The sequence below is a fragment of the Rosa rugosa genome, chromosome 7, assembly GCF_958449725.1.
Source record: "Rosa rugosa chromosome 7, drRosRugo1.1, whole genome shotgun sequence".
Taxonomy (NCBI): domain Eukaryota; kingdom Viridiplantae; phylum Streptophyta; class Magnoliopsida; order Rosales; family Rosaceae; genus Rosa; species Rosa rugosa.
Genome location: NC_084826.1, coordinates 37672967 through 37745055, shown reverse-complemented (window position 1 = coordinate 37745055; position 72089 = coordinate 37672967). Strand labels below are relative to the sequence as shown.

General features: G+C 41.2%; 1 protein-coding gene and 2 long non-coding RNA genes across 3 annotated transcripts; 2 read left to right on the top strand and 1 right to left on the bottom strand.

The window, feature by feature from the left end:
• The first annotated feature begins 20971 nt into the window (after positions 1–20971).
• LOC133722009 (peroxidase 44-like) lies at positions 20972–22304 on the top strand. The gene is made up of 2 exons (XM_062148795.1): positions 20972–21276; positions 21444–22304. Exons 1-2 carry the CDS (start codon positions 21076–21078, stop codon positions 22185–22187), a joined length of 945 nt encoding a protein of 314 aa, XP_062004779.1. The 5' UTR covers positions 20972–21075; the 3' UTR covers positions 22188–22304.
• A 10462-nt stretch (positions 22305–32766) lies between these two features.
• LOC133723575 (uncharacterized) lies at positions 32767–34361 on the bottom strand. The gene is made up of 2 exons (XR_009853136.1): positions 33609–34361; positions 32767–33508 (listed from the first exon to the last, which is right to left on the bottom strand). It is a non-coding gene; the product is annotated as an uncharacterized LOC133723575 (long non-coding RNA).
• Positions 34362–37404: 3043 nt separating this feature from the next.
• Positions 37405–38688, top strand: LOC133719935 (uncharacterized). Its single transcript, XR_009851566.1, has 3 exons — positions 37405–37785; positions 37976–38016; positions 38526–38688. It is a non-coding gene; the product is annotated as an uncharacterized LOC133719935 (long non-coding RNA).
• Positions 38689–72089: the final 33401 nt, after the last annotated feature.

Genomic DNA, 72089 nt, shown 5'->3' with positions numbered 1-72089 from the left:
GCGTGATGGTTCACACATCAACACTAAATACCTGAAATTTTTTTCTCTTGAAACAAGTACGAGATGATGCACAGAACCCACAATGTCAATATAGACTCGTTCTTTAGAGTCATATATTACATTATACTAAGTTTAATTTACAAATTAAGTGAAACAACAATCATTAAGTAAACACACTCGTCACACTCACTATACAGTGGGAGACTAACAATTGCGAAACAACAATTAGGTTTTTAAACCTACAACTGCTACGGCAAGAGACCTCTCGGCTTCAACCACGCTCACCCTAACCTGCAGGATAAACCCCTACACCATGGAATAGTGCACCGGGTTACAACAACAAACCCTATAAGCTTATAAAGCTCGTGTGAGTAAACTCAAATTAACAAAGAAGAAGCACATGCTTAAGTCATCTCAACCTAACAAAATCAATAAGCATATATCAAAACTACAACCATCAATTTCACATCCTTTAATATCATGCTCATGTAAGTCAACTCATGACTAAAACTCACATGTCTAACTCTCAATATAGCATCCAATTACACAAAACTTCAACTAAAGCAATTCCAACTCAAGTAACGTTTTAAAACATTTTAAAACGCAACAACAATGTACAAAATCAACCTTTATTTGTCTAAAAAAAAGTAAATATCAGTGACATTTCAAATCATTTTTAGTCTCAATGACAAATCCAAGTAATCACACTTCTTTTCTCTCGATAGAAAGTATTTATCATCACTGTAACATTATAAATAATTTCACAACTCACTAGAAATCTCAAATCACAACTACACTCACAATTTAAAACTAAGTAAAACCAGTTTTCCTACATAGAAAATTAGCTCAGGAGATCACCTAAAATCACAATTCAAAATCATAGTAATCCTTGCATAGAGTTTAGTTCTAGAGACTACATTAAAATCACACCAATAGAAATCATAGTAATCTCTGCATAAAATTTAGTTCAGGAGATTGAGATTACATTAAAATCAATAAGAATCATAGTAACCCCTGCATAAAGTATAGTTCAAGAGATTACATAAAAATCAATCAATTCTGAAAACAGTAATCATTGTAAGAATTTAGTTCAGGAGATTACGACAAAATCAAGCAATTTAATACCAGAAATAAACTAAAAATTAATACTCATTCATCTACTAATAACACCAATCACCATTTCCTCAATCCTCAACATCAATCACTCAACAATAACCCATATCCTTTACACAACAATTACCACGTACACCAATTATCACCACTTTGGTACTTCTACACAGAATATTACCACATTGGTTATTACCATTCGATACACAATTTTACCATTCTCAAAACAATATAAATGATAGCCTTAAAATATTGTTTCCTCGATTCCAACAATCTCAAAATAATATCGAACACAATTTCAAAATATTATTTTCACAACTCAAAACCAATACCAAAATCATACATACTTTTTTCAAAACTCAAAGCCGACAATACCGTCTTTTCCTTCCAAATTCATTTATTTTCCTCACAATCACATTGCACAATAATAGTAAACAAATTTCACAACTCGAAAATCATTTTATAGCAAAATTTCATTTTAACTTGCCCATGAACCATGGATGATCAAGTTCATATATTTCAAAACAAATATTTATTTGCGACAGATATGATTTTACAGCTAACAAATATCTTTACTATAAACTATCATATAACTAATTTATCACTCAAAACAACGTGAGATTTACTCACCTCCAAATCCCGCTGTGTCTTCACACACAAACAGAGATAAGCACATAATCATCAAACTCCGCTCAAACAATATCCTCAAACACCTAATCACATCAAAGTCAGACCCAATATAACACAAAGTACAAAAGCATTTTCGAAATATGTGAACTAAAAACCGAGGACTACATCAATGGAGAGGAAACTTCACCCAAAACCACCCAAGGTCTCCGAAACACTTTTAGGATCATATCGCCCAAACAAAAGGACGATCCAACGGTCAGATCTGTCACGGATAAAAAATCATAAGAACTGAAACCGAAAATAACCTAACTCGCCCAAAAGATCATGCAAACCCAAAACTAAATATATATACCTACATATTCGTATCGATGAACTGACGCTAGCAGGGCAACCAACTGCTCAAAAAGAGGTCTGATGCACCGTTATGTACTGCCACAAGCTGCTGTGCATGAGCCCTAAGCACCTCTGGTCAAACTCACCTCCAGGGTGATTAGCTTCGACCAACTTGTAGTTCACAACACGAGAAACAACTTTCATAACTGGAACCAAGGCCAAATTCAGCCTAGATCGAGCTAAATCAAGCTCGAAAGATTTCGATCGTAAAACTCCGATTCCGAGCTCCACACTTCAAATCAATCTTCAAGGATTATATAGATTGAACCAGGAGGAAGAGAGCTTCAAAACCCGACCAATTTCTTGCCAAGCCGTGGACGACGGAGGGAGATCACTCCGGGTCGGTGCCGCCACCATTTCCGCCCATCAATCCGCCGTTTGTGGTGCAAATCGGTGCAAGCTAGTGGCTGGAGGAAGGAGAGAAGAAGATTCCGAGTTGATCAATGCTGGTTTCGCCGCTCGAGGAAGCCGAAGAGAAGAGTTCCGGTCAGGGATCGGGTCTGGGGAGAGAACTCTACCGAAAGAATCCGGATAGTTTCCCGAAATGGAAACTGAAAATTAATCTTAGATTTTTCCTAATTATACTAAAATTTTCCAAGAAGTAAAATAGCTTCCTCTGACCATAACTTCTTCATACGATCTTTGATTTTTGCATGCCGTATGTCCACAAACTTGTCGATACGCTCTATGACTTTTGTAAGGGAAGTTTTCAGAGAAACTTGATGAATAAAAAGTCAACTCTTGACCCCTCGAAAATAAAATGTTTCGAGTAATTATTTATCCAAAACACTTTCACTTCACCCACAAAATAATTGTAAGGCACCCAAAAATAATTAATCACACAAATCAACTACTTATTAATTCTCCTAAATCATCCGAAATTAATAACAAAAATCTGGGTTATTACATCCACCCACTTATAAGTTATATTTTATTTGCCACTTTTCTAATATAGAATATTTCCTCTTCAACATGCCCCTTCACGTGCAACCTAACTCTAGTCTGGAGTGAAATCAATTCACAATTCAATCCTGTCTGTAAATTCCATGCGGCATGGGTATTAAAATCAACAAAATTTTTGTACGCCGCATAACTGTATTTACCATTGACACCATATATTGAACTTGAGCCGTTTAAATTCGGCTCATAGAAATTCATTTGTGAAAACACCTAAAACATTAGTGTCCCACTAGACGTGTCAAAAGATGTTCGCCTCAAAATAATCTCGGCCAAAATGAAAGGCCAAGGGACTTGTAGTCTAATTATCCTTCTGGATTGTGCAGGCATGCAAACTCATGACCAATTGGCCAAGCTATGTTTTAATATGGTTTGTACTCAATTTGACATCTTTCAAGTGACTATCAGCCGAGGAATGAACCGTCTCGACTGCTGGGTTTTCTTGCCTTTGTTGCACGGACTTTCGGCGTTTTTACCGACGTTGCTTTTTTTATTTTTCTTTATATAAGTTTCGGAGAAATAATGTGCAGAATGTAAAAAAAAACAAGAATTCAAATGTGAGAGTTTAAATTCTCTTGAATTTTAAAGAGACTAAAGAGTATATTGTAGGAAAGATAAAATGCAAAAGGTAAAGAAAGTGATAAAAATTTAACTATTCTAGAACAAGAATAAAAAGATATTGTAGAGAATTTGGTGTATTGAATTTGAGTTGTGTTGGTCGGGACCTTTTACAGTGAGCTAGAGGGTCGTATTTATACAATTACATACATAATATTTAGGTAGGAAAGAGTAATTAAATTAAATGAATATTTCGGTCTTAATAACCGAAGAAGCGCCCATAATTTCATGCTAGTTGCAACTCCGTTCTCCTTGATTTTCTAATTAATATAGCTATAAATATGAAATATCGACCTTCAATGCTTCCAATTAGCCCATAAAAGTCAATGTGTTGTCCTGTAACGCCGTTGCTCCCATATTTGGTATGTAATGCCATTTATTGGTGTTAAATACCAAATAATGAATCTTGGCGAATCTCAATAATAATTAATGATAATAATCTGACATAATCTCCCTCTATCTAGCAGTTAAGGCTTCACCAGCCGACATGTATAAATTAGGTACAAACATAGCCCCCCACTTCCTTGAGCCAAGTGGTTAAGGAACTACTGAACAAGGTCAGCCTCGTTGTTGAGTGAACTCTTGACCAAGAAAAGAAAAATTATTGTCGGCCTAACATCAAAAATATTTTCCAGCTATGATCATAGAGAACCTTGGCCTTTTACGGCTGTCGAATCACAAGACGGCTACTGACAAACAGCTCTTTCTCCTCTTGATCGAGCCTTAGCCGATGTACCAGAAAATTATGAGAATGTAAACAAACATCAAATATTTTTTGACCAAGTTTAGAATACTAGAATACATTTTCCTGACTCTTCATGTCCCAACTTGCGAACCAATTTAGGCATGTATCTTTATTGGCTACACGTCTCCTCTCCTTGATTAATAAGCCATTAAATCAAGGTCACCACCCACCATTAAATAATAGCTCAAGTTTTGTGGTAGCATGCCCACTGTTCTTAAAATCATGCATCACCAAATTCCTTTCCTTATAAAAGCTTTCGGCCACTTTCATTCTTATGGCCGTAGAAACTCGCTTGTACTTTTTTTTTTCAAGAAACTAAAAGAAACAAAGCAAATAATAATGAAAAACTTGTGGCCAATGATGCTTTATTGCAAATTTAGAAATTTCTTTGTTTTCGGCTTTTTGTTCAAGCTTTTGAAGGCCATAAAGCACCAAGCTCAAACTCCATATAGTAGGTTCTTGTTCTTTGGCCATTATGTACGCCAAATTTCAAGCTCTGCATAAGTACTTGAATCACCAACTTCGGCTTCTACTTTAAATTTAGCAAGATTGTGATTTTTCTAAGTCGGCTTTATTTCCGACAACCATGTCAAAATGTTCAATTTCTTCAACCAATTGGATTTCTTCTAGCTGATTTGAATGACCAATATTGGTCTTGATCTTTACTTTAGCCGACGGTGGATTTTTTTACTTGGGTTTATTTTCCACAACTAAATTGATATCCTTCTAGTCATGTTGGATGGATGGATGAGCTGGACGAGATACCATTGAAATCATATATGCATTTTGTCGTGCTCAATATTCTTCATTGGACTTTCTCTATTTCTTCATGGACTCTTCCTCATACCTTCACCAATCATCGTCCAGCTTCTCTTTACGCTTTCAAAAGTATTCATCCAATTCTTTTTGGGTTCTTTGGGGTTTTCATACTGTTAATGCTTGGATCCGTTGGGGATCTAATTAACGATAAGTAAAGAGAGAGAGAGAGCGACACAAGCGAAGTATAGTGGTTTGTTTCCCGCCTTAGCTGGAAACTACGTCCACTTGAATGTTACACTAGTGTGTTAAGCCTTGCGGCCTAAGGGGATTACAAAAGATGTAATGGGATTGTGTTTAAGTGGGAGGAGGCATTCCTTTTATAGGTGAAGGAGTGCTCTTCCTTTACATGGTTTTCAATGTGGGACAAGCAAACAACTATTCTAGTATAGAAATGCCATATTGTGGAGGCAACTTGGCAAGCCCGGAAAGGTGGCTTCCCGGCGACGGATTTACCACTTCCGGATACCGTAGCGTAGCTTGAACATAGGGCTACAAGATGCAAGTAGCGGTTGGGCCTCACCATGGCTTGTGGGTGTCCCAAATAGGGTGTTAATTATGCTTGGTGATGTAGCAAATAGCCTTGCTAGTAGAGGTATCTACAAGTCCCGGAAGTCCCCAAGTAAGAGGAGCTTCTTGGTTGGGGAGTTATAACCACAAAGTCATCAAGCATAAGTAACCGGGCGGCACGGAGCCCCTACAAGTCCCCGAACTCCGTAAGCAAGAAGGGACTCGTTAACCTGCACAACGAAGACAAAAAATAGGCATATGTAGAATGCTTGTTGCATTGGGCAACAAATGTGAGTTGCATTGATATGCGTTGGCATATATGAACGTATAGGGTGCGTGATACATGGTCGTGTGAGCATATGGATTGCATATGATAAATGTGTGACACGCGCAAGGAGACGAACGAAGTCGAGTTTGACGGGGTTACACTCGTGAGATGTAAGTTGCATGAGTGCCGCGAAGGTATACATTTGTAACTCATGACCGCGCGTACGGTTGTGTCTGTTTGGTTTTCGGTCGTATTAATGGAACGCGAAAAGAATTTGATTTGTCGCGGTCGGTAAACGACAAATGGTAGAAAAATTCAATGTTCCATTAACATGTGGTGTGTCGAGTAGACATGAGCGTAAAGCTCGAGGATTGCCGGGAAGGCATGAGCGGAAAGCTCATGAGCGGGAAACTCGGGGTTGCCAGGAAGGCATGAGCGGGAAACTCGGGGTTGCCGGGAAGGCATGAGCGGGGAGCTCGTGGGTTGCCGGGAAGGCATGAGTGAAAGCTCAAGGGTTGCCTGGGAAGGCATGAGCGGGAAGCTCAAGGGTTGCCGGGGAGGCATGAGCGGAAGCTCGTGGGTTGCCGGGAAGGCATGAGCGGAAGCTCGTAGGTTGCCGGGGAGGCATGAGCGGAAGCTCAAGGGTTGCCGGGGAGGCACGAGTAGGAAGCTCGTGGGTGCCGGGAAGGCATGAGCGGGAAGCTCGTGAGCGGAAGCTGGTGGGTGCCGGGAAGGCATGAGCGGAAGCTCGGGGTGCCGGGAAGGCATGAGCGGAAGCTCGGGGTGCCGGGAAGGCATGAGCGGGATGCTCGTGAGCGGAAACTCAAGGGTTGCCGGGAAGGCATGAGCGGGAAGCTCAAGGGTTGCCGGGAAGGCATGAGCGGAAGCTCGGGGTGCCGCGAAGGCATGAGCGGTAAGCTCGTGAGCGGAAGCTCGTGGTGCCCTGAAGGCATGAGCGGAAGCTCAAGGATGCCGCGAAGGCATGAGCGGTAAGCTCGTGAGAGGAAGCTCGTGGTGCCGGGAAGGCGTGAGCGGTGAGCTCGTGAGCGGAAGCTCAAGGGTGCTGCGAAGGCATGAGCGGTAAGCTCGTGAGCGGGAGCTCGGGGGTGCCGCGAAGGCGTGAGCGGAAGCTCGGGGTGCCACGAAGGCGTGAACGGTAAGCTCGTGAGGGGAAGCTCGGGGGTGCCGCGACGGCGTGAGCGGGAGCTCGGGGGTGCCGTGAAGGCGTGAGAGGTAAGCTCGTGAGCGGAAGCTCGTGGTGCCGGGACGGCGTGAGCGGTGAGCTCGTGAGCGGAAGCTGAAGGGTGCCGCGAAGGCATGAGCGGTAAGCTCATGAGCGGGAGCTCGGGGGTGCCGCGAAGGTGTGAGTGGAAGCTCGGAGGTGCCACGAAGGCGTGAGCGGTGAGCTCGTGAGCGGAAGCTCAAGGGTGCCGCGAAGGCATGAGCGGTAAGCTCGTGAGTGGAAGCTCGTGGTGCCGGGAAGGCGTGAGCGGTGAGCTCGTGAGCGGAAGCTCAAGGGTGCCGCGAAGGCATGAGCGGTAAGCTCGTGAGCGGGAACTCGGGGGTGCCGCGAAGGCGTGAGCAGAAGCTCGTGAGCGGGAGCTCGGGGGTGCCGCGACGGCGTGAGCGGTAAGCTCGTGAGCGGAAACTCATGGTGGCGGGAAGTCACGAGGGCGAAAGCCTGGCGGTGTCGCTGAGGCATGAGCGCGAAAGCTCAAGGGTTGCCACTGAGGCACGAGCGCGAAAGCCTGGCGGTGCCGCTGAGGCACAAGCGGAAAAGCTCAAGGGTTGCCGCTAAGGCACAAGCGCGAAAAGCCTGGCGGTGCCGCTGAGGCACGAGCGCGAAAGCCTGGCGGTGCCGCTGAGGCACAAGCAGAAAAGCTCAAGGGTTGCCGCTGAGGCACAAGCGCGAAAAGCCTGGCGGTGCCACTGAGGCACGAGGGCGAAAAGCTCAAGGGTTGCAGCTGAGGCATGAGCGCGAAAGCCTGGCGGTGCAGCTGAGGCACGAGCGCGAAAATCGCGGCGAAGCAGCTGAGGCATTAACGGGTAGCTCGAGGTGATGCCCTGAGGCATGAGCGTGACCGTTGCTAATTATGCTGGGCTGTATGTACAAGTCGCCGAAGTCCCCAGTCAAGGAGGGTGCTCTTGCGAGTTGATACCAAAGCGTAGCTTTGTGCTGTATATCAAGCATAATTAGTGCGAGTGCGTCGTCCATCTAGAATTGGTCGGAGCGAACGCTTTTTCCCTTTCGGGTGGGCCCCTGCTAGGCCCTGCGAGGAGTCCCCTATTCCTGGCTATAGACCTCCTGATGGTCGGAAAATTGTTTGACGAGGGGAGCTGCGCGGAGCAGAGGATGTTGGGTAGCGAGCCCAATCTTTGGTACCCAAGCGTCGGGGTTAACTGCCGGATCAATGGCTGCCGTGGGCTGCGTTAACTAGTCCCTTTGCTATTTCTCAGAGGAGAAACTTGACTGCAATGCTGCGTAGCGGTCATTGTCATTATGAGGCGTTGCCTTACCGCTTGGCGGTTGGTCTAAATGAAAAATGATAAACACATAGAGCAAGTAATAATATTTTGTTTGAGTGTCCCATGTTTATTTAATTGAGTTGCAATTAAAATAGAAGCATGACATATGTGTATAGCATGTACTTGTAGTAAAGTTGCTAATAACATTTTGTATTTTTGTGGATATGCTTAAGGATCATTGAGATCGGTATGTGAAGCATGGCATATCTAGCATGTGAGACCTAGAAAATGTTGCCAAATCTACGAAATGTTTGTAGGCATGCTTAAAAGTTATGGAAGCATGTAAAAGCATATCAAGTGTGATATATTGTTGGCATGCATAGAAGTAGTAAAAGCATGTCATTGGCATGGCACTAGCTCAAATTGAAAGAGCGTAAAGGAAGATATAGTTACTTATCTTATGTCGATTTGGAGCGAGTTGGAGTTGGAATTGATTAAGTGCCCAAATTATGTTGGAGTTGTCCTAGCCGCGCTAGCAGAGGAATATGTCGCCGCCGGACTCGCAAGCGGAAAATGTCACCGCCGGACTAGCTAGCCTCACTAAAGGAATATGTCGCCGCGGACTCGCTAGCGGAATATGTCACCGCCTGACTCGCTAGCGGAAGATGTCGCCGCCGGACATGCTGGCGGAAGATGTCGCCACCGGACTCGCTTAGCGGAAGATGTCACCGCCGGACATGCTAGCCTCGCTGGAGGAATATGTCGCCGCGAACTCGCTAGCGGAAAATGTCGCCGTTGGACCCGCTAGCGGAAAATGTCGCCGTTGGACATCCTGGCGGAAGATGTCGCCGCCGGACTCGCTTAGCGGAAGATGTCACCGCCGGACATGCTAGCCTCGCTGGTGGAATATGTCGCCGCGGACTCGCTAGCGGAAAATGTCGCCGCTGGACCCGCTAGCGGAAAATGTCGTCGCTGGACATCCTGGCGGAAGATGTCGCCGCCGGACTCGCTTAGCAGAAGATCTCACCGCCGGACATGCTAGCCTCGCTGGAGGAATATGTCGCCGCGGACTCGCTAGCGGAAAATGTCGCCGCTGGACCCGCTAGTGGAAAATGTCACCGCTGGACAGGCGGAAGATGTCGCCGCCGGACTCGCTTAGCGGAAGATGTCACCGCCGGACATGCTGTTCTGTGGACTGATGTTGACTAGAGTTGGTTGGCGTTGATCGGTGTTTGATCAGCGTTGACTATGCTTTATGGGCGTTGACCGGATGCCAACGGGCCAAAGTTCATGGTACGTGACGAAGCCTTTGTGTTGGCTTCCCACAGACGGCGCCAATGTTAACGTTAGTGACCGAGGGGTCTCTAGTTAGCTTTAGTGAGAGAGAGAGAGAGAGAGAATGACACAAGCGAAGTATAGTGGTTCACCTCCCGCCTTAGCGGGAGACTACGTCCACTTGAAAGCTTAACTAGTGTGTGTTGAGCCTTGCGGACCAATGGGATTACAAAAGATGTAATGGGATTGTGTTTAAGTGGGAGGAGGCATTCCTTTTATAGGTGAAGGAGTGCTCTTCCTTTACATGGTTTTCAATGTGGGACAAGCAAACAACTATTCTAGTTGTTAACGTTAGTGATCCGTGGGGATCTCTAGTTAGCTATAAATAAAGAAAGAGAGAGAGAGAGAGGGAGAGAGAGAGATTGACACAAGATGTATAGTGGTTCGCCTCCGCATGAGCGGGAGACTACGTCCACTTGAAAGCTATACTAGTGTGTCGAGCCTTGCGGCCTAACAAGATTACAAAGTATGTAATGGAATGTGTTGAGTTGTGGGAGGAGGCATTCCTTTTATAGATGAAGGAATGCCCTTCCTCTACTTATTCTTCGATGTGGGACAAGTTTCCACATATTTCTAGTCTAGCAAGCCTAGAAGCATGTAGAAAGCTATGTTATGGAGGCATCTTGGCAAGGGCGGGAAGGTGGCTTCCCGGTGGCGGATTTGCGACTTCCGGATACCGCCGCGTAGCCTGAACATAGGGCTACACGATGTATGTCTCGGTTGGGCCTTGCCATGTCTTGTGGATGTCCCAAAGTGGGTGTTACTTATGCTTGGTGACGTAGTAAATACTCCATATTATTGGAGGTATGTACACTAGTATAGAAATGCCATATTGTGGAGGCAACTTGGCAAGGCCGGAAAGGTGGCTTCCCGGCGACGGATTTGCCACTTCCGGATACCGTAGCATAGCTTGAACATAGGGCTACAAGATGCAAGTAGCGGTTGGGCCTCACCATGGCTTGTGGGTGTCCCAAAGAGGGTGTTAATTATGCTTGGTGATGTAGCAAATAGCCTTGCTAGTAGAGGTATCTACACATATGAACTCTCTGTATTATTTTGTATTGACTCCATGATTTTCTAACAATTTTGTTGGTGATTCGAAACAAGTTCAGGATGAGGATTGACTACATCTATTTGGTTAGTCCATATTTCATCCATGTAATGGCCATTAAAATCATTATTACCATAATTATGATTATGTTGGCCCTCATAATAATTTCCACAAGCATATTGAAGTTCTGTTATTAAACCACCAATCTTTGATAAGAGGTTGATTTTCCTCTAGATGGAGAATAAAGTTCCTCAAACACCAATCATATTGAATAGTCACGCCGCATGGAGTTTAGAAATACCAATGACTCAACCTTAATGGTTGCAGAAACTATTATGGCAGGGGGACAATGTTTGTAAATTTCATGCAGCGTGGATATTAAAATCAACGAAATTTGTGTACACTGCATAACAATATTTACTATTGACATCATATATTGAACTTGAGCCGTTCAAATTGAGCTCATGGAAATTCATTTGTGAAAACACCTAAAATATTAGTATCCCACTGGGCTTGCCAGAAGATGTTTTCCTCAAAATTGTATCGGCCTAAATGAGAGACTGAGAGACTTGAAGTGTAATTATCCTTCTAGATTGAGCGGGGGTGCCAACTCACGGCTGATTGGCCAAACGAGATTTTGATATAATTTGCGATTGAGGAAGGTAACCGCCAAAATAGGCGAACATGGAACCGAAGAGGTCAACTTGGAAAGAGAGAGGGAGGTAATGCCTCTGGCCATGTTGGTGGCGCCACCAACACTAAGAGCCATCCAAATGACGCTTTCAAACTGCCTCAATCAATGGAGTCTGAGCACAGAGATGTATGTTCTCAATGTGGATTATCCGGTCATTGGGCACACATTTGTAAAGCTCGTGAAGAAATTGTCACCGCCGACAAGGCATATTGTGAAGCAAGAGAAGCTCACTATGTGGAACAAGAAGATCAAGAAGATGATCTAGAGTGAAGGGTTGAAGACTACAAATCTGGCTGGGATCAATAAATTGCCAATTCTGTTTAAGTCTTTATTTTTCCAAGAGATGTAATAAACAATTGCCATATACTTTGTAGTAAATACCCCCATTGGTTTAGTTTTCTTCACATAGGCTCATCCAAAATGAGTATGATGTCTAGGAAGGTTTTGAGATAAGTGGTATTTAAGCGAGCCCTGCTCCATCGACATCTCTCTACTCACCTGGTCATATTTATTCTAGAGTTACCGAAAGAAGTCAAACGACTACCTTTGTTTTGCATTAGCTAGCATTTGGATTAAATTCTCTTAATGGTTAAGAGACAATGATGTACTCCGTTGGCTTATGAATAAAATTTTGAGTTCTTTTCATGACTCCATTTTGATTATGAGCATATGACTTTGTAACTACGATGGCTGGGCCATCAGTATTAATTCAAGGACATGGAATAGCTCAAGTTCCCCTTGCCAAATGACATCTTGATTACTATCACAGAAACTCTCTACGCTCCTAGGGTAAATTGCACCTATGAATAGCCAACAGATTCCATGCAAAAACGTATGTAGAGAACGAAAATGAGTTCCTTTGCAATACCTCTAATGATTGCATCTTAGAGAAGTTTATGTGTATCTCTAGTGGACTCTATGTCACTATTCAAGCTATTAAATCCAATAAAGTTATGAGAGAAGATCTCTTGGATTTAGACACATATTGGCTTTGTCACGACATGATAGGTCATCCTGGTCATGATATGATGATCCGTCTACTAAAGACTTCACACGGACATCCATTCTCTCGAGCGAAAAGAAGCATGAATCAAAAGTTGATTCCTGGACTAAGTGTGACCGCCGCCGCTGCCTCTGGCGCCACTGCCGTCCACCACCAGCCTAGGGTTGGCATAGTTCCTATCCATGATGCCGTGGATGGCATCCATCATGATGATGGCGCCCTAGGTGATGTTGCAATCACCAACTTTGCTTCAAATAGTGTTTCAGACGCTCAGGCCCAACCAAAATCCTCATTGGTTGCTTCTAAAGCCTCTCGCTCGTTTTACAAAGCCCATTCCTTAGGAAAATTAGGACTGCGACCGTCCTATGCAAAGGACATGAAAATACTCATTCTGTTCTTGCATAGAATCCATGGGGATACTATGGACTGATTCAACCAACTTGAGGACGGTTAAATATTTCATGATGTTGGTTGACACGCAAACACGATGGTCACGTGCTGTGCCATTGTCCACCCGTAAATGCTACTTCTACTACACTCCTAGCAAATATCATATGACAACGGGCTCACTCCCCATATTATCCTATTCAGTCAATTAGATTTGACATTGCTAGAGAGTTTACATCGAAGACTTTCGATGATTATTGCATATCACTGGGACTGATGTTGGACATCATATTGTCATGTACACACCCAAATGGTCTCGCAGAAACGACTACGATGGTGGCCCGAAATTTGGTAATGCGCACCAATATCCTTATATCCATTGGGGTGATGCAATATCGCATGCAGCTATGCTAATTTATCTACGACCCACCACCACTCAATCTACCTCTGCGTTACAGCTGATGACTGGGTAACATCTCGTACATACGCAAATTTGAGTGTGCCATTTATGTGCCAATTGCGCCGCCACAGTGCACTATGATGGGTCCTTACAGATGAATGGGCAACTACGTTGGATTTGAGATTCTAATAATCTTCCGCCACTTAATATACCCTTGCTAGGCAATCTCTTTACCGCATGTCTTGCAGATTGTCACTTTGATGAGACAGTCTTCCTGTCGTTAGGGGAGATTAGAACACGAATGTTCAGCAGGAACGACAGGAATTGTCGTGGTCTGTCCCCACTATGTCTCATCTCGATCCCTGTTAAAGTGATGAGATCACACATATTTGCTGCAAATATGCCTGCAAGGAAGGACATCCCTACGAGAGGATGTAGCGCCACCCTACACGGAGGTAGGCATGGCGCTAACGCTAAAGAGAGTGGCACTCTAGCATTATAGGCCATGACCCCAGCTAGGATGCGTGGGAGGCTCGTGGGTTCGAATGATACTTTGACACATTCTAATCCTTTGATCTTCTACACTCAAAATCCGTCTCATGAGAATCTTCCGGATTATGGTTATCGTTGGGGGACGCCTCAACGTCAGAATCTATTTCTGAGAATATAGAGCTCTTTGAAAATTACACAAGTGTACATGAGACGTGGGATAGAAACTCCATCATAATTGATGATGTAAATGCACATTTTGTTGCACATGAGTTTGTTGAGTCTGATGATATCGAACCATGCTCCGTTGATGAATGAATGCCAACATAGAGAAATTTAGCCTAAATGGAAAGATGTAATCCAAGTTAAGTTGGATTCTCTAATGAAGAGGAAGGTTTTTGAGCCAGTGATGCCAACACCTCCTGACAAAAAACCTGTTGACTAATGGGTCTTCGTTAGAGAGTGTGATGAGAAAAAGAGATAGTAATCTAGCCTTATGGCACAAAGCTTCTCACAAAATGTCATGGAATCGACCACGATGAGACATACTCTCTCGTAATGGGTGTCATTGCACTCCACTACCCTGTCAGTTTGGTAGTTTCCAAATAACTGAACATGCAGCTTACAAATGTGGTCACTACATATCTCTATGTGGATCTAGGTACTGAATATACATGAAGGTTCATGGTGAACTTCATTTACCCAAGTCAAGTGGCTCTAGACCACGGAGTGCGTTTTACAAAGAGGTTGAAACGCTCACTAAAGTGACTACTTGATTGGGAAGGGATATGCCCACGCGTTTCCATAACAAGGTTCGGATTCCATCTTGGTTCATGTTGGACATGATCTTCATTGGAAGCCCTTAAAGAGTTAAGGGAAACCGTTGAACACTTGAAATCCGATTTTGAGATGAAGGTTTTTGGGAGAACACGATTATGTCTCAGTTTGGAACTTGAGCATCGTGTTGATAGATGCTTCGGCATTTTGACAAGGTTAAACCTTCAAACACTCCCATGATCATCCATAGTCTTAATCCTGAAAAGGACCCTTTTCTTCCATAAGATGATGGAGAAGACGTGCTAAAGGCAAAAGTGTCATGCTTAAGTACAACAGGCGCATTATTGTACTTAGCTCAATGCGCAAGACCGGACATCTCATTTGCAGTGAACTTGTTAGCTAAGGTATAGCTCTGCGCCAATGTGAAGTCATTTGATTGGTGTAAAATATATCTTTCTGTACTTGAGATGTACGATTGATATGGGCTTGTTCTATCCCTATAGAGAGACGATGGATTCGGACCCATCACACACCAGGAACGCCGCCAACACTGGCCTGCGTCCTCTATCCCCATCCCAAAATGATATGTGTTTTGGAAGGTTTTGCTGATATTAGGTATCTCTCTAGCCCACACAAAAGTCATTCCCAAACTGGTTATGTGTGAACCATGGGTAAGACCGCGATATATTGGAGGTCTACAGAATGGACCCTAGTCGTTATATCTTCGAACAATGCGGAGATTATTGTTCTTCACGAAGTGGTTCGTGAATGTATATGGATTGGATCCATAATTACGCATGTTTGAAAAATTGTGGTTTGAAGTCTATCACAGATGAACCTACAAGCATTTAGGATAATGCTGCTTGTTTTGAATGAATGAAGCAAGGCTACATCAAAAGCGACAACACCAAGCATAATCAGCAACAACAGACTCTCCTCAAGATCAAAGTGAACTAGGTTCGATCTGAGGACAGTGTGGCAGACTTGCTCACTAAGTCAGTGCATAAATTTCACTTTCGAGAAACATGTTCATAGCATCGTTTGCGGAAGTTATCCGAACTCCCATGACCGTAGTCATCAAGGGGAGATGCAGACATCAGGGGGAGATGTCTACATGTATGGTCTCGAAACGTGCAAGGTGTGTTGTGCTCTTTTTTCCCTTCGACCGAGGTTATTTTTCTCCCACAGGGTTTTTGTTACTCGGCAAGGTTTTTAATGAGGCAATGAGAGAAGCACCACGTTTGGGCGACACAAGGGTGAGTGTTCAAGTAAATCCAGAATATGTGTCTGGCCCAAACTCTAGGTTACTTGACCTAGTTGTAATAGGATTTTGAATTAGAGATATTCTCGGAGCTATTCATAGATATCCGATTAATTGTACAATTATCTTTCTTTGTACAACTCTAATTCTATGTTTTGTAATCCTCTATATAAAGAGGCCCCCATTATCAATGAAAGTACGACTCAATTCTCTCCTAATTCAGTTTTCCTTAAACAGTAATTGCTTTTTGGTCGTGCATTGGTTTCTTGAATAGCAATTGCATTTTGGTTTGGCAATTACAAGTTCCTGTTTGGCAACTAAAAATCATTTTGCAATTGCAAGTCTCGATCAAGCATTTGCAATTTTTTTCTTGCAATTTCAAGGGGCCTGATTGGCAATTGCATTAATTCATAGGTAAAGTACATTGTTTTGCTTATTTACTTGTTGATTACTTTTTGGAAACTGTGGAATTTATTGATATTCTTGCTTACCTTAATACTTCATACCTCTTACAAAAGAACTTTTCTCTCCACACCCAAGAGCGAGAGCGCTAGGGTTTCTTAAAAAAAATTTCTTCTCTCCTTCCAATGAAGCTGTCGTCGGACGAGATCTGTTAGACTTGGGCTTGCTGTCTGTTCTTCCCTTCGATTTGACAAGGGATCGAAGGAGATGGTAGGGCAGAACAAGGCGGCTGGTGGGAGGTGGCTCCTTTCTTGCTGGTCGGAGTTAGAATCTGCGGGTCAGCGGTGTGGTGTGGTGTCGCGGGTGTGGTGGCGGATTGGCGATGATGACATCGAGGTGGCGTTGATTGGCTCATATCGAACTGAACCGATCTGGGTTAAATGGTTGGAAATGTTCATTCTGGATCACGACGTTTGACTCCGACATGGGGAAGGGAATGGTTGGAGAGGGCGGTGCTTCTCCACGGTGCGGCGGGGATGGAGTGAGGTTGACAGCGAGTGATCCGGCGATGGTGGCTGTCGGTGGTGGGATTGGGCCAAGTTTGGCTGGCAGTCTGTGATTTGCTTGCGGCCTTGATTGTTGCTTGGGCTTGGGCCCTTTTTTTTGGCTGGGCCTGGGCTGGTGTGATTATTTACGTTGTTAGTTTTACTTATTATTGTTGGTTAGTGTTGTCTCGCCTTTGACATGTAATAAGTCCCTGCAGGTATCTTGTAGGACTAGTCTGGCTAAATGCCTGTGTTTGCACTCTAAGTGCCTTGTCTAGCCTAGCAAGGCGACGATCCATTATTAAATGGTCGCAGCCTCATAGTTGCAGGATGAAATTAAGTGTCGTCGGATTTATTTTCCGGCGGCAACATAGTAGGAAAGTTGTGCTTATGGTAATTATGCTACGTTGTAATCAAGTTACATATCGAGTTATCTTTTCGTTATGTCACTGCTATGTCAAAGCAAATAGAGTAGCTAGTGGAGCACTCTTTGCTAGTTGGTGCTTGGTTGAATACATTTTTTTGTTAGAGAGTCCTTTTATTATTTCAGGACGTTCTATGTATGCTTAATGTCCCCCCCTTTGTATTCGACAGTTTCATTAATCAAGGCTTAAGGGCAGCCGCACCAGCCCTTTATTCAAAAAACAAAAAAACTTCATACCTCTTATTACATGATTGTGCAATTTCGTAGGTATATGTGTGATTTCAATAGTGAGTGATCATACAAATTCATGATTTCTATTCATGGAACTTTAGAACCACTAAAAAATCGAGCATCGAATGACCTCGATCTGTGTTTTAGATGACCTTCTGTTGGTTTTGTTTGAGCTCTTTGCCGATTGTTCTTCAACCTCTTCAATATTGGTGTGCTTCATTGAACGTGCAAGCCTGTTTCCTATTAAAGCAAGGCTTTTGACTAACATGGATCAATAATCCTTCCATGACAAACTCTTGGACTACTGTTACAATATTCTAATTTATATTCCAAATCGTCTTAGTTTGCATGTCATGTGTTCCCTAATTTCAGTTACTTAGTTTAACTGTTTAAGTATAACTAATATCTATATTGAATTTATTCAATATGATATATCTGTGCTTTAGAAGACTCGAGTCAAGAGGAAAGGGGGAGGGTGAAGAATATCTAAGTAATACAAAACCAACTTTGTTATCTCAAACAATAAAAAATAAACTTTATCATGATTCTAATAATAATAGATATCCTAATCAGTCATAATCATTATTCATCGCAGACACTTTGTCAACTATAGTTGAATTTTTTTTACTTCAATAATCCTGAAATATAAAATAACTATCGATCTAATACAAAAACAATTTCGGTCATATCTCTCAACAAACTGTATTATTGTTGCAAACAATAAAAAAATAGACTGATTTGGAATTAACCTTTTTCGGTGGAAGAAAGGAATAGCGATAATAACGAATATCTAAATGAGTCATATTAGAATGGTTCTTATCTATAGAATTATTAAAAGGAAGAGCTTTAGTGAATCATAATTAATTTTTCTTTTATTTTAATAACCCTGAAAGATAAAATAATTATGGATAAGCCGTCAACGGTTGGGGATAAAAATCATGAAGAAAAAGTTTTACATTATGGAAAAAAAAAAATGCTCTCTACTTTTTTTTTGAATCGAAATAGGTCATCCAATTTTATAAAGTTCAGTAAGCAGTACTAGTAACGACACATCATTGAAGGACCGACAAAAAGAGCCGTCCTTGAGGACATACAAAGTACCTATTCTAAAAAATAAAACAGAACCTCGCACTCCCGGGTACACCCACCTTTTAAAGCAAAGTACGCACCTTTATTTAAACAAAGCCTAGTAAACTCAGAAGCAGTTTAAGTAAATGTAACAACCGAGCCCCTAGACTTTGCGACCTTCAGACAATTAAACATTTGTGGTAGGAGATGAGGATAACTCAACCACCAGGATAACTCAACCACCCCATCCACTTCTCCTCCATTTGGTGCCTCCACAATCTGAGTATGTTCCACATTACCATCCATCTCCTCCTCCACAGGAGTTTGGATATCTTTGTCACTCTCACGCAGCCTCCACTTCTTAGCTTTCCTCCCCTGCATGTCCTTCGCAAGGTCCCTAGCACACTTAGGCCTGTTCTTACTGCCTTTAGGTTTGCCAAGTTTCTTCTTACATGGTGAAACCACCAATTTGCCATGCTTATACTGTAAGACAAGCTGCATGCCATCATCTACCTGAAGTAAGGGTTCCGATTTTGGAACCATACCTCTTCCCACACGTTCCAGCATCTCCACCGATTTTCTTTTCATCCCCACCACTGTGTTAGGGTCAATTTCCACGATCATAGTCTTACCCTGACCCTTTGCCCTAATGGATTTGAGAACCGCCAAAGGGAGCATGCTGCCCCCCCCCCCCCCCCCCCCCCCACCCGTCTGACCTGCATGCTTCGGCCCTCTTGCCCAACTTTCCAAGAAAGCTGACAGATTGAATCCTGCAAACAAATCTGCCTGGTGTTCACCTGCTACTAGCGCCGACAACGGCGGCGATGACCCGACTTTCTCCATCACAGGCAAAGCACCTTCAATCCCAGTCGAATCTGTCTCAAGCAATATGTTCTTAATCTCTCTTTGTACTTTTTTGTTTCTATAATAAAATGGGTGGTTCTTTTCATACCTCTCTATTTGGTATATGGACCTCCTTTGATATTTTTACAAATCAAACTTCCCATAGTACCCATATTTTTTCTTTTTTTTGTTCTACCTCCTCTTCCATGTCTCAACTATTATATTTGCGACCTAAACTTTGTGACTCTCTCCCTCCACCAAAACTCTTAACATAATTGTTGTGAAGCAAGATGACTTCATCACCAAACTCCTAACTTGATCAAACTCTTTCTCTCTCCTCCTTTTGTTTTCTTCCATCGATGTTGATGGAGGATGGGAATTGAAAGAGCTTTCATCAAGCTCTCACCTTGAATTATGATTAATAAACCTTAACAAAAATTTATACAGAAAATCAAGATCAATTAAAGTAGCAATAGTAGTTGAGAACTAAGAATGATTCACAACCAAAGGTATATTGAATTGTGAATAACGCTTTACCCATATTTCAAGAGGAAAATCAATTCTAATAATTGCAAAAGACAAAAAGAAGCATGAAAAATATATCGGATTTTTGTTCATTATGCTTTGGTTGTTAATCATAATCCAATCATGTCGTTAGCAGACTGAAGGACTAAACTTTAATCTCATAAGCCAGAAATCACTCTCCTACGTCAAGGAGCAGTGACAGCGATGATCATGAAGATCTCAAATTTTTTGTTTCAAGGGTAGATTTGGATTTTAAAATTTTCAAAAAATTAGGGAGGTCTAAATATTAAATTTGAAGGTCCAACTAGAATCACCCTAATAAAATTTGAAATTCCAAAAAAGAACAAACAAAGTTAACAAACAAACCTCTCTTTTAGCTTTCTTCTTTGGTTATTTGAGTAGCTTTTTTTTTTTTTTTTTTTTTTTGATGACAGAAAAAAATGAACAACAACTAAAAAACAAAACTTCTACAAACACCCCCTCTCACCTGATCTAATTAGAACACTGAAAACACCGAAATGGGTAAACAAAAAAACCACACACAAGGATTATTAGAAGAATGAGCTGCTAAAGCTAACCGAAAGGGATTATTTGAGTAGTTGCCAGAATAGAACTATAGAAACACGTGATATAATGCATGCATGATATGATTGATCATTACTTTATTTGAATATATACCAAGTTGGAACCCAAATGAGCTTAATGCCAGAGGCTATGCCCTCGGTTTTCAGAATTTTGTCGAGTAAAACCATACACATTTTTGTCATTTCATAATATGCTTCGTCATGTTTATTTGTCCTTGTGCGGAAAAATGTATTTCGGCAGATCTTACTTCGAACGCACAAACAGAATTCAACGCACCTTTTATGTATACATGCATCCAAACTATTGTTCAAAATCGACGTGCATGCCCACCCTCGACCCTTTGACAATTGTGTGCCTCCAGCTAATACAATCCATCTTTCTTTACTCGTACCCTCCTCCTCCTGCTTATCCTCCCCTATATATTTATCACCTCCTAGACCCTAAAACTCATATCCATCAATATTGCCAAAACCATCGAGCTCCTCAACGTCAATTACGTACCATCCACATATTCCACTCTAGTAGAAGTTCAGAAGAATAAGAGGATGATGAGGATAGAGACCTCAATCTTGGCCTTTTTCTTTCTTCTTCCTCTAGCAGTGGCTGACTTGCGGGTTGGTTTCTACAGTGCTACTTGCCCAAAAGCCGAACAAATTGTACAACAAGTCGTCCAGAAAAAATTCTCCAGTGATCGATCTATAACTGCTGCTTTGCTTCGCATGCACTTCCATGACTGCTTTGTTAGAGTACGAGCACCATACACTTATTTTATCCATTTCTGTATTTATATGTAATATCGATCTTACGTTAAAGTTCTACGAACGTACACTGGCTCGATCAGCTAATTAAGGTTCTGATCGAATTTGTGGTTTAGGATAACTAATAATTGATGGAAGTTGTTTGTCTATTGCAGGGTTGTGATGCTTCCATCCTTATTGACTCCACCAAGAAGAAGGCGTCTGAAAAAACCGCAGGACCAAACTTGACTGTAAGAGGGTTTGAGGTCATCGACGAGGCCAAGAAAGCACTTGAGGCTGCATGCCCGTCAACAGTCTCCTGTGCTGATATCATAACCCTCGCGACTAGAGATTCAGTGGTTCTAGCCGGTGGCCCGAGCTACAACTCACCCACCGGACGGCGTGACGGCCTAGTATCGAATCCCAATGACGTCAACTTACCTGGTCCGTCCTTCTCCGTGTCTCAGGCATTGCAGTCTTTCACGGCCAAAGGAATGACTCTGAACGATATGGTGACTCTTTTGGGTGCACACACCGTTGGCGTTGCGCACTGTAGCTTTTTTGAAGATAGGCTTTCCAACTTTCAGGGGACTGGGTCTCCCGATCCTTCAATGGACCCAGCTCTGGTTACCAAGCTGAAAAAGATCTGTGGAGGACCTAATGACCCTACTGCATTTTTGGACCAAAATACATCATTTGCCTTTGATAATCAATTCTATAACCAGGTTAATTTGAAGAGAGGTGTGATGCAGATTGACCAGGAGCTAGGTGTGGACAAGTCAACGGCTGGTATTGTTTCTGGGTTTGCTTCCAATGGTGGCAGATTCAGTCAGAGTTTTGCAACTGCTATGTTGAAGATGGGCAGCCTTCAGGATGGAAATGCTGGTGAAATCAGGAAAAATTGTAGAGCTTTTAATTAATTAATAGAGCATTGTAATAATTAAACTTCATTGCTTCTTGTGATGATAACCTAGACAACTAGTTATCATATCTTGCTATTCAAATAGTTGGAATCTGGCAATCACGTACGAGATACTTTTGCAAATGTCTTTCGTCAACTTTTTTTTTTTCTTTCTTGTTAGTATATCTTGTTGCAAATGTGATAGGGGGACGTGGAGCCTAGAACTAGTGGCAACCATGTCTTTCGACCCTATAAATTAAAATTTCGAACCCCAATCAACGAGGTGTTAAAAATCAACAGGCCCGATCACTTCCAACCTGGGAAACAAAACTCAAAGACAAGCAGGCTCAAGTTTTAGAAATCGAAGCTCAATTCTTCCTCATACTTTTATCTTCCTTCGGATTTGAAGGAAAGTTAATATGGGCATCGCGAATCCTCTTGCCCAAAATATAAATAAACTAGAGAGAACAAGATAACCATGTGGACTTTATTTCCTTGCTATATTGAAGTCTGGAAGTATACACATACATATGCAGCTCTGATACCAAATGAATTGATATGTTTGATTTAATTGGCTACATCTATTTTGTAAATACATTAATTGATGTATAGATTAGGTTCTGAAGGCATCCAATTGACTTATTTACGTTTTTGTTTCAAGTCATTTAGACTGTATGGTATCTCATTCTTATCAACAACACTTTCTTATCTATTTTGTTTGATTTTGTGCTCAGGAAATGCACAAGGATTGAAATTTTCTACTTACTGCTCTGGGTTTGTAGGTACATTTATTTAGGGCACGTTTACTTACTTGGAATGGAATGGAATGTAATGGAATGATTACGGAATAAAAATACCCATGTGTTTACTAACACATAAAGGAATCGGAATGATTCCAGGTAAAAGAATTCTTGTGTTTACTAACACATGAAGGAATGGGAATTGGTGTAGGTCCCACCTATTTATCAGGAATGGATTCCTGAATACTCATGAATTCGATTACGAAGGGGGGAGATGAGTTTAGGAATCATTCCTCCGGAATCAATACCGATTCCTTTCTTCACCCATTCCACTTGTCTCCGATTCATGATTATTTTTCATTCCAAGTAAGTAAACGTGCTATTAGAGTAATGCTAGGTGAACCACTTTTTGGGAACCACCTAGAGCCCACTTTAGGTGGCAGCTTATGTGCGTATCCATATCATTAAAGCATAATTTCTGATTTTTATATTTCTATGTTTTCTTAATTACAAAATTTTTTTTTTTCTTTTTTACTTTCTTGATTTTATCTTTTAAACCCTATTTTTTTTCTTTGTGATATTATCTGGGCAACGTCTTCTCTATCAGACGTTTTCTTTTCTCCTCCTCTCACCTCTTCTTCAATTGATCAACGCCTTCTCAATTTGATCTCGGTTTCCTCGCAAGTATCGTCAACAAACCCTCTGCCTAAACGTGGTTAGTTTTTTTTTTTTTTTTAATTGATGAGTACTCTTTATTTATTTACTTTCTATGTTGTGTGCTCTAAGTCTCTGTACAAAATTACTTAAAAGTACTTAATCATATATGAGGTCTTGAAGAACAGCATGCATCTAATATATCATTGGTAAAAGCACTGAAAATGGAACTACATCATTCTGAGGCTATAATTAAAGAGTTGGTGCATGAAGTGCAATGGGCTGGGCAAGAAATGGATGACTTGATAAAGCAAGTTTCAGACCAAAATTGAAAAGCATTCAGCCGCACTAACGTGCGTGCAGGAAGACTAGTTATATAAGAAAACCACTATCCGAGATGAGTCAAAAATCCACTACTTGAGATTCATGGAGTTCGAAGCCTTACTCCACAATATTGGAGTTCTGGATAATCGGAGTTTTGTTAATGACAAATCCAACAAGAAATTTATTCTCATAGTCCATTATACTTGGCTAGCTTAACTTGAATCCTTTAATTTGACAATTAATTATCTTCTACACACACACGTACGCCCGGGGCTTCCACAAATGAATTTTATTTTTTCGGTTTTTTTATGCGATAACTAAAGAGATCTACTTTTCAATTACATATCGACAAATCGATCTTTAGATTTTTATAAGTAGAAATTAGTTATGCAAATTTTTAGCTAAATGAAAATCGTTAATGCATTTAAAATCGTGATTTACCATTATAAATATGAACGATTCAAGTTGGAAAAATTAGGATCGTACATTGATTCAATCTAATTTAATATCTTAACAATTAACAACCCTGAAAATTTAGAAAAAATGATTTGTCCATGGAGATCTAAAATCTGAACGGTCGAGATGGCTATTTGTGATCAAAACATGGGTCTCACAAGTGATCTCTTAAAATGTCTAAAAAAATTGAATCCCTTCCTAGAAGGGCCATATATATATATATATATATATATATATATATACAGAGCGGATCGAGAGAGGACGTCCGCACTTTAGCGAAAGTGCGGACGTCCTCTCTTGATCCGGCCTGATATATATATATATATATATATATATATAGAGGGCCCTTCCACTAAATATATATAGAGGGCCCTTCCACTAAGGGATCCCTTTTTTTGTCTTTTATAGGAATAGGGCATTAGACCAATTTTTCGATCACATTTTGGCATCTCAACAGTTCAATTTTTAGGTCCTAATGTGTAGATTATTTATGCAATTTTAAGCCAAATCGGTGATCGTTAAGGTATCAAACTAGAATAAATCAATGAACGAACCAAATCTATCAAACTTGAACCGTTCATACTTATAATCTTAAGTCGCCGTTTTGAATGCCTTAACGATAATCAATTTGACTGAAAATTTGCAGAAGTGATCTACACATTTGGACCTACACATCCGGTAATTCCGGGATATGGTAGTATTTAGGGATGGCATTAAAACCCACGGGTAATTTTTCCTTTTGGCTATCTGTTAACGGGTATGGGTATTAGTTTATGGGTATGGGTATGGGTATGGGTATGGGTATGGGTAATTACAAAATATCCGTATAAAAATGGGTTGGGTATGGGTAATTACAAAATATCCGTATAAAAATGGGTTGGGTATGGGTATACCCATGGGTACCCAAATTTTACCCAAATACCCATATAAAATTGTAAATCACACCCAAATACCCAAATCCAGTTCCACCTAGGAATGGGCAAGCGAGGGCTGGGGCGGGGGCGGGAGCGGGGTACCGGTGGGTTTTCCCCGCATTTCTCAAGCGGGGGCGGGGTTTCCTATGACCCAAGCGGGTTCCCTTTTTTTTTAATTTTTTTTTTTAAATTGAGAACTATTATTTTTCAACCAACATATGGGGCATTTTTGTAATTTTCTTATTCTAAAAAAAAAAAAAAAACCTATACATGGTATTTCTCTTTCCCACCCAGAACACACCTTCAAGTCTTTAACAAGACGAGCTGCCATTACTGGAGGTGTTGTGCAGCCAAAACTCTGAGACCCAAAATGTAATGACCGAGATTTTTGGTATTAATTCTTGTTTGGCATAAATTTAATAAAGTCTCAATTGTTACGAAATGTAGTTTCGATATATTGGCGTAAATGGGTTTTGATTTATGAGGATCAGGCCATCCGATCGACTTGTAGATTTGATATATTGATCGTAGAAGTGTTCCGATGACTTTGTGTGGTCTTGGATGATGATCCGACCGTTGGATCTTCGTATAATTTTGAGAGGATGATCCTAAGGGCAATCCATGAGGATCTGACCGTTAGATCATCGTATACTTGTGAAAAGACGATTCAAAAGGTGATCCGTGAGGATCCGACCGTTGGATCATCATATAATTGTGAAAAGATGATTCAAAAGGCGATCCATGAGGATCCGATCGTTGGATCTTTGTATAATTTTGAGAGGATGATCTTAAGGGCGATCCGTGAGGATCCGACCGTTGGATCATCGTATAATTTTGTGAGGATGATTCTAAAGGCGATACAGGACGCTCCAACAGTTGGATCTTCGTATAATTTTGAGAGGATGATCTTATAGGCGATCCGTGAGGATCTGACCGTTGGATCATTGTATAATTGTGAAAAGACGATTCAAGTATTGCTTCCTCGTGACTAAACCAACAATTTCTTTCTTAAACACTGTCTCAACTCTCAAGTATTTGAAATACTCAATCGACCAAAACAATGATGAAAATAAAAAGAATAAAAAAAAATATCTGTCAAAAAAGGAAAGGAAAAAAAAAACTGAAAAGATAGTGTTGAGACCGAAAATTTCACAAACCCAAAATAAACAATTTGGTTCAATGCAAAAGTGAGAGTCCAGTATCTTTAACTTAATTATCTCCAAAGCGGATAATTGTACAAGTTTGCTGTGGCCAAAGAAGGTAGAGTTCTAGTTGTCTTCAAAGTTCAAATAAAACAAGAAAAGGAAGCAACATAATCAATCATGCATGCATCACGTGGATTGTATTCAAGACCAAGTCAAGATTCAAATTTAAAACCTTGGATAATCTTCCCATCTTGTAAATTCAAGACCAAGTCAAGATTGCTGGACAGATTTCAAATCATCTATCCAAGGAGGATAACAAAAGCTACGACTTGATATCACTTGAACTGGTAGCAATCAGATGACTCATTTTGTATCAAGTTTTCAAATTCAAATCCCATACTGGAAGTTGTGGATAATTCCCACGGTTGCAAGTTTGAATGTGGGAGTGGTTATCATCATCTGAAGATCATTTCAAATTCAAAAATTAAGGTTAACCTGCATGATCTCTGATTCTTCTACGTGCCTATATAAAGAGCTCTTTACATGCAACAAGGAGGGGGGAGGCAACGAAAGAGAAGCAAAAAAGAGAAAGAGGAGGAAAAAAGCAGAGAGCTAGGCAACGAAAGGAAAAAGAGAGAGAGAGAGAGAGAGAGAGAGCAGAGGGAAAAACATAGGGGAGAGAAGAAAAGACTGTCAGCAAGGGAAGAAGAGAAAATTAATCCGAAGTTAAGAAGAGACCACGAGAAGCTACAAAGATAGAGTAATGGGTATAATTTCTTCTATATGCTGTCAATTATCATTTTCACTCAAGTGTTCTCTTTGTATTGTATTATATTATTACAGAAAGCTAATAGGTGATCATGTACGACTATAAGCACTCCAAACAAGAAGTTGATGGTCTATCCTCTCTCCAAGAGTCCCTCGTTGCTTTCATCCTTACAAATCTCACCAAAGGCTTCCGGGCAAGACACAAAGTCAACATCAAGCCCTCATTCATAGCCGCGGTGTCACTTCACGCTCACTTGTTTTTCGATGCATATACTGCGGTGCGTCCTGCGTATAGGTGGCGGAAGCAAGGTTCAAGCTTAAGAGGGATTCACTGTGCTTGTTTTTGATACCCATATCGCGGTGCGTCCTGCATATGGGTGGCAAAAATAAGCTTGTCAAGTGAAAGCCTGGTGGCTACCAGTTCACAACAAGTACCATTCTGCGAAGTCCTTAAGTTCACAAAGTGAAGAGACTGCTCCGGAGGGATCCTTGTGCAGCGCCAAAGCCAAGACGTTACTCCACCTGTATCAAAGCCACCATCATAATGGTGCCCCCAAAAGCAAAGTGGCTATCTTTCTACAGAAGGGTGTTCGACTTGGCTTATCCCTAACCACAAGACTGCAGGGTGTTCGGTTTAGCTTACCTTCAATCACAGGACTACAATGTGTTCTACTTGACGTGATTCTGTTTCCTTCAAAATGTGGCACCTGCAAGGGATTTAATAAATATACAATCCCAAAGTGATCATGTCTTTTGTTTTGGCGGTGGAAAACTGATCAATAGCACATGAAGACAAAATGTAATTAAAGCATGATTATCAAAACATAGTGTGCTGCAAGGCATGATTCAAAGTACCAGGAAGCAGCTTTCTTTTGAAATGGGAATTAAATGGCAAAGTTACAAGGAACATGGCCACATCCAGGTGCTTGGAAGAATCAAAACCATAAACAACTAAGCTTTTGCTTTCTCTCACTTTGTCCATGAAACGGTGAAGCCGTGATATGCTCAGAGCCTCAGACAAATTCTCTCTCCGAGTAGAACTGGCAGATCTAGCAGATGGTTTTGTGGGTTTAGTCTGGGCTTCGAATTGAGTGCAGATATAAAATCAAAAAAATTTATGGGTGTCCAAATCAGTTACAAGCTTTTAGGCTCTATGGAATCACCCGTCGACAAACTTCAAAGCACTGAAAAGCCCACTCTACAAAGGTCCACATCAAATCTTCGACTCCAATCTCAAAGCTCGTCTTGATGGGTGTCTAGATTAAATATGCATCGTCAAATGATACATGGACACTTCACCAAAATTGAGGTGTCCACTCCAAATGGAAGGAGTCATTGGGCCTCTCACATAAAATGAAAGCAAGTCCATCGATAGAGGTCAACTCCAAATCTCTGAGGACTAATCACAAATCTCGGCACGACAGGGTGCCCAAATCAAATCGGTGGATACTTTGCCAAATTGGATGTCCACCCCAGAATATATTTTTTTGATTGACGGATTCAAAATATGTACACATCCATCAACCCAAAGTCGGTACAAAACCGAAAATTCTAATCCAATGAACTACAATGGTTTGATCCCTTCAAAGGGTATGTAGGCAGTCTAGCGACCCACTAGATGCAACCACAACTCCATACAAAATCCCTGACTCCACCAGTCAAATTTGGCCAGTCCCAAATGAATCACTGACTCCAATCAAATTCTCCCAGCACCAGAAAATCAAATCATTCCCAAATCACACAAAATTCAAAGGCTCTAAACCTTTCAAAATCTCCCAAACACAAATTCAAAATAAATTGGTCATCTTCTCATTTAAATCTCAAATGCCGGAACTACATGTGGTTTGATCTCGCAAAGAGTATGTAGGCAATCTAGAACCAAATTTGTCTAGATGCAACCGCGTCCTAAACACAAAAATCGAATCCCTGGTCCAGTTAAACCAAATTTATCCCAAACACTACTCTCATTCCAAAATCAAAGCCCTCCAATGAGTCATTCACTCATTGGAACTCTTGAACTACGAGTGGCTTGATCCCTTTCCAAGGGTACGTAGGCAACCCATTCAAATATCCGGGTGCAGCCGCAAAAACAAACAAACACACATCCCATGAATTGGTTTCTTCATAAATGGAATCAAAGGGTGTTTCCCTGTAACAAGGGATTGTAATTAAGAGACACATTCTGTCTTGAATGGGTCGAACCTAAAATAATAAAAACTCTATTCACTAAATGAATACGAGTGAAATTATGTTGGGTGACATTTACGCTCACTATGTGCAATTTTCTCTCAACAGATAGAAAATAGAAAATTTCAAAATAAAAAAAATAAAAAAAATCATATAGAGAAAATGACTAATGCAGGGGCGGGGGCGGGGAATCCCCCATTTGAAAATATCCCCAGATGGGGAATGAGGGCGCTTAAATAGTGAGTATTTAAATAAAAAAAATCACAGCCTTTAATAGGCTAAAGGTCTTAAATTTTTTTTTAAAAAAAAAAAAAAAAAGGTGGTTCTATTCAGACCTCCTAATTTGCTCTTTGGACCTATCTAAATTTTTGTCAAAATTTAATCTCTATTTTTGTCAAAAAAGGGTGGTTCTATAGTTAAAAAAAAAACTGAATATATAGAATGAATACCATTGACCATTGATACGCAAGAGTCATTATTCTAAAAATACTCTCTTCCTTCGCAATTGTTTTTAGCCAATTGACAAATATGAATCATAGAGTTTTTATTTTTTATTTTTTTTTATTTAAAATTTGTGATGCACTTCATAACTCCATAGCCATGAGAAATTAAAGAGGAAAAGAAGAACAAGTAAAGAGCATATTACATCACTTGAGATATTCAGGTGGTTTTGAATTATGCAAGAACCTAGAAATTTTTGTGGGTTTTTGGGTTGAGAACGTAGCCTCCAGCTTGGTCCTTCTTCTGTACTCCAACACAATTGCACTTGTAGTTCTCAATTAAATACTCTACTGTATGCCTGTATTTATCCCTTTTGACGAAACTGTCGATGGCCCTTCATGCCATGTATAGAGTTTAGACTTTAAAGTTGGTAGTGTGGTCATATATTAATCCTTCCTCTCCTCTCTATGTATATAGTTCCTTACTGGACAAAGATAAAAAAAAATTGATGTTCAAAGAAACTGCATGTATCATAGTAGGAGGTATAAAAAAAAAAGTAAAATACAAACAAGGACAAAATAGGAAGTTTGTTGAAAAAAATTGGGATGGGAGGTCCAAAGAGCAAATTAGGAGGTTCAATTAGAACCACCCAAAAAAAAAACCTGCCCATATTGAAAACGGGTAAATGGGTAGGTATGAGTTTACCCGTTTAGAAATAAGTTGGGTAAATACCCATACCCGTAAATTATTTGATGGGTATTACCCACGAATTATTATTGGGTAGGTATACCCAGCAGTTATTACCCAATGGATATAAATGCCAACTCTAGTAGTATTGGAGGATTACAATCAGTATATTGTTTCATTAGAAAATTACACACAAATGTTATTTTGAAACTTTAATTAGCCATAAGGCCACCTAGTTTTTCTTGTACACATAAGGCCACTCTCATCTTCAATTTATTTTGTACTTGACGATTTTGCCCATTTGCAAACAAAACAGTCTCTGTCTCTCTCCCCCCCTTCCTCTCCGTCACCACAGACCTCTCTCTCTCTCTCCCTTTCCTCTATGTAACCGCAAACTTTTCTCTAGAGCTCACTTGGACGGCCGGAGCTAACTACCGCCGGGAGAGAGTGATAGAGCCTCTCCACAGTTTGAATTGGTCGTCTGGCTACCGGAAGAGACTGATTGAGCCTCTCTACGATTCGAATTCATCGTCCGATTTTCTGATTCATCAGGCCGGAGCGATGTGCGTCACTAGAGGTAATGGCTTCATCGACGACGGTCGGGGTCTCCTCCATCTTCCTCCGTGACTGGATCGTCGTCGTTGTCATCCAGAAGATCTGGTATGTGAGCTCCAGTGTCGGCAAAACCACCTGGCCCTACGACTCCGGCGTCTGGTGCAAAAAAGACAGCGACGACATCATCTCCGCCTTCGAAGGCAACTCCAACCTCTTCTGGCAGATTCGACCTCGTTCCTACCGCCGAGATCTGAGATTGCATCTGAGCTCCGATTTGAATCCGGCAGGATCTGAGATTGCATATCTGAGCTCCAATTTGCTTCTTTGATGCGGTGTTGTTGACATCCCTTCCCACACCACCTCTGTTCCGTCATCACCGACCTTAATTACACCTCCGATTTGCTTTTTTGGTTTTGTTAATGATTTTTTTTATCGGAAAAAAATTAGACGGCATGATTAGAATTTGTTTAGTTTGGTTTGATTTGATTGTGATTTATTGGAATAAATGGACTTGGATTTGTTTGAATTCATCTGTTGTGGAATTTTGCAGGGGAGAGAAAGAGAGTTGTGCTCTTGAGTGATGGGGGGATGGTTTTGTGGTTGAATTCTGTTTTCTGATGGTGTTGTGATGTATTTTGATTGATGAATAATGAACCATTTCTTGTATGTTATTTGTTGCAGTTAGTAACTCTCTATAACTGTTATAGCGGCTTTTCAACATAGTGATAGTATCTTTCTATGTCTATGTTAGTATCTTTTCAACATGATGTCAATAGCTTCTATTTTCATTTTCATTATTTTAAGTTAGCAGCTCCGTGTAATTGTTCTAGTGGCATTTCAATATCGTGATAGTAGCTTTATGTGTCTTTGTTAGTATATTTTCAAGCTAATGTCAATGGCTTTTTTTTTTTTCAAATCAGTAGCTCTCTGCAACTATTGTAGTGGTTTTCTATCATAGTGATCGTAGCTTTCTGTACCTAAGTTAGTAGCTCTCTAATGTTAGTGAGAGTAGCTCGTTGGTGTTGATGACAATAACTTTTAGTGTTGGTGAGAGTAGTTTTCTGGTGTTGGTGAGAGTAGCATTTGTTGGTGATGACTGATAAGAGTAGCTTTTGGTATTTGTGACAGTATCTTTTGTTGGTGGGTATAATAGCTTTTTGTTTTGGGGAGCATAGGTTTTTTGGTAAGGAGTAGCTTTTGTTGTTGGTGATAGTAGCTTTTGTTGTTGGTGATAGTAGCTTTTGTTATCTCGCCGGATGTTGCCGGAAATCTCACCAGAGTAGCTTTTGTTGCTAGTGATAGTAGGTTTTGTGACCTCGCCGGAGGTGGCCGGGAATCTCATCAGAGTAGCTTTTGTTGCTAGCCACAGTAGCTTTTAGTGTTAGTGACAGTAGCTTTTGTGGTCGCCGGAGTTCGCCGGAAGTTGGCAGGAGGTATGTCGGAGACCCGCCGGAAGTTGGCCGGAGTTCGCCGAAGGTCGGCCGGAGACCTGCCGGAGTTGACCGGAGACCTCGCCGGAGAGGAGAGAGAGAATGATTGTTGTTTTTGTACTCTAGTGGCATTTATGTAAATATGTTGGTTTTTAATATCCAAAATATAACACATTTTTTAATCAAGTGACCTTATGAGGGAAAAAACTAGTTGGTGGCCTTATGGCTAAAAAAACATTCAAAGATGCACTTATATGTAATTAACTCTTGTTCCATTAGCTTTAGTCGAAAACTTAATTTAATTCACTCCAATAAAAGTCACCATTCTCATTACAAATTTCCTCTTAACATCGAATACAACCACTTGTCAAAATCGATCCATTCGAAATTTACCAATTCCTTAAATACTCACCAACTACTTTTATCACTTTAAGACATTTCCATAATGGTAACCAATTCATCATTCAATAACTTTGCATAAACATATCACCACCGAAACCGTAGCTAAAATCATTCTAATAACTACCCAATAATATCCACATATAGTTTGAATAGGCCATTCTCATTTCCCATGTTATCAAACTTAGTTTCTTACAAACATCAAATCAATCACGGTAATTTATGTATCAATTCCATTTCAGCCAATGATACATTTTTATCACCATAATATTAACAAGTATAACTGTATTCAAACCTGCTCACCTAAGGGACAGTTTTTAAGGGACTGTGAGGGACAAGTGAATCTGACGGCTGAAAATAAATGCACAGTTTTAAGTTATTATAATTTCTGCTTTTATATTTAATACATGTGGTTAAGATGCATTTGTCCCTCACAGTCCCTTAAAACTGTCCCTTAGGTGAACAAATCTGACTGTATTCATTCCACTTCGTGAAATCCATAAAACCTCAACTTCACCAAAACATAGTTCACGTCAAAACAGATTCAATACATGACCCTTACGATTTAACCCTTTCCCAAATAAGCTTTTATGCTTCGTATTGCCTCTAGCATCAAGCTCAGCTTCATAAAGCCATTGAACTACAACAACATCACCACAACACTATTTCAACAGCCATACAAAACAAAGGTTATACCATTATAAAACACAACTCAAAACCAATTTAAAGGTTATATATACCTCTTCTCCGTCAACTGTGAATCAATTTAAATGCGACGATTCTAGCCTTAGCTTCTTCCTTTCCAAATCCAAAACCAAATTTCACCAAGCCTCACATACAATTAAATTACAAGGTTAGGGTTTATTATTGTCAAACTCATAATGGAGGCTCAACCACAAAAAGCGTGACTAAATTTACCTAATGGAGACGGTTCGAAAGTCTTGTGGCCGTGAGTGGCAAAGCTGCAGTGGTCCACGCACCGGCGACGGCATGTGAGGCGCGTGCGGCGGCTCTGGTAAGAAATGGGGGTCGGGACTGGAGGTTTTGGTGAAGGGAGAAGCGCTGATTCTAGTTTTGGAGTTAATTTGACTCAATTCAGGCCGGAGGTTAGAGAACCAACACAACCCATGCAAAACTCTAGCGTGCGGTGCGTTCAGTGGTCATCCAGCGTCAGATGGTGTAAAGGCTTCCGGGTTTGGATGAGCGGCTTAGTTTGAACAAATTGGTGATGGTGGTGAGTGGAGAAAGTGATCGATAGTAGCCTTTCTGGCGAGGCATGGTGGCAGGAACTGTGGTGGTCGTGTGCACTGGCTGGAGGCGGTGCATGCTGGTGATTCTGATTGGGTTTGAGTCGGATTTGAGTCCCGGTTTGACTGGTGGTGGCTGTGACGTGAAGTGATGGCTAGACATCATGCTTTCCAGTGAAGGCATAGTGAAAAACAAAAGAGAGAGAGAGAGAGAGGAGGTTGCGGCTGCGAAGGGAGAAGGAGTGAGTTTTGAGGGTTTCTAGGTTTTCTCACCTTATACTTCCTATTTATACTTATGTGCATGAAATACCCATCTTGCCCTTACAACGAATTACGAAACTCTCCTAGGTGATTACTTCCTGGTTTTGGACTCGTAACTTTTCTTTTAGGGAGTTTCTATTCATACCTCCAAAATTAGTATTTAGACCTCCCTACTTAATAGACCTCCAACTTATGTTTATAAATAGGGTTCTTGACCCATACCACCAAAAATAGGTTAAAATTAGCCCACTTAGAGCATCTTTAGCAGACTCTCTATTATGGCTCCTTAGCTATTTTGGAGAGCATGTTTAGCTTTTTATCTATTTTAGCAGTTGCACCAGACTCCTAAATGGCTCTCTAGTATAACTTTTAGCTATCTCGCTCCTAAATATAGAGAGCGGGATAAGGCTCTTTATAATTTAAAACATTCCTTTTAAATTATTTTATGTAATTTATAAATAGAATTAAACTATTTAATATTTATTTAAAAAATAATATAAATTCAAAACTAGCTAAAATAGAGAGCATTGGTGCAGACGTAATTTTAAAGTGGCTAGCTAAAATGACTTTTTAGCTACTTTAGCTAAAATTTGACTCAAAAATGGCTAGCATTGCTAAAGATGCTCTTACACCACCAAGAAAATTTTGTTCCCACTAACCCAATTTAATAGCTAAATGACGATTTTGGGCTCTAAAAAATTAATAATTACATCTCGGCCACTTTATCTCTCTCGCCGTCTCTCTCTCACATCTCTGCAAGTTCGATGAGTCTCTCTCTCATCACCGATCTAGCGATCTCTCTCTGTAAGGAAGACGTGGACGACTCTCTCTCACCACCAATCTCTTTCTCTGCAAGGACGCCGTCGACGACGACGACAATGACTCTCTCTCTGCAAGGACGAGGACCCCAACGCCGACGACGAGGATCCGTCTCTCTCTCTCTCTCTGTGCAAGGACGTCGACGAGGAGGAGGAGGAGGATCTTAATTACAAAAACTCCGAGTCCGATCCCAACCTTCTTCCCCACACTCATCCCTCCGTCGGCCCTCTTCCCCGTAGTTTTCCAGCACCGACATCGTCGTCATCATCTTCGGCATCGCCGGCGTCATGTTCCACATTTGTACTTTCTCTCTCTCACCTGTCATCTTCGATACCGGTGAATATTGACATTGCTCGGGTCGCCTTTAAGCACCAACAATCTGGACCTAAGCTTCTGGAGGCTCAAATCCAAATCCACGTTTTAGTCCGAGTTGCAGCGTAGTGAGCGCACACTGGTTTTTTTTTTTTTTGGTTTCATTATGTGCGATGCTCTTTTTTTGTTTTGGAGCTGCATACATTTAGACTTGTCTCGATAGAAGCATTCTTAAAATCTGACAATTGAACACACCTGCACCTTTTACCATTCAATAGGTTCGATAAACTTGTAGCATGATTGCATGTCAGAGATGCTAGACCATAATTTTGATTCTTGATTGTTCATCTTTTTGCTTGAGAAGTATAGGTCTAGCAGTCATAGACTTTTCCATCCTACCATGAATTTTCTTCCTTTTTTCTTTAACGGTATATGTTTAGCCAAAACAAAAAAAGTGTGTGCTTGCATGGAGCATCTAATTTGTAAGAACTGTTGCTGATATTGAAGTTGTTGCTCTATGGAATTATTCTGTTTTGGCTTCTTTTTGGGTCGTTCGGATTCCGAACAGGTTCGACGGAAAAAGAAAAAAAAGGCCATCCTTCCTTTTTTTGTTTTGTTTTTTTTGGTAGTGAAATGGGGACAGAAATAAAGAAAAAAGGAAAAAAAAATTGTATTGGGGGGCAATAGAGGTTTGTTAAATGTCTATTGGGAGGCAATAGACGTCTATTGGGGGGCAATAAATGTTTTGAATTGATGTAATCTTCTCATTTTTTTTCCTTAGACGTCTATTGGGGGCAATAGAAAGAAAGAGATAGAAGGCCGGTCAAATTCTGCTCACTCTTTCCCTCGCTCGCTCTCTCTCTCTCTCTCTCTCAAAATCCCCTCTGCTCCCAAAACCGTAACCATTGCCACTACTCCTTCTCCACTCGCAGCCCTATCCCCGCCGCCCAGCCTTCCTCCTCTTCTTCTCCGGCTGGACCGCCTGCAACGGCGTCGTTGAGGAGCTCAAGAATTTCACCACTCGCTCCCCCACTTGCTTCACGTTTTCGGGGACGGAGGAAGCACTGCCGAAATTCTCTGCGTCCTCGGTAATTTCTAGTGTAATTTGTTTATGGGTTGTGATATTTTACGGATTGATTAAGGATTTGGTGTCTTGGTAGCTAGATCTGCTAAGAAGTGTGATCAATTTCATGACTGGGTTTATTGATTTGGATGTCGGAATTGCTGTACGTTGTTGAGTTAGAATTGCTATATATTTTCAATTCCTTACTCCTTACAAATTGGGAGTTGAGGACAGAGAGCTTGTGTCGGTCCCTTTTGACAATTCCAAGCACTGCTGCTGCTGCGTTTGCTTTGGGATTGGCCTTTTGCTGTTTTATAAGATTTTAATTCGAGAGAGATAGACTTGGTAATCTTTTATGTTTAATCAATTTGGGAACTTTGTGATAGTCCCATAGCAGAGAATTTCGATGAGATTGGTGATGGATTTGTAGTTTAATTGTATTTCAAGTAATGGGTTGGACCCACCTTTGAATCATTATGAGTTCATCGTGTCTATGCAGTTCCATGTTTTACTTAGTTTATGTGTCGATTACATATGTGATTATGTGTTTTATGCAGTTGTAGTTTTCTGTATGATCGAAAGAGTAGTATAGTTTAGTGATACTTGCTACATGATTCCCATTTTGGAGTCTGCAACTACCTTGGTAGTTTCATTCAGGCTTAGATTTTGAACCTAGCAACCATTGCTGTTAAGGTCTTTCATTCGTAAAAGGTAGTATTAGTTTGATATATCCGAGCAGAGTGCCGCCACAGATAGTAATGTTGAACCAATGATATCTCTGATTTGAGCCTCGTTTTTCAATTTACATCATTAAGATAAGTTGGTGTAGCATGTACGACGGAAGGTGAGGGACAAATGGATATATTGGTGGAATCTGAACCTGGGTTCTAGCAGTGTATTGGTGATGTCCTAGCCTGCTTGCCATGTTGCTCGTGAAGTGAGATTTGTTATGACTTGGCCCTGATTGATTGAACCTTGTTGATTAGTATTGCTGGTTTGCACAAGTTAGGATCAGATTAGGTGATCAGAACTACTGTTAAGCTAGATGTCTAGTGTTCTATTTGATGCACAAGATGCATTAGTTGGTGTAGCTCATTTGCAGGACAACAAGCATCAGAATGTTGAGGACAGAGAGCTTGTGTTGGTCCCTTTTGATAATTCCAAGCACAGCTGCCTTGCATGAATCACACTCGTAGCATCACAAGTAGTTCTAAGGTACTTCTATTTTTCTGAGTTTCAAAGTTAACAGCTATCACAAGTAGTTTTTGTTCCATTGTGGATGTGCGCTTTGTTATTGCTGTAGGTTCTGGAGCATGCTTCTGAATGTCTCTGTGAATTTTTCATATTGGCTTCTTATAACTGAAGTTCATTCCATGTTTTCTCTGTGTATATGTACACAAAACAGGTGCTGATATAAGAATTCACCTCTGCCTCTAGCTGAAATAGGTAAACGCCAAGTTGACTTCTTTGATTGATTGTGTCATATTTATCTTGAACATGCATAAGATGTCATATTTATCTGGTATCATTAACTCTGGATACACTGGTTATATGAATTTGAACCAAGTAGCAAGTAAGATGAGTGAATTTGCTGGAAATCTGCAGAAACTGTCCTGCAGTACAGCCTTCTTTGGTATTTCTTTTTCCTGACTTATTGACCTCCAAATGACCTGACCTTTTGATATGTTTTACTTCTGTTAGTTAGCAAAGGATCTGGAAAGTTTCATTACATTTCGACATAAAGTGAATGTTTTGTGAATTTTCCCAGTTTGGTCTGTAATAGAGAAAGCTCCAGAATTTTAAATGTTCCTCTGATTTTATGTTTTGATTTCAATGCCTTAATGTTTTTTGTTTTGTTTGTATGGACACCTTCACGAAAGAATATGTGCATTTTGTTGTCTATCTTGCTTACTGGACATTAAGCTAACATTGATTTTTCTATGTTTATATTACAGGTTCTCATGGCAAAAAGAGCAAAGCAAATGAAAGCAAGTGTAAAACTCACAAGTAAAATGGTGCAGTTGTGAGTACGGTTATAATTTTCAATACTTGTAAATGACAACACATTTATTTTCATATTAGTGTTTGACTATTTGTATTTGAATATGGTACGATGACTCAATGGATATTTTTAACTATATTTTTTATGAGTTAATGTTAATTTCCTATTTGATTTAATGGATGCAGATATTAATTACTTAACTATTATTATTAATTATTTGTTAAATTTTGTGGAAATGGGTAAAAAATAATAATGATAATAATAATAAAACAAAATTAGCGTTTGGGACAACCATTTTAGCATCACAATTGGTATAAAATTATATAGGTTTATCTATTTATCAAAATATTTTAATTAAAATTTATAAATATATTTGCAATGACAAACTAACCGTAGCACAATTTTAGCGGGAAGATTTGGCGGTTATTTTGAAAATACACACATTGTGACGGCATCATAGCCGTAGCAAATACCTCTACATGGGCTACCCTGATGGAAATTTTGCGACGGAAGCTTGCGTAGCAAATCACCGTCGCAAAACAATAACTGATGCGACAGCAGGAGAATACCGTTGCAATGACCTTTTGCGACGGCATTTTACCGTCGCAAATGGATCTTGTGACGCCACCTATTGCAATGTCAACATTTCCGTCGCAAAAGGCTTAATTTTCAATCGCGAAAAGTTTTCTTCGTCGCAAAAGCCCAATTTGCCGTAGCAAAATAGGCGTCGCAAAAGCAATTGTTTTTAGTAGTGGTAGGTCACACCTTTGGCGGGAGTTGGTACCGCTGGTGGTAGTATGAGCGTGGCTCATTATGGCTAATTATGCTTGCAAATGCCTATGTAAGTACAAGTCCCCCAAGTCCCCAGTCAAGGAGGGCAATCTTGGTTGGGGAGTTGCCTAGCGGTTCGAAGCGTTACTTCCGCCAGACTTGCGAAAACATAATTAGCGTCAGTGAGTTGTCAACCATGGACTTACTGAACAAACGCTTTATACCCTTTCGGGTGCGCCCCTACTAGGCCCCCCCAGGGAGTCCCCCACTCCCCGGCTAAGATAGACCTCCGTTTGGCCGGTGTATTGTTTGTTGAGGGGAGCTGCGCAGAGCAGAGGGTGTTGGGTAGCGAACCCAATCTTTGATACCCAAGTGGCGGGGGTCAAACATGCCTGATCAGGGACGTCGAAGACTGTTGACGCGTCCCCCCTTTGTCCCGGAGGACCTTGGTTTGACTGCAACGCCGCGTGGCGGTCATTGTCAAAGTGAGGCGTTGCCTCGGGAATCGCCATTGGCGGAAGTCCGTCCGCTGATAGTAAGTGGCCCGCAGTGTTACGGGAACCTGGCGGTGGCCTAGTGCATGGAGTTGCGGTCAGCGGTGACGGCCTCATTTTCGAGGTTTGCAAGCGGGAAATTCCGCTAGCGGTATTGAGCTTAGCGGAGACTATCTCGCTTGCATGATGAAAAGAGAGACGTTCCGCTAGCGGTATTGCGCTTAGCGGAGACTATCTCGCTTGCAAGATGAAAAGAGAGAAGTTCCGCTAGCGGTGTTGCGCTTAGCGGAGACTATCTCGCTCGCAAGATGAAAAAGGAGAAGTTCCGCTAGTGGAGTTGCGCTTAGCGGAGACTATCTCACTTGCAAGATGAAAAGGGAGATGTTCCGCTAGCGGTATTGCTCTTAGTGGAGACTATCTCGCTTGCAAGATGAAAGGGGAGAAGTTCCGCTAGTGGTGTTGCGCTTAGCGGAGACTATCTCGCTCTTGACGGTTAGTATTCCCGCCCTGTGGAATATTACTTCGTACAGACGCTTCGTCTGAAGGCGTTCGACACGTGGCTGCTATGTATTGGGTTAGCGTGTGGAATAACGTCTGTTCAGCATGCCCGTCGCCTCGCCATAAATGCGGGTAATTATTGATTTTGTAACCGAGGCGTCGTCTCGGTTAATCCGGAGAGTAAGTGTAAGCGTGGGGCACGTGTACGGTTATTGTGCGATGTCGTTTTTTAGCGGACGGTCAAGATGGGGTTGATGTTGACATAAAAGAGAGGGAAAGCTGGTGGTTTGGCACTTTGCACCTTGAACCAGTATCGTTGTCTTCACGCTTCGCTTTGTGTTTCGAGAAGAAGATTTGCTACGATTCCGTGGAGTTTATCGATCTTTGGAGCACGAAGATCTCCTGTAGTGAAGACAAGCGCCTTCGATCGCACTAAAGCTTTCATCTTTGAGGTTGGTATCTTGAATCCCATCCCTGTTTTATTGAATTTCTGTGTGTTTGCTTATGTCAGTTTCTGGGTTTTCGATTTGGGGTGCTATCTGTTCCTCCCTGGTGTACTCTGAGGGTGTAACGCGAGTTTTGGGGATGGGTTTGGTGTTTGATAGAGAGTTGGGGTTTAGGGATTTGCTAGATGGTCGAATCTAGGTTGAGTGTATGGGTGCGTTTTGTTCTTGTTTTGGCATTTTCTGGACAATTGTTCTTGATGTTCTTAGATGGACCTGGTAAAGGGGTAGCTTAGATCTTTTGCGAACTGACTGGTTTGGGTTTTAGGGTTTTGGGATGGCGAGCGTCGTAGAGATCTTGAGCGGTGAGGATTCCGGGTCTGTCGAGTCGCTCAACGTGGCAGATAGGGTGTTTATTGACTCGTTGCGTCTGTCTGCCCCTGCAGGAACCTCACTGTCCGAACTGCTAGACATTGTGCCGCTACAGACCATACCCTGGGAAGTTTCCATGGGTCGTGCCGGTCATCCTGAGAGTTCTAGGGCCAGAGAAGATGCCGCTACTCTAAAAAGGAGGGAGGAGAAGCTGGCGAGAGCAATAGCGCCGCTAGCGGCTCCGCGGATGGGGTGAGAGAGGCTGGCGGGGAAGAGGTTGAGTCAGCCTGGGTTCTCGGCGACGGCACAGCGGTTGACGAGGCGGAAGGACCGATGGCGGTGGCTGCCGTCAACCTTGTGAAGCGGGTGTTCCGCCTGCCAGGTGTAGTGAAGCTGCGACCGCCGCTGAAGGATGAGAAAGCGTCGTTCCTGCCAGCGGGGCATGAGGTGATCTTCCGCCAGGGAGTGACATTCCCGCTGCTGCCAAATCTCCAGATTTTGGTTTGTGAATTTGGCCTCGCCTTTGGGAAAATTTGCCCTAATATGTGGCGGTTGCTGATGGCGCTCAACTCCCTTTGGCGTTTGTCCGATTGTGAGGGTCGAACCGTGGCGGAGGTGCTGCACTTCTACGAGTTGGTGTACGTGAAGTGCCAAGGATGCAGCGGGCAAGTGAATCTGAGTCACCGCCAGGGGGCGTCAAAGCTAATCGAGAACTTGAAGGACTCCATGTCACCCTGGCGGGGGACCTTCTGTGTTGCCACCGTCGGATGGGAGTATCAAGCGGGGTCGAATGAGGGGGAGCCGACATTTAGGATTAAGTCGGAATTTCAACCTATCCGAGGTTGTCGCTGGCCCCCGCTACTCATGGTTGGTTTTTGTTGTACAATAATTCCTTTTGTTGTAATGATTGTTCCGTTTTTTATTTTTGTAGCGGGCCTGCGGTATAACCTGACGCGTGAAGAAGAGTGTCGCGTGGCAAGAATTCGAGGCTGTTGGCAGAACCGCAACCTGCTAGATCTTCGCCTTCTCACCGGGTGGGAGTTGTTGGTCGATCAACAGTTGACACGAGCCCTTGGTACTTACCTTCCGCTGATGTGCCTTTTAGTTCGTTGTTTGCCAGGCTAACTCGTTGTTTTTGTATAGATTCTCCGCCGGGCAACAGAGCGAGCCGCGAGGCGTTTGAGAAAGCCATGGACCGTGCTGAGATCAACAACTTCTTGGAGAACATGTACGCTTCTGGGCTGGCGGCCCAGAAGACCGTCGTTAACCCAGAGACACTGGCGCTAAGCCAGTCTGAGACTCCCGTGGTGCTACCGATGCGCTTGATCCGCATTGGTGGGGTGGGGGTTGGCGGATTGATCCGCTTGCTCCTCCGCGTTTCCCCCGCTACCGTTAGTCATGGTGGATGTTGTGGTGGGATTGCCTTTTGTTCAAGGTTCCCACAGACGGCGCCAATGTTAATGTCTAAAGTTCGGCGGTAGCTAAACCTTTGTTAACGCTGGTCCGATGGGCGGACTGCTATTTGTGATGTTCTTAGAGCTTCCGCTACCTGTCAAGTAAAATACAGAGGGCGTCAGAGGGAGACAGCGTTGGGCGGTCTTCACTTCTCTGATGCCTAAGTTAGTCAATGTATTTATGTTGACAAAGTAACAGTAGGTAAGTATTGAATGCGTAATTAATGAGGAGAGAAGAGAGAACCTTTTATAGGTGAGGAAAGAGCTGATCTTCTCCATGTTTTCGATGTAGGACTGATGTGCTTCAGTCCCCAACTTCTGGAGCTTCTGACGCTGTCTTGTCTCGGCGCGTGGCGGCGCGTCAGCGGTGATCTGGGGGTAAGCCGGGGCTCAGGCGGTAGCCCGCCTGGCTGTGTTTCCATAGGTCACACCTTTGGCGGGAGTTGGTACCGCTGGTGGTAGTATGAGCATGGCTCATTATGGCTAATTATGCTTGCAAATGCCTATGTAAGTACAACTATTATAGTATTACACTAGGAATAAACCATGTTATATAATTACTATTATAGTATTACACTAGGAATAAACTCTCTGAAGACCAAGATATATTGTCTTGGAGGCATAAACCATAGAGATTAAACCATTCCATTGTAGTACAGTACAATAACAACTTGATCGTTCACAATTAATGAAATTACACTCGCCAACCTTAAAACCATGACAAAGCATGTGCAAGAACCTAATAATTACCTATACATACATATTTGTACAGCCATTCAACAAATCAACGATTACTCAAGTTGAAGACTACGTATTGTTCATGGAGGTAAGAAGAGATTTTTTTTCCCCTATTTTGTGTCTTTATTGGTAATTTGACATGAGTTGATAAAGTCAACTATAACTTGAAAAAAAAAAGAGGTCCAATTGCCAATTTTGGAGGTATGAATAGAAGCTTGATACGCCTAAAAGCAAGCACGCAATTTAACCCTGCAAAATGTAGTTATCAGTATAGAATAAGTAGGGATCGTTCTAGCCGGGGATTGAGGGTACACCTATAATTGCAAAAAGAAACAAAGAATTTATATAAGGTATTATAAAAAAAAAAAAAAACAAAGAATATAAATATATACAAGTTAATGTAAAAAGGGGGTTTTAGGATTTTAAATTTGAAAATTAAAATAAATAAAATAAAGAAAATGTAAAAACATATATACAAAGGTGGAACGCAAGGAACAAAGATCAAAACCACAATCATATGCATGAAATCCAATTACAATTCCTATAGTTGATTATCTATGTCATGAGAAAGAAGTTGAACATGTGAAACGTTAGAAAGCAAACGATTTCCCATTTTTTACTTTCCATTCAATATTTAATCTAAGCGAAAGCACCTAAATTAAACCTATTGAACATGCAATCATAGTCTAGAAAGCTAGCTAATCATGTACACATTCAATGCATGAAGAACAAAGAAAGGATGTCAACCAAAGTGCACAACCTAGTATGAAAAAGTTCATCTATTTGCAATCCTCCTTAATTGATTTCGACTCTTGTCCAAAGCCTTGACTACTTATGAAATATGTTCACAAAACTATTAGGTGAATTGTTTACCTAAATCTAGCTCCAATTACATGCATATATCCTAAGTTGGCCACCAAAGAACATAAACATATAAAAGTTTTCTGTAATCCAAAATCAATCAAGCAATCTCACATAAGCAACATAGAAATCAACATAAAAAAATCACAACTTTATTTCAAAACATATAAACGGGCTTTAAACTTTGCCCTTAACGTCATGTTAACTAGAATTCATAGCTCTACGAATAAGGAAAACAGAAGAAAGTATGAAATACACCGTGAAAGATGGATGACAAGCCTTGAGACGAAGAACTTGAAGATCCTTGAAAGCAAGCAATCTTCTAGGGACGACACAAGGGTGGATGGCAGCTAGGATCTTGATGTATTGCATGACTTCTTCTCCTCCTTGCTTGAAACACAGAACTTCTGAAGACTAGAGAATGGAGAGAATTTTTGGTGTGTAGAATTGTGGGAGAAGTGGTGTGTAGAAAACGTCTAGAGAGGGGGGTATATATAGGGGAAAGGCCAAGCTTCATGAATCTTCTTTTTAATTTCCCAAATAATTATCTAGTCATGCCACATAGCTTCGACCAATCACAGAATGCCATGTTAGCCCTGTTATGTCATCCAACCAATCAAAAAGCTCCAAAATAAGTCCATAATCTTTCAAAATATATTATTGCTGATTTTCCCAAGATTTTATCTGATTTTTCTCTTAATTTTCGGCCAAAATACTCTTGAGTGAAAATAGGAATGAATCTGGACTTGTTTTGGACCTTTTCTCCCTTAAATCTCTCCATGGTGTCATTATCCTTGATCCTCTCTTGATTTTTGACATTAACTCCATGATTTCCATCCATTTTTCACGGCAAAATATATATTCTTCCCAAAAATATCTCTTTTACGTCCAAAAACCCTAAATCAATTGGGCTTTTTCCCATTTTGCCGAAATCCACATTTAATCTAGAAGGATCTTGGGCTTTCTTGAGTCTTCTTCAAGCCATGTGGTCTCCTAGTGCCTTTAGGACTCCTCTCTCAACGCCATTTTTCTTCATTTTTCCGACAATGCTTCCTAGTTGCCTTAGGAGTCTTGCTTTGACAAAGTTTCCTCTTTTGAACAGGATTTCCTGGCTGGACCAGGAAAACTTCATTTCTTCATTTCATCTCATTTTTACATCCCTTGTGCCTCGCCTTAGCCCTTCCCAACGTTCTCTAGCTTTTCTTTCTCCTTTAGGCCCATTTCAGCTCCATTTGCTCCATGGGACCTAAAAATAGAAACTTTTATTAAAATTACTAAAAATAGAAACTTTCTAATAATGGAAACTTTCATAAACAAGAAAGATTTATTTAAGGAAATAACTAAGTAAATATGAGGAAATAACAATTAAAACGTCGCATTAAAATGCTCCTATCAAAGCTCCGTTCTTTTATTCATTTTTCGTTGGAAACTTCTTTAGTTATTTCTCAACTCCGTTCTAGGCCCAAAACTCGATTTTGTAACTCCCACTTCGTCTTTCTTCAAATTAACTTCGACAATCCATATCTCAATAAGTTGTGGTAATCTTCCCGGCCCAAATGAAAGAACATTGGTCCAAACATAAATTATAACGCCCATATTGTGATCTTGACACCAAAGAAATCTCTGAAAAAATCTGACGTAGGATTAAAATTTCACAGACCTTAACTATTCCATACGAATTTTGATTCTTACAGGCCACATGTCCACGAACTCGGTTTGACGTGTTCTACATCTTTCATGAAGGAAGTTTCCTAAAAAATTAAGCCGAACAAAAAGTAAACTTTTGGTCAACGAAAAGTAAAAAGTGAATGTAATTGTCATTTTGTTATGCCCCGTACCCAAACATACCCGTCTACTAGTCATTTGGACGACAAACTACAGTGATCTTTACTGTTTACCTTCGTTTCGGACTTTTTAGGGGTGTCAAGAGTTGACTTTTTGGTTGGGTCAATTTTTTAGGAAACTTCCTTCTACAAAGTTATAGAGCATGTTAAACCGAGTTCGTGGACATGCAGAACGTTAAAATCAGAGTTGTAACGAAGGAGTTGTAAATGTTTAAAGCTAGTGGCAACCTTGTAATTTTTCAGAAATTCTTTAAAGCATATTTAGGTGCTCCCGGGTCGATTCCGGTCACCTCTGGTAGTGAAACCGGTCTCTTCTGGACCGCTTTGACTTCCTCTTCCTATTTGTGGCACTGGCGCACGCTAATTCTGTCGGTAGGAGGCGAAGCAAGTAAAAAACTCCAACGTCGTCATTTGTGTTTTTCCAACCAAATCTCGTTATTACGGCCACCTCAGGCCGCGCCACCACCCACATCTTGAAGCTTTCTTCTTCGTGGTTCGAACCCAACTAGTGGGTAGATCCAATTTTGCTGGAGGAAGCAGAATCGACGGCAAGAAGAAATCTAGGGCTTTTCGGGGTTTCGAGGTAAATTCTTATTTATATACTTGAAATTGATTAATGTTGTAGTTGAGAAAGTTGTTGGTAAGTTGTAAGGATTGTGTTGATGAAATTTTGTGACCCAATTCGGGGTTGGAACTGTTGCGCGTGGGTTCGACGTGCAGCAGCCTGTGGTGGCGCTTGGGAGCACGTTCGGCCGTTCTCGGCATCGTATTTTGGTTTGTTGGGTCGAGTATATCGTTGCGAGCGTGTAGATATGGATTTTGTATCAGTCGATGCAAATTTTGAAAATGATTGCAGGTTTCGATTCGGGAAGATCTAATCTTTAGAAGGATCCCATTTTTAGATATGTTATTATAACTTTTGAGTCGATATAACGTATGAAGTTTGGGCTCGTTTTTTTATGATTTCGAGCTTCCAATGATTTATTGGTTTTAGGGTTTCGAATTAATTATCGTCAATTTAGTTCTGATTCTCGAGGACAATTATTCATAATATTAATTTATTTAGAACGATGTGCAGATCGAGCTTGAGGAGGAAATTGTTGGACAGACGTTACAGCGTAATTCTGTGAGTGGACCTTGCTTTTAAATTAAATTATGTATGCAGTAATACTTTCGAGCTTTCATTTATTATGAGATTTATTTATGAATTTATGATTTATTGAGAGATTTAGTTTTATGAGCTTTTGTTTATCAAGATTTCTTGATTTATGCTTTCGATGATTTATGGAGTTAATATTGAGTTTCATTTTTGAAAGCATTGACCTATTTTTGAGCATTCTGAGTATAGAGTTTTTTAGAGTAATGGAGATTTAAATGTTACAAGTATGATATTCCAGTATTTGAGTATAAACGAGTTATTGAGATTTCATGAGCTTTTTGTTATGATTTAATGATTTTAGTTATTCGAAGAGGTAAATATGTTAGTGCATGCATATATGCATTACCTGGTCGGCAGTACCCTCCAGGTAATAGTCTGGTCGGTAGTACCCTCCAGACAATATTCTAGTTGGCGGTACCATCCAGAATATTCCGGTCGGCAGTACCTGTTATTGTCTAAGATTCAGCGGTAACTAAATCTTGTTAACGCTGGTCCAAGCTCAGACCGCTACTGAAGAGGTCATAGTGCTAGTGTTACCTGTTAAGTACAATACAAAAGGGCATCAGAGGGAGACTGCGGTTGGCGACATTCTCTACTCTGATGCCTAAGTCAGTCAATGTATTTATGTTGACAGAGTAACATAAGGTAGGTAATAAATGCGTAGTTAATGAGGAGAGAGGAATGAACCTTTTATAGGTGAGGGAGAGACTGATCTCTCATCCCTTGCTTTCGATGTGGGACTGATATGCTTCAGTTCCCAGGTTCTGATACTTCAGCGAGGCATTCTTGGAGCGTGGTGGCGCGTTAGCGGTGATCTCAGGTTGACCTGGGGCTAAGGTGATAGCGCATCTAGCAGTGTTTCCGTAGGTAACACCCTTGATGGTCTAGCGCATCTAGCGACCATCATAGCTAATTATGCTTAGGCAAATGCCTATGTAAGTACAATTCCCCAAATTCCCCAATCAAGGAGGGCTATCTTGGTTGGGGAGTTGCTTAGCGGTTTGAAGCGTTACTTTTGCTAGTCTTGCCGAGCATAATTAGCATCAGTGCGTTGTCAACCATGGACTTATTCTCAGCAAACACTTTATACCTTTCGGGTCCTGCTAGACTTCCCAAGTGGTCCCCCAGTCCCCGGCTAAGATAGGCCTCCATTTGGTCGGATAATTGTTTGAAGAGTGGAGCTGCATAAAGCATTGGGTGTTAAGTAGCGAGCCTAATATTTGATACCCAAGCATCAGGGGTCAACCGCCTGATCAGGGTTGACGTGGACGTTGTTGGTCTATCCTTTACTCTTTCCTGGAGGAAAAATTCTTGACTGCAGTGTCGCGTAGCAGTCATTGTCATTATGAGGCGTTGCCTTTATGAGAAGCTCGCTAGCGGCGTTTCGTTGTAGCGGAGGTTTGACTTGTTAAGATTCTGAAAGTGAGAAATTCCTCTAGCGAAGTTGTGCTTACCGGAGACTTTCACCCTTTAGGATTCTGAAAGTGAGAAGTTCCGCTAGCAGAGTTGGTGCTCTTAGCAGAGACTTTGTCCCTTGAGGATTCTAAAAGTGAGAAGTTCTGCTAACAGAGTTGCACTTAGTGGAGACTTTCTCCCTTGAGGATTCTGAAAGTGAGATGTTCCGCTAGCGAAGTTGGCGCGCTTAGCGGAGACTTTCTTCCTTGAGGATTCTGAAAGTGAGAAGTTCCGCTAGCGGAGTTGGGGCGCTTAGCGGAGACTTTCTCCTAGGGCTGGGATTTTAGCCCAGAAGCCCGAAACCCGACCCGGAACGGTCCGGGCTTTATTATTTATTTTACATGTTTTGTAAGGCCCGGCCCGAAATAAATATAATACGGTCCGGGGCTCGGGCCCAAGAAAACAAAAAAAAAAAAGCCCGAAGGCCCGAAAATTGGTGTAATCGACACATATTTGCATATTATTGGTAGTGATATTTAGGCTTACAATATGTGTGCACAGGCGATTCCTAACCCAACTAAAGTCTTAACCCTAACCGAGTAACCTCTCAGCCTCACTCTCTTAGTCTCAGCGACACCTCTCTTCAACTCACTCTCTCTCTCTCGGCCACCATTTTTGTTGAACCGCCGACCCACCCTCGCCGGTTCGATCTCTCCGACCCACTGTAAGTAAAACCTTCTCTTTGTACTTCATTGTTGGGATTGAATTCGAAACCACTTCTTCCAATATCCCAAATTGATGCGATTTCCTTTCAATCTTTCATGGTCGTTCTTGTTCATTTTGTTTCACTTGAATTGTTGGAATGTGGAAAACTGGAAGTTTGGAACTTGTTCTTGTTCATTTTGTTTCACTTTATCAGTTAGGTGTTCTTTTTTTTCTTCTTCCCCCTACTCAGGTTATTGGGCCCGAAAACCCGAAAAACCTGGCCCGTAAAAATCAGTTCGGGCCCATCTTGGTCCTAAAAATAAAAACTCATTAATTGGGCCCGGCCCTAAAAAAATTGTCATAACCCGGGCCCATCAAATTTTACACGGGCTCGGCCCGATCCCAGCCCTACTTTCTCCCTTGAGGATTATGAAGGTGAGAAGTTTCACTAGCGGACTTGGCGTGCTTAGCGGAGACTTTCTCCCTTGGCTTTTGATGTGTTGATTGGAATGGGTAAGAGTTATCTCTGACAGTATTGTGCCGCGTGTCAACTGCTAGTTGCCTTGGCGTGTAGGCGCACGTATCTTCAGCACGTTTGCTATTTCACCATAATGCGAGTAATTATTGATTGCGTAACCGAGGCAAAGCTTTGGTTAACCCGGATAGTTAGTGAGGTAGTGGGGCACGTGTGATCATCTGGTGAGAAGCCTTTTCGTGACAGGCGGCTTTGATTAGGCGGATGTTGACATAAAAGAGGGGAAACTTTGAAAGGTCTCCATTTTAACCTATACTTTAAACTTTCATTGTCTTCAACCTTTGAGAGACTCTAATAGAGAGATTAAGGTCGGAGCCAGGGCAGCAATTTGGGGAAAGAAGGAGACCAAGGAAAGCTAACCCATAGATCTACAAGGACAAAGGGTTCCTGCACTCCACGCACTCAAGGTTGGTGATTTCTGTTTTTCGATTCTTGCTTTGCTTTTCAGTTTGTGTTTTGGTGCTCTTCGAACTTGTTTGCACCTGTTTTTTGCACGTTGACCTACTAATCTCTCGCTGTTGGATGGGAGAGAATTTTGGCTGAGATTAAGTAAGGACCAAGAATAAAGTCACTCGATCATTCAGCCGAGAATGAAATTAATTGGTCATTCAGCTGAGATAAGGAAATTAGTCAAATACGCATTAGGTCGACCGAGAATATAGAGTTTAGGTCATACGGCTGAAATGAAGGTGTTGACCGAAATCAGAGTTTCTCGGTCACTCAACCGAGATTATAGTTTTTAATCGTATGACTGGGCGTTGTTCGGTCACTCGACCAAGATTAGAGTTTTGAGTTTGAGATAAAGACATCGTTCAATCACTCGGCCAAGGTTTGAGATTTTGGGTCGAACAACCCAAAAGATGATGAAAGTGGATCACACGGTTACATGGTTGGCAAATCCAAGTTCAAATGAGTAACTACGCAGATTGGCTGAGAATGAGCTTTGATATGCTCGGCCAAGCCCAACTGACAAACATCGGCCGAGGAGTCCGTTCAAGGAAGGAATCCTCACAAGGAAAGAGTTCAAATCAATTAAGGATTTCAATTGTGAAGATTCCAGATATCAGTCGAATCATAACATTTATGGACGAATCAATTTTAAAAAGAAGGAGAATCCTACTTAAATTCCACGTCTTGGAGGACAAGTTAGCTAGGGTTTTGATTTGTATATATAACACCTTGTAACTCATTGTAAGGGGTCTTGCACCACACAAGCAAATCAATATACAACTTTTACTCACAAACTTTTCTCTTGCTATCTCATAGGTACTTTGCCTTCGATTCAACTTTTGCAACTTGTTTTCATTTCTAGTTTCAATTCAATACTTTACATTCAAGCAATTTACTTTCTTCTTTATTTACTTTATATGTTCTTAACTTTTCGTACTTAGGAGTAGTTCGTAACGTAGAGTTATCGTCCATTGATCTCTTTCGGCCAGTCCGGATTGGATCGATGCGATTCGCTGTTCACACACATATCATCTCACAACGCTTTGACAACTGAGTTCACTTCACCTTCGTCTTCACCGTGATTTGCGAGTACCTTCACCCGATAGATCTCTCACTTGTTACCCGAACCTTTGAGTTTACCCAAGAAGTGAACGTGATAGAAGATCCCGGTCAGGATTGACGCCTAACCGAGGTCCTTGCAACAGAGGCATTAGAACCTAACGGCCGAGAGGGTTCCTTCCTCAGCCTTCAATCATTTGTTAAGAAGTCAGATATAAGCGTCAATCAGATCTGAACCTCGCTCGACCATTCGGCCGCGAGTTGGCACGCTCGCCCAATATCAGAAGGACGATTCAACCACAAGTCCCTCGGCCCTCATTTCGGTTGAGACGATTTTGAGGTAAACAGAACCTTGTACTTATAATTTGTAATAGTGCTTGAGACATGTGTTTGAGGATCTAGAGTGACTTAGAAATTGATTTTGTGCATTGGGTGGTTGCTGGGAGAATTTCTGGTTAATAGTTACTAGATGGTGGAATCTGGGTTTGTAGTTTCTCTATGGTTTTCTGGGTTTTGTTGTGTTGTGTTCTTGGTGTTCTTGGATAAATGCTAACAGAGAGGTAGCTTACATTTGTTTGGAACTAACACTTTCGGTTTTAGGGTGTTTGTGATGGCAAACATTATAGAATTCTCGAGCAGTGAGGATTCCGGGTCTGACGTGTCGCTCGACGATTCCGATAGGATTTTTATTGACTTATTGCATCTGTCTTCCCCTGCAGGAACCTCACTGCCCAAGTCGCTAGACATCGAACCGCTAGCGATGATCGTTGGTGACATGGGTGGAAACGCGCTGCGTGGTGCTAGCCGCTTCGAGATTTTTAATGGCGGAGGAAGAAGCCGTTGCTAGGCCCCAGCAGGTGAAGAGGGCGGAAAGTAATAGTGTCGCTAGTGCTTCCTATGATGATGGTGACAACTCGGACGGGGAAGTCAGTGGTGAGTCGTCTTGGGTGTTGCCCGATGGCACTGGTGTGGACGAGTGGAAAGGTCCAATGACGTAAGCGGCGATTAACAGGCTGAAGCGGGTGTACAAGCTTCCTAGCGTATCGAAGTTGAGGCCGCTGGAGAAGGGCGAGAATGCGTCAATTTTGCTGCTGTCCATGAGGCGATTTTCCACCAGGGTGTGAGGTTCCCACTGCTTCCCAACCTCTTAATCCTTTTGTACGAGTACGGAGTTGCGTTTGGGCAAGTTTGTCTAAATATGTGGAAGCTGTTCATGGCACTGAACTCGCTGTGGCGATTTACTGGTATGAATGCCTTACCGTGGAGGAGGTGCTTTACTTTTACGAGCTCGTTTATATGAAGAGGAAGGGGTGCAGTGGGCAAGTGCACCTTACCCGTCGCGCTAGAGCGCCGAAGTTGATTGAGAATCTGCCAGACTCTATGACCTACTGGTGGAAAACTGTTTGTATTGCCATCGATGGTTGGGAATATGATGCGACGGTCAACAAGGAGCCGCCTACGTTTAGTATTTAGTCTAATTTTCAATGCATACAAGGTTCACGTTACGCCACTTGTAGTTGAGTTTACTATAGGAATTGTATACTAACATATAATTTTAATTTGGGCTAAATACTAGTTAGTACCCTGTGGTTTAGGTCCAAAATCAATTCAGTCCCTGGACTTCTAATTTCATCAAAAACACCCCTGCACTTTCAATTTTGATCTAATAGGTCCAATTCGTTAATATTTTGTTATGGGTTCAAGTTATAGTTGGATTATTTGTTGAAAAACTATTTATTTTTAATAGTAGGACTCACTCCTAAATTGACTATGCAGACCACCTCGACACCACATCATAAAACATAGGCCATATATGAGCCACATTAACAAGTTAAATAACTCAATTGTCGGAAAACTAACAAATTGGACCTATTAGATCAAAATTGAAAGTGCAGGGGTGTTTTTGATGAAATTAGAAGTTCAAGGACTGAATTAATTTTGGACCTAAACCACAGGGTAGTAATTTGTATTTAGCCCTTTTAATTTTGCAGTGGGCTTGTTTTTTGTGTTGACAACTGAGGAGGAGTGCCGCGGAGCACAAGTGCTCGGTTACCGAAAGAATCGAAACCTTCTTGACCTTTGTATGTTGACGGGTTGGGAACCTTTGGTTGAGTTGAAGTTGACTCGATTCCCAGGTGCATTGTGTGGGTTTTATTTATGCATAGCTGTGAAATGAACTTTGGGAGATGTAACTAATGCTTTGTTTGCTTAGTTTTCATTCTTTTGCTTTTGCAGATCCTATTCTTGGTAACTGGCAGAGTCGCGAGGCTTTCCAAAAAGCTATGGATAAAGCTAAGGTGCAGAATTACCTTAAAGGTATGCTTGAAAGTACTAGTAGAGGCGCCTAGCGGCGACGATGAGCTCTAGGGCCAGTTGTTCGAGGGGGATGTACCTTGTTTCTGCTCCAACCATACCCTTGCAGGCGTAGAAAACCGAGAGCTCTTCCTGTCGTTCCCTTCGTACAATAGCACAGTTGACAGCTGATGCTGATACCGCTAGGTATATGTACAATATTTCTCCCTGTACCAGTATGGAGAGAAGTGGGATTGCCGCTATATACTCTTTCAGAATCTGAAATGCCGCCTCACAGTCTGGCGTCCAGTCCACCTTCCTGTGGTGGGATCTTTTCATGGCTTTTAAGAAGGGGAGGCATCTATCCGTGAGTTTTGAAATGAAGCGGGATAGCGGCGCTAACTTGCCATGGAGGCTTTGAACCTGCACCTTCTCCTCAGGGGACTTCGTGTGAGGATTGCCTATACTTTGTCAGGGTTTGCCTTTATGCCACATTCGCTGACAATGTAGCCCAGAAATTTGTTGGCGGTGACGCCGAAAGCATTTCTCTGGGTTGAGGCGCATACTGTAAGCCAAGAGGATGCCGAATATGATGTGAAGGTTAGCTACATGCCCGCTAGCCTTGACGCTTTTGACTAGCATGTCGTGGACGTATATCTCTATAATCTTACAGAGATGTTCCGTGAACATGGAGTTCATCAACCGCTGATATGTAGCGCCTGCATTCTTAAGGCCAAATGGCATGACATTATAGCAGTATAGGCCTTTGTCAGTTGTGAATGTGGTGCATTCTTGATCGCCGGGGTGCATTTTGGTTTGGTTGTAGCCGGAAAAAGCATCCATCTTGCCAAGTAGCTCATGTCCGACTTTAGCGTCGACTTGTTGGTCGATATGCGGTAGTGGGACACTGTCTTTGGGGCATGCCTTATTCAGACCTTTGAAGTATACGCACATTCGCCATTTACCATTGGGCTTTCTTACCATTACCAGGTTAGAGATCCACTGGGGATAATTGACTTGGCGGATGAACCCTATGCTCTGTAGCTTGGTCACCTCCTCCTTGATTGCACGATACCTCTCCTCATCAAAGGCTCTCATTTTTTGTTTGACTGGATACAAGGACGGTTTGATACTTATTTTGTGCGTGATGATATCGGGGGAGAGCATGTCTGCGTAAGACCATGCGAAGACAGCAGTGTTTTCTCACAAGAACTGTGTTGATTCTACCGCTACCTCAGGGGAGAGTTGGGCTCCAATGCGCACAGTTTGCTCTGGATGGTCGTCAGAGAAGCTGATGATCCGTAGAGATGTCTCCGGGTTGACGGGTTCTTTCTTGACATACTTCTCTCTTTGTTATCCCTGGGGTCATCGATCTTGTCTGTTAGAGGCGGCTGGCTCTCTATTGTCAGGATCTTATGGCGGTGCATTGATTGTGCCACAATTGTTAAGTAACATTCCTGTGCAATTTGTTGGCTGCCCCTTACGCAACCACTGCCGCTAGGGGTGGGAAACTTCATAAGCGGCATGTATCCAGCGATGATGCATTTCAGCTTATTGAGCGCTGGGCGCCCGGTGATGGCGTTGTAAGAGTTGAAATAATCGACAACGATGAACTCAGTGTGTATTTCCTCTCCCAGGGCCTGGTTCCGATTGACAAACGGATGTAGTCTGACCCTAGTGGTTGTGTGAAATCGCTAGAAAAGCTGAGCAAAGGTTCATGATCTTGGAGGAGTTTTCTGTTATGCTCCAGTTGGTTGTAACAGTGGTTGAAGATGACGTTAACGGCGGATCCGCTATCCACTAGCACCCTTCCCACTGACCATTTATCGAGTATTGCGTCAATCAAGAATGGATCATCGTGGGGAAGGTGGACATCTTGTTCTTCCTCTTCATAGAAGGTTATGGGCTCCCAGCCGGATTTGAGCGTTTTGGTGGATCTCTCATAGCGGATATTGAAGATTACCTCTGGGTGATGGCAACGTGCATAACTCTTTCTTACCCTGTTAACATGTTGCTGATTGGGACGCCGCCATCGATTGTGTTGATACGACTCATTGGCTGAATGTTGGCTACCATTGGTGCTAGTTGGCGGACCTTGAATTGCTCCAGTTTCCTGTCGCGATGGAGTGTCTCAATCAATGTTTTTAGGGCGTTGCAATTGTTAGTGTTGTGACCGTTGTCTTCATGGTATTTTCACCACTTCCCTGTGTTTCTTGGCTTTCCTACCCTGGGGAACTTTCTTGGGGGTGGCGGTGGGATTTGGTCTTTGCACTGGTCGTATATCTCCTCACATGAGGCGGTGAGAACTGTGAATACTGCATACCGCTAGGAAGATGCCGCCTGCTTGTTGTTGCGGTTGTCATTATGGAAAGACCGATTATTCTTGTTGTGGTACTGTTGATCTTTCTACCATTTATCCTGATAGTTGCCCTGCTGCCACTCTCTTTTCTTGTCGTTCAATGGTGTAGAGGAGTATTTGTTGGCGGTTTCCTGTTGAGAGGAAGAAGGCTAAGTTGTTTTGGCGGTGGCTTGCTGTGGCGGCGGCGTCTTACCATATGTAGTGTACTCTGCCTGTGATTGGAGGACCGCCTCGCCTATGACGTGGTCATATGCTGCATTTGGGTAATTGTAATTGAGATGGTAAAGGAATAGTCCCTTTAAGAGGCCTTGTTTGAAGGCTGCCAGCGCCATTGTCTTGTCAAGGCAGCGACATCAAGATGTAGAGGCCCTCCGTCTTGTGATGAATGTCTTTAATGATTCCTCAGCGCCCTGTTTGACGCTGAACAACTGCCTGGTATTGTGGTATCCTGCTGCCAAGAGGATGAACCGCAATAAGAAAGAGTTTGATAACGCGGAAAATGAATCAATGGATCCGAGTGGGCACTCGAAGAACCAACTCATTGCCTCGCTATCCAGCGTTTCGCTGAATAGGTGACACAGGGTGGCGTCGTCGAACCCCTTGTTATTAGTTACCTTCTTGAATGCGTCCATCCGGGAGGCCACTATATTGAGCAATTTTTGGCCTTTTTGCATAAGCTAGCCTGACGGCCAGCAAGATTCTGGAGGTAAATGAACCTAGCCTTATCGCAAAAAGTGGATTTTGGATTTGCGCTGGGGCGCCTGCCTCCGCCCTTACTAATCTCTCTTCCATCTGCTGCACTTTTTGCAGGATCAAGGCGGTAGCATCGGCAGCAGGCCTAGCTTGTGAACTCCGTGTGACATGGTTTTGGTGTTGCCTGGGGACTGGCGGACTTCTCATTGTTCTTACTTATCCCGTACTGAGGTTGGCGCGCGATTGTGACTCTGCCTCCTGTTCCATCATTGGTTGTGGCGGAAGACATGGGCCCAATCCTGCCAGCTTGGGTGGGTTTAGCGGGACGCCTATCTGTATTACTGGCATTGACCTTATCCTTATCCCAGCGTTTAGATTGACTCTCGCACTTTGTGAGTTCCAGCTTCGTGCCAGGTTGGCATTCGCCTTTAGCGCCCTCTTTAGGTCTCAAATTTTGACAGCAGCGTGGCCACTTGTTTGTGGGCTTCTGCCTTTTCCTTTCTTTCTTGCTCTCGTTCTCTGTTTGCCTTGCTCTTGTTCTTTCTTGCTAGTGCCAATTCTAGTTTAGCGGCAAGGTACTGTCCTGGTGGCTAGCGGCGACTGCCAGGAAGATTTTCCACCGCTGACTTGGTGTGCGAAACTAGAGGGGTATCTTGAGGTTCAATGTTAGGGTTAGCCGGAGTGTTGAAGAGTGCATGGTTAACTGTAACCGTGGGGTTAGTGGGTTGGGGATTGACAAATTTGTCCGCTTGCTCGTCAGAGATTTCCCCGCTACTGTTAGTCATTGTGGATTATGGTGGGATGACCTTCCGCTCAAGAATTTCCACAGACGGCGCCAATGTAAATGTCTAAGATTCAGCGGTAGCTAAATCTTGTTAACGCTGGTCCAAGCTCGGACCGCTATTGAAGAAGTCGTAGCGCTAGCGTCACCTGTCAAGTAAAATACAAAGGGGCATCAGAGGGAGACCACGGTTGGCGGCCTTCTCTACTCCGATGCCTAAGTCAGTCAATGTATTTATGTTGACAGAGTAAACGTTAGATAAGTAATAAATGCGTAGTTAATGAGGAGAGAGGAATGGACCTTTTATAGGTGAGGGAGAGACTGATCTCTTCCTTGCTTTTGATGTGGGACTGATATGCTTCAGTTCCCAGATTCTGATACTTCAGCGAGGCGTCTTGGAGCGGGGTGTGGCGGCGCGTTAGTGATGATCTCTGGTTGATCTGGGGCTGAGGTGATAGCGCGTCCAGCGGTGTTTCCATAGGTAACAACCTTGATGCTCTTGGTACCGGTGGCGGTGGTATGAGCATGGCCCATTATAAATAATTATGCTTAGGCAAATGCCTATGTAAGTACGGTACCCTTCGATGCGTCATCTGGTCGGCAATATCCTCTAGATGGCTTGAGATAGTTAGTCAGCAGTACCCTCTAACTATCTATGGTTTGTTAGCAGATCCCTCTATAGCTATGACCTCCTTGTCCGGTCGGTAGTACCTCTGATGCTTCCCTGGTAGGCAGTCCCCTCTAGGTGGCATGAGATGACTAGTCGGCAGTTCCCTTTGGTCATCGCCTATTTTGAGATTTGAGTATTTATTGAGATATGAGATTTCCAAGAGTTTTGAGATGATTCCACTGATGATTTGAAGTTATTTTATGAGATGAGATTTACAGTATCAGTATATTTCCGTGACTTCTCAATGAGTTTGAGATATTTTATCATATGAGTATTTTAACAAGATTTATAAGCCTACGAGATTTCTGAGATTTTTAAATGATTTTGAGGTACTTATCATATGAGATTTTAAAGAGATTTCGAGACGGTTTTCGAGATGTTTTACGATATGTGTTTGAGATTTCAGTAAAGAGGAGGATTAAGAGTATTTTCAAGACTTTACTGCATGCTTGGTTTTTAAGAGAATAAATTGGGGAAGCATTATATATTTCTTTTGAAATTACTTATTTTTCGTCCACTCACTCTAACGGGTTTTTTCCAAATGCTTTTTCCTGGGCTTTTCGGTTTCTCGTGCCTAGTCTATAGATAGGTTAGGATCGAGCGTGTGTACGCGTCGAGGAATAGTGTCCATCCGCTTTCGACTTCCTATGGTTTAAGTGTTTAACCATCTTGTACTTTATTTCAATTCACTGTTTAGATTTCTTTGATGACCATCTTTCAGTTATGTTATAAGAATGATAGTTTGGTATTTAAGATTTGAGTTCAGATTTGTTTTATGTTACTTGTTGGGAAGTTGATTATGAATTGTGGGAAGCAGGTAGGCTCCAGGAGATGAGGATGGATTTGATTACTGAGGAGTGTTATAATGTTTTTACAGGTTTTAGGTAGTCCACTTTTAGGGGAAGTTCCGCCAAAGTTTTGGTAGAATTTCTTCTATGGTGGGCCCCGCAAGGCCACTTCAGATTTCAGGGTCAAATCCGGGGTAGGTCCTGTCACGTTTACCGTCTAAGTGACCAGTAAACGGGTAGATTTAGGTACAGGATGTAACAACGACTTTTAATATTGTCCAAGTTGTAGGTGAGTTTTCTGCTTTTGCTTTTATTATGGTTCTGAAAGTGCTGAAAGTGGTCATTAGAGGTAGTAAAAAAATGATTTTTTTGTCTTTGTCTTCCATGTGTGAAGAATGAATTTCTGGTATTAAACAATGTTTGGAAGTGGGTCTGTTTGTCTTGTACCTCTTTATGAAGGCATATATTTGTTTGGATGTTATTTTGGTTCGTGCACAATGACTAAGGAAACAACAACAGGTTTATTTTTGTTTTCTTGCTAACATGGTTATGAGTTTATGACTAAAGTTTTCCTAACCTTAATGCAGCTCACCCAAATTATTTCAAAGTCAAAGTTTTCCTAATCTTAGTGCAGATCACCCATGTTATTTCAAATTCAAAGTGTACCGTGGAGGCTGCATAAAGAGGAAGTCTTATGTTGGAGGGAATGTGGACTACTACGATAATGTAGATAAAGATAGGATGTCATTACTGGAGAAAGATAACATGGTAAAGCAACTTAATCCAGCTTATGCATCGCAAAGAATCGACTACTGGTATAGGGTTAGTGATGAAGATGATTCATTGTGCAAACTGGACACAGATCAAGATGTGGTTTTCATGTGCAGTGTTATATACCTATATTGAGATTAGTTATATTGTACTTAGACCATATGGAGCTTCATGATGTATATGGACCTCAAAGGCTCAATCTTGGCCACCCACAACCCACTTGCGACGCCGAAATAGACTTCCACCGCCACCATCCTCATTAGTTTGGTCAAAGAGAACTGGAAATCCAATCCCTCCGACAAAAATTGCTAAAGCGACGCTAAGAAACCCTAGCGCGGCCCTCCGCCTCTCTCGAGAGTTTTTCATTAGAATAGTATACTTATACACAAATATGGGTATAGTCATATTTTGTAGAGGCGTAAGAATGTATAAGAAGCTAATAATATATTTTCTTGGGTTTGGAGATATAAGAAGGAAGATGGTAAACATGTGGTTCTTAAAGAATCATCCCAGCTTAACTGTGAGACCAAAAAACACCTTTCCTTTTTCCCCCTTGGAGCATCAAGTGTCATGTTGAATCACTGTAATTATCATTTCCTTATTTACGTAGTTGACCTATTATATATTCATTGTCATTATCCTTTCCTTATTTACGTAGTTGACCTACTGTATAGTTATGGTCATTTATATAGAGATCATTTTCTAGTTTACATAGTTGACATATTGTATAGTTATGGTTATTTATACCTTGTAATTATAGGAAGATTATTTCATATTAGAATACAACTTGTATCAGTATATATATACCTCCAATTGGAGAATAATAAAACATTGAAGCATTTCCGAATATCGAATTCTCTTTTTCTACTATAGTCAAGATTCACCATTCGATGAATGGGAATTGAACAACAATTTAATGCCCTCCTCTAGTTGTTTCAATTGCTTTAACTTTTCCATAGATCTGTGGTTTGGTTTGTCCTAGGGAATTTTATCTTTTGATTGTATTAGTTTCCATCTCATCAGAGGAAATGAGAATAGAGTACGGATGAAAGAAGTTGCACATTAACTAGTTAGACAAAAAGATTTTCGTATATCATGTAGAAGAGCTTGGTCATGAACCAAATACCATTAACATGCAAAGTACAATTTTCTGAAAAACAAATAAAGAACCAGAGAGGTAGCAGAGACAAAAAAAGGGGGTCTACAAAAAAAAGTCGGTTCCCGTTTGGTCCTCGTAGCTATTATTATTTATACATGTTTGTGCTAACGGTTTAAGCCAACCTTATCGGCCTCTTACTCTCCACTCATTTATTTTTTTTTTTTTATGACATACTCTCCTCTCATTTATTTTAAAAAGTTTACCGCAATCTATACTTTACATAATATAATAATGGGGTAAAACATATATTACATATAATATGCATACACACAAGTGTATGTCATCTGTAACGTCATCGACAATGAATAATTGCACAGTACTTGACCATACATTTGGATTATTCCACATTTTAAGTGGATCCTTTTTGGGTGTGTGTGTTTGGTGGGGTGGTAAGGCTTTGGTCTCATATATAAGAGGTCAAGAGTTCGAGCTCCATCAAGTGTGGGAATGGGGTGGGCCGGGGTTTAAAAAAAAAAAAAAAAAAAAAAAAAAAAGTGGATCCTTTCTTAGGCATTTCACATGCACTTTGAAATTTTATTTTTAGCGGTGAAATATTTGTGTTATTACTCAACGACAAACAAAGACCTAACAATGGACCATAGGTACAATAATAAGAAAACAAACAACAAAATCCAACAACAGACAAGCCCAACAAGCAACCAGCTTAATTACAGACACAATAGAAGAGGAAAAGAGTTGTGTTTGCCGCCAACAATCGATCCACCGCGTGACACAAAGAGCTACAACAATGAACTGAGTAGTATGCCAAATCGTTCTTGCACATGAATACCAAACTAGATCCCAACCAGAGAAACACAAGAACTCTACAATTCAAATCTCAAAATCATATAAAACATCAGTAGATCGCATGACAATGATTTACTAGACAATAAGGAGAAGTTTTAAATACACACCCCTAATTACTTAATACACACTCCATACTTAATACACCACCCATTTAATTTCTCATTCTAATATTCTACTAAATACACAACCCAAAGTACCTAAAATATCATTAATCTCAAAAATCATGATATATCCTATTATTTGACTATATTAAGGCTACTATTTAATATGATTAGTATATTCTAGTATATTGATGTTTTTAAATGACCATATTGATTACTTGTGTTACTTACTCAGAAATCCATAAAAATTTATTATCCTTTAAATAGATGCATATAAATAGGTTTTATATTATTTGAGTTCTCATCCACCAAACACCATGTTGATCAAGTATAAAATTATGTGTTGAACTTTTAACCAAAACTATATTAGTTTCTCTCCAATGGTGGAACTACAAAGTTGTCATTAGAGGGGCCAAACAAATTAACAATTACAAAGTTTTTTCACCCGTGATGTTCTATATTAGAAAATAAATGGATTAATCGTATCTCTTAGAAAAAAGAAAGAAAAGGAAATTAACTAAAAAATGGGAGTAAAACGATCCGTTTTAAAAACATTTAATACCATTGATTTTACAATTCTAAATATTATGGCTTCTAACCTCATTTAATTACAATTTATTTAAGAAAAAATCAAATTAGATAGTTTCTAACTTTATTCTTGTACTAAATTAGGAGGCCATGTATAAAAATTTGTTGTGTTTATCTAACTATTTATACATAAATTATTCTATATAAGGAAAATATTACTATTTCTTTCTTTCTTTCTAATGCATAGATGTCTGTTTTGGCCATTCAACCTACCTACAAAATCTAATTTGAAATATAAAATAATAGGGATGTGTATTAAGTGATTAGGGGTGTGTATTTAAAATTTCTCGACAATAAGGTAACCAAAGAAGAAGAAAAAAAAAAAGAAGAGGAAATTAACGGAAAACGCAGCACCAGAGGACGTATATTAGCTCAAAACTCTTTGTATTCGGGAGCTCAAAGGTTGATTTTTATTCGTTACTTTTTTGTAAAAAGTTCCTTCATTAAAATTGTAGAGCGCGTCAATACGAGTTCGTAGACATGCGACATGTGAAAATCAGAATTTGTATGAAAAACTTATGGTCAGCTGAAAAACCTTCTATTTCTAGAAATCACCTATAAATAGAAAAAATCCAAAAAAAAAAATTTCATATTTTCTTTTTGGTCAGTTTTCTGGAAAATTCTAGAACCCTAACTCTCTCTCAAATTCGGGTGACCCGACCCGACCCAGAAATTCCTTTGTTTTCCAGTGTCCTCCGACGGCGCCACTGGTCCAAATCTACTCGCCGACCCTTCCTCTTCCACTCTCTGTCACTCTCCGACATCAAATCGCACTGGAAGAAGCGGATCGAAGCCTGAATATACTGCAGCGGCGGACCCGGTCGGAATTTCCTATTTTCGGTGGTGATTGGGCTCGAAACATATCGGGTTTTGAAGCTCTCCTCATGTCTTTTCTACCCATACCAGCCTTGCAACTCGATTTGAAGTGTGAAGCTCCAATTTTTGATTTGAAATTCTTGGTTTTCGACCGCGATCTAGACCAATCAAGGATGAATCGACCTTAGCTCCAGGTGTAAAGTTTGATCCTCTTGTTGTACTCTACATTTTGGACGGTTGGATTGTACTGGTTTGAAAGTTGAAGTGGCGGCGCGTGGAGCCCATGCACAGCCGCCTATGGCGGTGCGTAGCAGTGCGTTCGGCCACTTTTTGAGCTTCTATTTTCCCCGTTGTCTTCTACTCGTCGATACGAGCATGCTGATATATTATTCTATCATGTTTTGATCATATGAAGCATGTTAGATTTAACGTTATCTCTGTTTATTTGGTTTTTGATCTGTAAGGATCCGACCGTTGGATCGTCGTATAATTTTAATTGATTGACTCTAGAAGTGTTCTGGAGAACTTGGGAGGTCTGGGAGGAAGTTTTGTCTCGATTTATAAAATCTTCGGTTTTGGTTCTGTTGGTATGCATATACCTCCCAGGCACAACTATCGAAAGCACAAGACTCGTATCGCCAATGCAAAAGTAAGGAAAGCTCCTAGCTAAGGGTCCCGATACCTCTCGGGCGATATCGGGAACCCTAAACGTCCCATACCGAAGGAAATGAAACCAAGCTCCCACAAATTTGCTACATTAAGGTCATCTCCAACAACCCAAAGAGGTAACTGTTTACTATCGCTTTCCATTATCATTATCTTATAATGATACTAACTTAGGCATCAGAGCGTTGAAGGCCAGCACACCCGGTCTTCCCTCTGACCTTTGTTTGTTTTACAGATAAGCGAGACCGATAGCGATAGTAGCAGATCGAGATACCCAGTGATTTAGCTGGATCAAACCACACCCGAGACAGCTGAAACATTTGGCGCTAGAAGGAGTCCCCTCGCTCCTTGCTGGCAGAACAACACACTCCTAAAATGGCAACCAGCACTCCCGATACCACTAGTGACGATCCGCCCCACGAAGCAGCTCCAGCAAGGTCCAGCGCACGCTCGAATTTTTGAGCCCAAACACCGAGGCAAGTTCGGTCATGACCACATACGCAACCACCGCACTTGAGATAGCGATGCGTGACCTAATGGAGACACATGGACAGGCTGAGGCCGAGCGTGCTGCAGCCGCGGGAGCTCGCTGAGATATCGAGAATATGACAAACCAGAATAGCATCCTCCGAGAGGCACTCCAGCGGCGAGTCGCGAGCAATAAGGCGTTAGACAGGGCCGGTCACTAGTGGCGTTAAACCAGAATAACGTCCTCCGATACCAACCATTGGTGGTGTCCCGACACCTGGAGCAGTCCTCACTACGGACCCAAGCACCGATCTCGCTGGCACTTTTGTGCCACCAAGCGCAGCAACATCTCGAAACCCCACGGGCCCCACTCCAGGCAGCACCAGCACAGGACCACAGGTGATTTACCTGAACTCCCCTTTTTTCCCTAATCAACTCAGCACATCGCCAGCACCACAGCCTGTACCCGATATAGCTGGAGCGTCGGGCACAAACTCAGCTGCAACCGCCAATATACCTCCACCCGACCCCAACACCCGGTTGTTACTATAGATGAGCGACACCATCACCGCCTTGCAGGCGCGGATTGAGAGTGCCTAGAGTAGGTCCGGTTGGCAACCGATCACAACAGGCTTCTAGGGAAAGATGGGACCATTCGCTCCCAAAATACAAGTGGAGAAACGCCCATAGGAGGTAAAACCCTTCAAAATTGAGAAATATAATGGAACCCGAGACCTATACCACCACTTGGAAGTCTTTAAATCCCTCCTACATGGAACCCGATACATGGATGCAATGGCATGCCACGCGTTCGAGGAAACCCAGACGGACGAGGCCTTGCGCTGGTTCCTCAACCTCCCCGCTAATTCCATCGACAGCTTCCAGGAGCTCGGGGACAAATTCCTCCGCTGGTTCATTCTATGCAATAGCGGCTATCGCAAGACCCCTGACCTATTTAAGCTCAAGCAAAGACCAAATGAGTGATTACGAGACTTCGTTCGCCGATGGCAAAAGCAACCCCTTCAGCCGGGATACTTCCTATTGCAAATCAACACCAATCCCCTTGCGACATATGATGACCTCCTCGACGCCGCTACCGCTATCGCGCAGGCCGAGTATGACACCTTTGGTCGCTACACCAGCACCAATATGCACCCAGTCAATGTACCTCAACTCCACAACCCTATCGGGACCACCGATAGCAGGAACAAAGACACCAACAGAGACATGCCTGTCCAACACAATGACAAAACCCCACGAGAGCAACTATGCTACAACGATAAACGGGATAAACAGTACAGGAAAATCCCTCAGAAGCCAAAGTACAACTCATCGGGCAGTCAGTATCGCGATGCGCCAAATAGCGGTACCCGATACAGGGATAACCAGAAATACGAGGCACCCCGATACGAGATTTACACCACACTCACCGCTTCATACGAAGAAATTTGGAATAACCACAAAGACATCATCCCACGCTATCAAGCACCTCATTCAAAGCGGCCAGCTCTCTCAATATCGTACTCCCGTAACTGGAGCCAATGCAATTGAAGTCTACGGACAGATTATAACGATACATGGAGGCGCCCCAAGAGCACTCGAGACTCTTCACGCACAAAAGCGGCAATGCCCTCGGGGACAGGAGGTGTTGGGACTCAGTCCTGGCTGCCACACCCCACAGGTGGAATGAAGGAATTGTGTCCTAAAACAATCATTTTGATGTAATTATTATTATTCAAAATGGCAAGTTTATTGTTCATTGCTTATATTTAATATTTGATTGAACAAGGTCCAAGGAATATGAGTTAAAGAGAAAGTAATCTAAAGAGTTAGATGTGTGAGACCTTTACTCTTTCACACTCTTATCCTAAAAGGTTCCTAGTCATAGGATTATCACTTGGACATTGATAATCCGGAAAGACTAGCACATACTATGTATGCTCAATATGGAGGATGATATGTCTCTTGTCATTTGTGTAGAGACACTAATACAAGTATGTGGGTGCTCTTAACTTAAAGAGTACACTGAACGCGATCATTAGAGTTCTTGTATGGAGTCTTACTTACATGTCAAACTTGAACTCTAAATTGCAATAATACAAATTAGTCCTTTGACCTGAGACACCATAGTTGTCTTATGAGTGAATGGATTATCTCTTGATGATGCAATAACATTGTGTCCCTTAATGGATATAATAGATGCATTCATTGGTATAATCAATTCGGTCATGGAGACATGTGAGTGTACAATAAGGAATCTCTATCCTTAAGTAAATAAGGTGTATGTTCAAAGATGTGATTCAATGAGTCTTTGGCCAAAGCATTGAATGAGATTAAAAAGGAGTTTTTAATCACATTCTAAGAATCACATAAGAATGAAAATCACATTAGGGGATTGACATATCAATTCCATACCCCGATGATGTGATTTAGAACATAGTGTTAGAGAAGGACCGTATTGTATTGTAATTCCAATTGAATAGGTTCTTTGTCATTCTACATTAACTAGGGTAGTCATGATATGTTGCAAGACGTCACTCATGACTTGTGAAGTCCCCGAGGATTAATAAACATTTATAATCCTAATAACAAGGGAGAATCAAAAATGGAGTTTTTGATTCGTAAACAAAATAGAATGGTTTCTATAAACTTCACTGCCTTGTTAATTAGAACCTAAGAGATCGCACACCATATAAGTGGATCCTTGAGATTGTATATGAAGAAGATTAAAAAAGAGTTGGTTATGACCAAATAATTAATTAGATTTATTATTTGGACATAATTAGGTTTTTCGGGTAAAACCGAACCTATTGGGCCTAAACGATTGTCGGGCTTTTCGTGTGGACTTGGGCTTCACTAAATGAGATTTAAATGAAAGCCCAAGACACATTTTTAGTGCCCAATAACAAGTATGGACCAGCCAAAATATTGGCTTTATGAAAGTCAATATTTTCTTTTAGTAATTGGAGTTATTTCCTATTATATAAAAGTGAAAGCATGGACAAAGAGAATAAGTGTGTCTCCACACTATTATTTTCAGATTTGAGAGAGAGAGAGAGAGAAAGAGTTCTTTCTTGGTCCATTACAAAATTAAAGGAAAGAAGAACACTTGCATAATTTCTTCTTTTCTTTCATCTTTCTTCATCTCTTGATTCACTTGGTGAAGATCCTTAGAGGCCATATCCTTTTGTGGCTTTACTTGTTACATCAAAGAGAAGATTACAAGCACAAGAAGGAGTACAAGAAGGAGTTCTTAATCCAAGGTGCTTCAAGGTGGAGGAAACACACACAAGGAGAGATCAAGGAGAGGAACTTTGGTGGTTCACTTGGATCGGATTAAAATCACGCTCCAAGGGTGAGTAGAACATAAACTCCCTCTTTGTTCTTCCTTACTATGCATGCTATGTTTATATACATATCACAATAAGCCAAGATCATGGGTTAAAGGAATGGATTTTATGTTTAGTTAGTAGTTTAATTGTTAAACTAATTCCGCACTAATTAAAAAGTTTTGAAATCCATCCATTCCTTCAATTGGTATCAGAGCCATTGGCTTAATTTTGATATGTTATAAACATGGCTAAGTATGTTGGTTGATGTGATTTTCTTAAGCTTAGAGTAATATGTAATTTAGATCATAAAATTTGCTTTATCATAAAAGTTATGAAGCATGTGATGTAAGGTAGATTTTATGATAGCTAGAAAAAGTTTTCTGGAAATTACATGTAAGAAGTGGTTTAAGTTTTATGAAACTTTGATGCATATGAGATATGTATTAAGGGATTCTATATGTTTCTTAATTAAGGTGTTAATCTTAGAAACATATTAGATTATATATGCCTTAGGGTATGCATGATTTTTGGCTTCAAAGATGAAGTAAACAAATGTTCAATGGAAGAACACAAAACTGGAATTTTATTTCCAGCTTTGGAACATGTCTAAACTAGTTATGAACTAGCTAATTTTTCATGGTGTTTGCTTTCACTTTTGATTCATAAATTCATGAATTGAAATATACCTAATAGTTAATGATGATATAAAATCATTTCCATGTTTCCCTCACCAAATAGTTGGTAGGGTTAGTCATCTTTACTATTAGTTTCTCTAAATTACCCACCAAAAGTTGGAATGAGATAAAAGACATGTCTCCCTAAATCACTCACCAAAAGTTGGTGAATCATGATGTAAAACATCATCCCCTAAATCACTCACCAAAAGTTGGTGATGCATGATGTAAAACATCATCCCCTAAATCACTCATCAAAAGTGATGTGAGACATCATCCCCTAAATTACTCACCAAAAGTTAGTGTTGCATGATGTAAGACATCATCCCCTAAATCACTCAATTAATTTACTTGCATTAAATTAAAGTAATTTAGTGGTTAATTTATTTTGAATAAGTTAATTATGCTTGTTTAATTAACCTTATTAATATTGGTTAATTAAAGGATGATTATGGACTATGGCCTAATATAATTGAGCATGAGATTGGCCGACTATTCATTTTGAATGAATGTGGTTATGTAATTAAAGTAGTTAATTCATTTGGGTTATGTAATTAATTTAGTTAATTCATTTGGTTGTGTAACTAAGTAGCTTATTTAATTTATTCAAGTTTGATTAAATTTAAATGGGAGCTTGTATGCCCCTCATCCACTCTTGTAATCGAAGATGGAGGCACATGATGATGATCCAAAGAAGAAGTTTGAAGTCATCAAGCCTTGAAATAAGTTCAAGTGCAAAGTGTAATAGCTTAGCTTAGTTATTTAATTCTCGTAATCGTTACGCGTAATTAAAATCAACCACCCAAACATAACCTTGATCCAACATATTGGCTCATGTTGGATCAAACAACAAGTCCATAATCATCCTATGTGACCTATTATAATTGCATGTTCATTGCACTTGATCAAGTAATTTTATATTTCCCATGATTCCATTTGAAAAATGTTTTTGATGAAATCAAATTGTTTTCTGAAAACAATTAGTGGGAGTATTTTATTATAGATCAAGTATAATGAATGTGTGATTGCATTAGGATCAAAGCAAATGCAATGTGATTGTTATTAATGAGATTATTAAAGATGAGACCTTAAAATTCCCTCAAAGTGATATTAAGTTGAAAAACGAAGAAGTCATTATGAATGCTTCTTTGTGGCCTTCCACATTGTAATCTCCTAGTAGATGTTCTTGCATGTGAATATCATTCCGAACGGAGGTATTTCTTGCTAGGAGCATTAAAGAGAGGTTATTCAACATTTGATGTTGTAAGGTAGGGACAAATCTTGGTCAATATTCTATTATGATGAGATTTAATTTTTGATCTCTATACTTACATGAGATGTTGGGTATAGCTTAACTAGAGTAATTTATCAATATCCTATTATGGTGAGACTTAATTACTTTAGAGGCCAAAGTTATGGATATTCACATTTGATGTGATTGGATAAGAGTATCCTCTCATGGAAATTAAGTTGACTTATAGTTCTATTATGATGCGGTTGGCTTAATGAAAATGAGTCTTCCATACTCACTAAGAGTTTTAATTTATACTCTCGAATTCCTTTGAGGGATTTGGAATTTGTTAAAATAGTGAGAGGGTGCCATTTGATTCTTAAGACCCGAGTCACTTGGTTTAAAATCAATCTCACTTCTTTTATTTTATGTTATGTAGACTGCAATATGTCAGGACATCCTATCACCAAAATTCTCAATGAAAATCGTCTTGAGGGCCCAAACTTCAATGACTGGCTCCGCAATTTGAAAATTGTATTGACATTCGATAAGATCGCTTATGTCTTACAAAATGCACCCCCTCACACTCCTTTGGCTCAAGATGCAACCGATGAGCAACGTGTTGCTTATCAAAAGCATAAGGATGATGACACTCAAGCTAAATGTGTTATGCTTGCATCCATGAACTCACAACTTCAGAAGCAACATGAGAATATGGATAGCGCCAGTTCTATATTACTCCATCTCACTGAATTGTTTGGTGAGAGAAATAGAAATGTGCGATTCACAGCTGTTAATGAGCTTGTTAAGACAAAGCATGTGAGGGGTGCTCCTGTGCATCAACATGGTCTAAAAATGATAGGCCTTATTGAGCAAATTCAAGACCTTGGATTTGCACTTGATGCGGAGCTAGCTCAAGATCTTCTTCTTTCCTCCCTAGATGATTCATTTTCTCAGTTCATAATGAACTATAATATGCAACAAATGGATCATACTCTTTCTGATCTTCTCAATATGCTGGTAACAGCTGAGAAGCAAATTAAGAAAGAGAGTGGGAGTGCGGCTATTATCGCTTCTTCTTCATCCAGTAAGTCCAAATGTAAAGGCAAAGGGAAGAAGAAACAAGTGATAAAGCCTAAGGGAGTAGTCCAAAAGAAGAAGAAGAAGGAACAAAAGGAACCAAAAGGTATTTGTTTCTTTTGCAACAAAGATGGGCACTGGAAGAGGAATTGCAAAGCTTATCTTGCATCCTTGAAGAACAAGTCTTCAACAGAAGGTATGATCAATGTGATTGAATCAATATTTACAGTTAATAATACTTCCACTTGGATAATTGATTCAGGTGCATCCCACCATGTTTGCACTTCGTTGCAGGACCTAGTGGGAGCAAGGAAGCTTAAAGCTGGAGAAATTTCCCTACGTGTAGGAAATGGCACAAGAGTTGATGCCAAAGCCGTGGGGACTTATATTTTGAAGTTACCATCAGGAGATACATTGGAGTTAAATAATTGTCTTTATCTTCCTATATGTATAAAGAACCTTATCTCCATCTCCATGCTTTTGAAGGATGGTTATAGAGTAGTTTTTGATAAACTAAGTGGTTTTGTATCTATTAATGAACGCATGATATGTCATGCTAATATTATTGATGGTCTCTTTCATCTAGCTTTAGATGGTAGTATTAACTGTATGAAGGAAAATGCTTTGGGATCTAAGAGAACTCGAGAAACGGTTAACCCCATTAAGATGTGGCACCTTAAACTTGGTCATATTAGCCAAGATAGAATTCACAAATTATCCAAAAATGGATACTTAGAGTCATTAGGATCTGATCCTATGCCTACTTGTGAGTCTTGTCTAAAAGGAAAAATGACCAAGTCACATTATGGTGGACAAAGAACAAGAGTTAAAGAACTCCTAGGCCTAATACATACCGATGTATGTGGTCCCATGTCCACTATTAGTAGAGGTGGATTGTCATACTTCATAACCTTTACCGATGATTATTCTCGGTTTGGTTATTTATACCTTATGAAGAACAAATCTGAAGCCTTTGAAAAGTTCAAAGAATTTAAGAATGAAGTTGAGAAACAAACCGACAGAAGTATTAAGGCTCTAAGATCTGATCGAGGAGGCGAATACTTAAGCAATGAGTTTATTGATTATCTCAAACAAGAAGGCATTGTTTCTTCATTAGCTCCTCCTGGAACACCACAACTCAATGGTGTCTCTGAAAGGAGAAATCGAACTTTGTTAGACATGGTTCGTTCCATGATGAGCTATACTGATTTACCTATATCCTTTTGGGGATATGCACTTCAAACAGCAATTTATTTGTTGAATAAAGTGCCTTCCAAGTCCATCCCTCTTACACCATATGAGATGTGGCATGGGAAGAAACCAAGTCTCAATCATATTAAGATTTGGGGTTGTCCAGCTTATGTCAAAAGACTAGAAGCAGGCAAGCTTGAAGCTAGATCAAGCAAGTGTTTATTTGTGGGATATCCTAAAGATAGTTTAGGATATTATTTCTATCAACCTGA

What these genes read in the sequence shown, in the direction of transcription:
- LOC133722009 (XM_062148795.1), top strand. Translation starts at nt 21,076, where the DNA reads ATGATGAGGATAGAGACCTCAATCTTGGCCTTTTTCTTTCTTCTTCCT. An exon ending in TCCATGACTGCTTTGTTAGA is followed by an intron (nt 21,277 to 21,443) that starts GTACGAGCACCA and finishes TGTCTATTGCAG; the next exon opens with GGTTGTGATGCTTCCATCCT.